The sequence below is a fragment of the Sceloporus occidentalis genome, unplaced genomic scaffold, assembly GCF_023333645.1.
Source record: "Sceloporus occidentalis isolate IW3139 unplaced genomic scaffold, rSceOcc1.0.p SCAF_68, whole genome shotgun sequence".
In the NCBI taxonomy this organism is placed as follows: domain Eukaryota; kingdom Metazoa; phylum Chordata; class Lepidosauria; order Squamata; family Phrynosomatidae; genus Sceloporus; species Sceloporus occidentalis.
In genome coordinates this window covers 4,051,010-4,123,098 of record NW_028317048.1, presented here as the reverse complement: position 1 = coordinate 4,123,098, position 72,089 = coordinate 4,051,010, and the positions used below count along the sequence as shown (strand labels likewise).

The window sequence follows — 72,089 nt, the reverse complement described above, 5'->3', positions numbered from 1 at the left end:
AAAGAGAGAATAGAGAAGATAAAAGAGAGAAAACAGAAGATGAAAGAGAGAAAACAGAAGATGAAATAGAGAAGGTAGAACAGAAAAGAAGCTGCGGAAGTGGAAGTGGCCGGCTGACAAGGTAGGTACACATTTAGAGAGCATGAGAGAGTGAACGAGAATGAGACTGTGAGAGTGCTTTGTTTTTGCAGGGAGTCTGGCTTTGTTTTCATGGCTTCATACGAATCATTGAATTCCAAAATTTGGTATACAAATATACGAATCTCAACGCACAAGTCTAGTATTGTTTTTGTACTGCTTTAGGCCCAATTCCTGAATATAAGAATATTACCTCCCTTAAATTACTACTTAAGCTTCTCAGAACTTCAGGATATCATATTTTAAAGTATTTCAAGTATTCTGACCTTGCCTGATATGTACTGTATAGATGAGTACTACTAGATTTATAAAGGATTAGATCTCTTTTGCTACAATAGTAGAAAACTGAGCATGAAACCAACCATAAATGAATTAAAGGTCAAAACACTTGACAGAGCTCACACATATTCAGTTGCAATGAACACAAAACTGAGATCATCCATCATCAGAGCATTCTACTGAAAAAGGTTGATTTGGCACAATCTGAACAATATGCAAACTAATTATTTTATACCACAACGCAAGTAATCTGTTGAATCATCTATTGTTTGTTAATCCTCATTAATTATGGCTAACACCCAATTAAAGTGTCAATATTACTTTTACCAAGCCCTACATTTTACAGTTCTAAAAATATACAAAAAGGGAAGTCGACAACCTAAAAAGCCTTAAGGACATACACATTCAGATTCCTGGGTTGCTGCTAGAATAATAATGACCAATAATACATAAAACACAGTAACAATTTAGTGCATACCCAACGAATACCATTCAAAAACACCTATCTAAGGCAAAAATAAATATTAGGGATGCTGACACACGATATTGCCATATATTGCTTAGCCCGCCACTATTTCAAAGTACCCCAAACTTGGGCAACCTCATTTGTAGTACTTTACCAGAACTGTTAAGCATGTTTATTAAAAGAACACTCCAGCCATCATATGGCCTTTAATGCATATGGTAATGAGTGGTCCCTTTGAACTTTCAATTGTCCTGTAGAATCCACCATTTTGGATTTGACCCTTCCCATACCTCCCAGCTATTTGCAGTGCAAGTTACATGCGCCGGCTCTGATGCTTGCTCAACGAGCATTCTGGAGGTCTAAGCAGAGGCTTATATGCCCCCTCCAAGGCCACTGTTCTCATCGCATAGTGGTGGGATAGAATGTCAGCCCTTTAAAATAGAGTCTATAGAGGCTGTGATTACTCGAGTCTGTCTTAACTGGTCAATTGAGCAGCGGCATACCGGGGACAATGCCACCCTAGTCTGACCACCCAATATCTAAAACTAGATGGCCTGGGGCAGAATATGTTGCTGATCCTAATGAGACCACCCCCAGAAATTTGAATGGGAACACTTTCCTGTCACTGATTGGCTGAGAGGGAAGTAAATATTTTTTGCAAAATGCTTATCTTTTTAAATTTACATTCTTTCCCTCCTGATCCCCTCCACCTCTGGCTTCTTGCAGTCATAACTCCTTCCATTATAGAATTTTAAAATGTATCTTTGTCTTTTCACCCTTCTTGCCTTTTCTATAAAACTTTAAGTCTTCTGCAGGGTTGTAAAAGTAGGGTGAGGGAAATGGAAAGAAAATCAAGACAAGAAACAAAATATCATAAAGGGATACCCCAGCCATCATATGAACTTTAATAAATATGATAGCTGCGTGGTCCCGTCCCTTTAAATTTTTGTTGTTGTGTCATTTGCAAATGAATGAGGGGATTGTGCAGAATCCCACCAAATGCATTTGCCTCTCCCCCAGCTAAATGCTGTGCAGCATATGTGTTCGGCTGAACATGTCTACAAGGACATGATATACTTAGTAGCAGTCAGCTCCAGTGCTAATTCTTCTATTGAGACCCCCATGCACATGAGCGGAAAATGTCAACAGTAACAAGAATTCTTGGACCATGGAGGAGGTGAGCAACTGCATTCACAGCGCTGAATATTCTGTAACAGTGTTGAAACATCAAACGTATAAATGCAAAATAACCAAAACATTGTGTTTCTAAAAACCAGTTACCACAAGATGGCAGCAAATAATCAGGTAAGGACAGCTGGTTTATGAGCTGAATCTTTTGATCTTTTCATTTCTTTCCATGAGCTTGTTAATAGACTCAACAAGTTAAAGGCTCCCAAATATCAAGCTAGCAGAGGTACAGACCTCTCTGATTCATCTTCAACCTAGCAAGGGCAGAGAGCCTTGGGCAGTAGGGAGCATGCTGTGCACTTGGCCTTTTTAGTTAAGATCTGTGATGATCACCCTGGATATTCACAGGCTGGCCAGTTAAATGTAGGGTTAAATGACAAATTGGAGTTTAATAGTGTTCTGGTATTTTGTCCTCCTTTTTTCAGTGGTAAGCTTTGTTGATTATCATGCATCTTAAAACAATTGTATGCTATCCTAGTAGTTGATTGAGATATGTCAAGTAAGGAATTTACAAAGATGCAGTAATTAAGCAAATTCGGTGATGAGAGAACTACATCATGGTAGAAATGTGTCACTGAGTTTCCAAGATGAGGTGTGTGTTGTTAATGGGGATTAAAAGATGATGAAGATGGTCTAAACATGAATATAATGCATAAACTATACATTTTTGGTTGTTAATAAACCTATATTGGAGCATAGTATGGCGTAACAATGTGTGGTGCAAATACAGAATAAGAACTTATTAGAGCTAAAGCTATGACACAGAGAGCAATCAGTATGCGTAGTACATTTTATATTAGGCACAACATGACACATAAAAATACAATTTGCATCTTTTGTCCAAGTATTTGGACATGTTTGTGTTTATGATAACATTTTCTACCATCAGTATAAAGACAATATGCAGGTTTATTGCTGAAGGATGTATAAGAATGGAAGAAGAAAGAAAATGCATGGGAGAATCATAAAATACAATTATTCTATAAAAATCAGTGTGCTTGAGGACTATGGAAGGTGAATATATATATATATATATATATATATATATACATATATATATATATATATATATATATATACACACAGACTGCTTTTAAAATAAAATACAGCGACCCATTTTCATGTCAGTTTTGGCTGCCTGAGGTTTCTTGTCCAAGATGGCACAGGAGCTGGCTGGTGTTTTGGCAAGCAGGTAATGTTTTTAGCTGGACTTTCTCCTGCAAGTCTAGGAGTTTGGTGGCAGGGAAGGAGGCATGTGCACCAAGGGTATTTCTCCAGAATCTGTGCTTTTGCAAGGGCACACCTTGAAAATTTAAAGGGAAGACTCTGCTATCACATGCATTAAAGAGCAAATTATGGTTGGAGTATTTAGTATTTACATACTAGAGACATTTAGTGCATCGCTACAATATATATGCAATAATAATAGGAAAACAAAGGCAAGTTACTATATGAGAATTGGTAGCTTATCAAGTATAAGTAGGAAACAAAGTTGATTCTACCAAGGTCCTAACTTGGCATTGTGTTCAACTTCTGTAAAAGCATTAGTGTAAGCAGTGCTGTATTAATCTTGTGCGTCACCACCAACACACCGCCATCCTTCTGTGCGATGGCATAGGATGTTATATACAGGTACTCCACCTTTTAAGGAATCAGTGATCTCCCTTTTAAATGCTGACCCCTGGACCATGTGTCCTAGGCCCGGTCAGCCCAAGCTCACACCACTGAGTGTAAGATAACATGCCACTAGGGTTTGTAATGATATAAATTGAACTTCAACATGTATAATTCAGCAGCATGACACTTCAGGAGCTCCTTCTTGATGGACCTTACACAAATAATAATAATGAGAAGAAACAACAGGCAATTTACTAAATGCTTGCTGATAGGGGGACCTTTTCTTCTGTTCCTCAAAATTATGAGATGGTCACTCATTCTCTGGGTTGGACTGGAAATTCTAACACAGGTATCCCCACCTTCAGAAAATTCTAGCAAGCTCTGGAGTAGCTTTGTAATATGCTGTGCTAAGTACAATAGCTTTGTGTTTCTGACTCAGTTCCAAGTAGCAGAGCCTCAGGCATATATACTCCACCCAAAGAGAGCAGTCCAGACAGCACCCTGTGTGTAGACACTGGCAAAGCTATCTATCACACTGTGCTGCCTTGTTTTGTATAACCACAGAGGCGTGAGAAAGGTGTGGCAAAGGAATGCTGAAAGATACTACCTTTGTGCTCAGCAAAAGCAAACATTTTCTGCTACAGTACTGGAGGCACTTGTACTGTAAAATGTGGAGGGGTTCAGAGACCCTCATTAGTAAATGTATGGATATCAATCCAAAAAAGGGTTCAGCTGTTAAGTTGGGTTCTCTGACCTCCTCGGGATCATAAACCAATTGATTTGGAACCATTTTTAACAAAACTTTCTGAATTAAGTAGAAAGAAGAACAAAGCTGAGATGTATAGAGTATCATACGGTTAAAGGGGTGGCAAAGCAGGCCCAGACCAGCCCTCTGGCAGCAGCAGATCAGGTGCTGTAGTGTGCAGCCACCAGGTAGATAGGGAAAACGTGCTGTAAGGACAACCTGTAAGGGGTGAATTTAGTGGCCCCTCCAGTGTTGTACCTGTGTGGAAAGGGAAATATGTTGGTTAAGGTGATTGAGTCATAGGATGACAATAGCTGCAAGTTTAACCATTGTCTTCTTAGGTATGGTTTTTATTACCTGTTGAATTAACAATTTTCAGTTAATTAAATATTTGATCTATATACAATAATTAATATTGTTAGCTTTTTATAAATTAAGCATCACTTTAAACTGAGCTAAATGAGATATCTTAATTAAAATAATTCATTTATGACCAAGATCTTATGGAGTCATAAGGATTCTGTACAAAACAATTCTAATGCTAAGTGGTATAAATTGGGCAATCACCATAACAGCCAATGGAGTTCTTTTCCACCAAAGTTATTTGTTATATATAATCCCTGTGGTTCCATTGGCAAGAAAATGGGGAAAATGTGTCCTGACCCCTGGCATGTAAAGGGTTGCAAGAGAAGTTCAATGACATCAAAGGTATTCAATACTTTTTGACACACCAGCTACTATAGAGTACAAAACTCCCAGCATGCATAGAAAGCCTTTTGAAGAAGTAAAATTGTCTTCAACTATAGATCCAGACCATCTTCAACCATCAGAACATTTTGGACTGCCAGAGGTTACGAACCCTTACGAAAAAATTACTGCAGTTTTTCTGAAGTAATACTGCAGTTTTTTGGACATGAAAAAACTGCAATACTGCACTTTTACTGCAGTATTACGGCACATTTACTGCAGTTTTACTGCATTTGTACTTCACTGTAATGCAGTTTTACTGCAGTTATTTTTGTAAGGAAGTACAAATGCAATAAAGCTGCAGTACATTGAAGTACAACTGTAGGTTTGCAATATAAAAAAAAAGTGCAGTAAATGTGCAGTACAGTGAAGTACAAATACAGTAAAAGTGCAGTAAATGTGCAGTAATACTGCAGTAAAAGTGCAGTATTGCAGTTTTTTCATATCCAAAAAACTGCAGTATTACTTCAGAAAAACTGCAGTAATTTTTTTGTAAGGGAAGACCTAAGCAGCTGCAGCGTCTAGACCTAAACACAGGGCCGGCCCTACAATGGAGCCGAGTGGGGCAATTGCCCCAGGCGGCACTTTTGAAGGGGCGGCACTTTGCCGCCCCGCGCGGTTTTTTTTTTAAGCGGAGGAGAGGGGCGCCGAGTGGTTTTCGCTTACCCGTTCGGCGCCCCTCTCTCTCCTCTGTGTGCCCTCTAGCTCGGTCTCGGTGCCGGCTTGTAATGCTGAGCTCCGGAAGTGACGTCAATTTCCGGCGCTCAGCATTACAAGCCGGCACCGTGGCAGAGCAGGGAGACTCGCCGCTGGACTGTTTAACGGTAAGTACAAAGGGGGAGGGTAGATAATGGCGTTGGCGAAGTTTAAAATGCCGCCCCCCCCGGCGTCGGCTGGGGGGGGCGGCATTTTAAACTTCGCCCCAGGCAGCATTAAGTCTTGGGCCGGCCCTGCCTAAACACGTAACCCGCTTCAAGAAGTCACTGCATTCCTCTCCAGAAATGCATTAGCAAAGGCAGTACATGTTTATAGGACTAGTTAATTGGATACTAATAATGCAGGCCCTACATATAGTGACATTCTGGGGCAAAAGTTCTAAATGATGAACTTTCCAGCTGACCGCTGCACATTTAACCAATGATTTTCCCTTTATAAAGCATCAGCCTTTGCTGCAAATTTAATCTGATATTATATTTTCTAAGCAAAATATCAATTTAGTACCGGGTAATTTTAGATAACCCAGTTAGTATACATGGGGATATGCCTATAAATTTGAAGGTGTCACTTTTTGTGTTCTAAGAGCAATAAGATGTCTGTGTTGTGTGATAATTATCTACTAAAAACAGAACTACAGCAGGTTTTCATTTGGTATTTAAGGCATGTCCATTTTTAACACAGCTACTACTGTGTTGCCCATAAATAGCCTTGTTGCAGACACGATAAAAAACAAAAAAACTAGTAATTCACAGTTGAGAGCCAACTTCAAAGAATGTTTTTCTTTCCATCATTCTTACCTGAGGGGGATTACTGCTATTCAAGGTGTTTGTGTGCATAAATACACATTTCTAGATTAAGATACTATTTACTTTCAGAAATGGAATTCCTGCAACACCTGCCGATATGATCCGATCTAATACAATGTTGACCATGTTGTAGGTTTAATCTGTCAATTTATTTTATACGTCCTGTCCATTTTTGTAAAGTTGTATCAGGGCAATGTGACCTTCCTGAGGTTTCTGAAGGACAAGTCCTATGCTGCCTATGCAATTATATCATAAGAACAGGAGTCTGCATGTTTTCTCATTCGATGGCCTGTAGAGGAGTCAGCAGTTACATCAATTGCTATCAATAGGTTTAATATGACATAAAGTCTTGGTAAAGCCCTACACCCTAGTCACACCTCTAACCACATGTGGAAAATGTCCCCTATTTGGCCATTTTAAATATTAGGAGATTCATTAACTCAAATGTCGTGTGAAGATGCAACCCTTACTGTTTGCTGCAATTAAGCTACATAAGGTCACAAAAAACAATTCTATATCAGGGGCATGATACTTGTCCTGGTTGATTGGCAAATCAAAAAAGTCATTCTTAGTCCGCATTCTCTAGACATGACATATCTGCCTACTAAACTGTGTGCAGAATTTCAACATCCAGATTGCTTTGTGTTTGGATGAATAATCAATTCCATATGGACATTAGAGATGGACAACTTGCTGACCTCTGGCTGGCCAAGCAGGCAGAGAATAATGAGACTGGTAATCCAATACACACTGGAAGGCCTGCGAATAGCTGAACCCTGGTAAATATTGCTTTGTGCAATAAGTTGCATGATCAATATTTTTAAGTTCTTTCAAGCCCTATATATGTTTTCCAGAATTATTGGACGTTACTTGAAAAGATAGTAAATGTACTTTATTATATGCATGTATTTATTTGATTTGAAGGTAATTTAAAATGATCACTACACGCTTGGCATACAGTAAAGTAGTGTAATTTGTATCTTCACTACCTGGTGCAAAGCCAGCAGATTTAATGTGCCTAACATGAATATTGGCACAAGTGACATCATACCAAAGAGCATCCTTGATTGCAAGAGTCTGTCTACTTACTCTTTCCTAATATCTGATAGCTCCTGATGGCAAGACTGCTTCATCTGAGGAATATTAATGTGGGAAAGTGGGGTGTGTTAATGCAACAATCTACTGTGGTGCACCATTTTCTAGTCTTGTTGGGGCTTGGGAAAAGTAATATATGGGGCTACATTGCAATAATTGGTTGCCTGCAGAAGTCTGAAGAATTACCCCATGTATTTGCAAGGGGGACACCGTGTAAATTTAAAGGAACGCTTTAATCACCATATGCATCCATATTAACGTACATAATAGCTGTGAGATCCATTAAATTTTTGTCTTGCCCCTGCTGCAAATGCATGGGAGGATTCTGCATAATCTCAGAATTCGCCATTCAGCTAGTTGCCGTGCAGGAGATAAATTCATACAAACACATCTCTTCACGTGATTTACTCAACCCTGTTTCAGCTCCAGAGCTGGCTCAGCAAACACTGCATATGAATGGAAAACGCTCCCATTGACTTCGATGGAGGTGCTTACCTTTCAATGACTTGATGCTTCAAGCAGCTCCTCGATTCAGTATTGCCCTAGCTCTCATGTTTTCACTACCCAGATAAGAGGGAAAGGTGAAAAAGTTTAGCATGAGTTACTTTAAAAATTATTCTGGTGCAAAAGATTAAAATGTGGACTTGTTGCCATAGCAACCAGTGGATTGGCGTAACCAGAAGGAACAGTTCATTAGCTTTTGAAAAGTATGCATCTGAATCTCTTTTTTTATAGATGATCCAGAAGGTTTTTGGAGCAACATAGAAAATATGAAACATAGAAAATTGAATGTTTACATAGATCATCCAAAATCCTTACTGTAATACACATATGTAAGAGGTTCCTATTAAAACTGTCTCTATAAATATATTGTTTTTAACTGTGAAGAGCTTCTATTGAGTGACCTTGATGGTGGGGGATCAGGGATCAAGAGGTATTCTTAATATGAAGGGGCCAAGTTGACTCACAAGATTCTTGCAGGGTTTTAAGGGTGTGACTGTGTACCAAAGCACTCAGCTAACAGGCAAAGCAAAACTCTGTCCAGATTCCAGGTGCTCAGCTTTTTGAGTCATACACCTGAGGGGAAGGAGGGGTCCTCCTTGGAAGGCTCTAAATCTGAACAATTTGAAGACAGCCTACAGGCAATTCTAATCAAAACTTCTAGTGCTGACTTGTAGAGATCACACTAAGAAGTACAGGGTTCAGGCATGCAGAGATGTGTGCAAGTATTTCCACCCTTAGCCATACTGGATAAGTAAAGTGGGCCCCCATGACAGCTCTGCAGCTCATGTATCGATGGGTATTTGACCTATGATTGCTATAGAGGTGCTTATCGGTTAGCATTACACATTTCATGGATAAATCTTAGTTGACCTGTTGATGAGGGACAACAAAAAATGCACATAAGCATATAAAAAAAAAGAAAAAAGGCTTTATGCATGCTGGTTTCCTAGAGTAGGGTTTTTTCTGTTTCATATAAGTTTCAATTTCTAGAAACATGGCTGTCCACTATTACATTTTAGCGTGCCTTGCTTTTATTTTAACATGGTAGGCAAAACCTAGGACCTTATAGACCCATATATATGTATAGTGTGTGCAGTTAAGTTTGTTTATATATATATATATATATAAATATACACACACACACACACACACACAATATATATATATTCCGTTTTCCAAATTGTTAATCTTTGCATATGATTTAATGTGCTCATATAAATCAGGGTGTTTTAGCAGGACATGGACTACACACTGCATAGTACTCATGGCGTCTGGGTGTGGTGAGAATGCTTGTGTCTCTCATTCTGATCTGCAAGGAGACTCTGGGAGAGTCGACAACCCCACCCAGGGCTCCAGGTAACAGCAACCTTGACAGAATCAGATCAAGGAGGAATCCTCACCACACCCGTCCATGGAAATGCTGCTTTCTCACTCTCACACCGTGACTGCTGTGTAACTTAACATCCCTGATTCTTTAATTATTGGGCTTTCCCCTATCCACCGCAATTGATAGAATATTTTTCTATTACGTATAAATTAAATCGGAATAACAATTAGAGTTATGTAGAAAAAGAGGACATTTCGCTGAAGTTCTCTGTCAGTTTCCATGGTGATAAGACCTTGCTTCAAACCATGCACCAGAATTGATATATATATTTATTTATATATATATTGTACATTTCTGTTGAAGTTTAATTGAAATATGTGTCTGAAATTAAAGTTAAACAAAATACGATTTGCATTTAGATTAAAAGTTTTATAAGTAAAAATAATTTTAAAAATATAATCTTCAGATCCCATTGCAGATACTTTTTACACCCATGTCATAAAACAGCTCCTACAAAAAGGTCCCCCTTCCCTTTATGTCTTTGAACACTGGAGAGGCTCTTCATCCCTGGTGGTCTAGTGATGGGAACTCCTCCATAGTCCAGTGCCTCCTCCATGATGCAGTGCCTTCAGATCGCTGCGCTGTAGGTTATGAAGTCATATTCAAACTGTTAGTATCAATAAGCTGTGCAGAGTGCTGGGACATGTAACATGGAGGTTTTTTGGCGCAGACCTCCTCTTCTTTGCATTGATGGTCAGCGGGAGATGTATGATTTCCCAACTGGCCCACCATGCAAAGTATTAGCACTCTTGTACACCTTGAGGCAGATGCAGGGTACCCTTTGCTCATCAGTGCTTCCCTAAGAAGAGTTAGAAGGACAGTTTATTGCCTCACCAGTGGCACCAGCCTTCCTCTGGATCAACACAGTAAGGACACAATATGTATATAGGTTGAACTTGATGGACTTTGGTCTTTTTTCAACCTTATGAACTATGTTACTATGTTACTATGTTACAGTGAAGCTGCAGCTACAGAACTGTGGCACGTCACTCCTTCCATGTTATGATTTTCTTTCCACTTTGGGTTGAGGTAAAAAGTCGTTGGCAGAAAAGTGGTCCCATTAAAATTAATTATAGCACTTTCTGCCTATGGTCTGGCAGCAAGTACACCAGATGTGTGCAGTACAGGAGATGTGGGTTTGTGGAGAGAAAATGCATGGAGGGATTCTTCAGAATCAACCCATGTATGTTCAAGGAGAAAAACATAATTAATAATAAATATTTAAACCTCTACTGGCCAGCACAGTAGAATAATACGTAGTGATATCAAGGCACTGAAATGTCTCCTGCAAACTCCTAGGCTAGTGAATATATAAGTTAAGTTATACATGCAGCTCAAGGTTTGTTAAAGGGTTTTTGCAGCGGCTAATCAGAGACCCTTATAAATGCTTCTGCTACTACGCAGCAATCATATAGACACACCATCAGGGGCATAACACTTCTTCTTCTAACGCTTCTAATCTAGTTGAGTATGTTTTGTATTTTCTGTCCATTATTCAAGCAAATCACTGACAATGGTTACTTGTGCCTGTGGGTTTTGTATAAAGTCCACTTGAAAGAAAAAATGTTCATTATAACATTATGCTTGCTTATACATACGATGGGTATGTGGACATCTAATCCTGTGCATAGATTAAAAGAGGCCTCAATATAATTTTGTTGCAAATGGAATGATTAGCGTTTGTGACCTGTACAACTAAAGCTGCTTGGCTTGCAAGGTATGAGAAGGTGCAAGGTATGCATTTAAAGCATTTAATTAGGTATAAGGTACGTGATCAGATGTCATTATATGGGTACATTTGAGCTACTCCTTGGGAAACTGACCATAAAAATATTCGGTCAAATTCTAGTCTCTCTGGAGGGTTTGTGACAGCAGCAATCCTGTCGTGTCTCTCTTGGGTGTGGAGCGGCTTGTAGGGAGGGTAGCTGCTTGCAGGGTAGGGCTGGATAAAGCTCGGCGTGAAATACAGGAATTTGCTTGCAAGGTTTTTTTTCTCAGTAATTAAAGTTCATTCATTCGCATTCTGTACCCACCCAAAGCTTTGCTGAGATTTCACATAGACAGACCGATGGAAAGATACGCACTCAGTCCTCCTGTTACAGGGTCACCGTACCCAAGGCTGGGTACCCCTGTTTGAGGGCTGAGGAATCACCAGTCAGTCCCTCATACGGATAGCACTCAGCTATCCCCGGATCAGTCAGACCACCATTCGTAGCAAACCAAGAAGAACTCTCTTTATTACAAACACACAGAACTTTATACAATCTCAATGCAATGTCTACCGAACCCAACCCCCAATCCCATCAGCCACATCCCATCACAAATCCCATCAGTATACAGGGGATGTATCAGGTGAGGGGATTACAGAATACAATGGGTTCCCCCACCTGTGTTATCCCCCCTGTAGTGCGGGGGCCGTCTGGGCAGATAGGGCTGTGCTGGCTGATTAAGAGCCCCAGCCAGATTATAGGATCGTCTCTTTGAAGGCTGGGGCTGAATCCACATCAGTCTCTGGGCCGGTTACACAATAAACACAATATAATATATTACCGGGTCACGGTATACGGAACCGGACACAAAAGTGCTCCGTGACCCGGCTAAACTTCATATGACATATGAGCCAGCTAGCCTGGCCCTGTCACAGATCTCCCCCTTGACCAACGGTCCGGCAGACCAGGCAGATCCACACGGGTCTGCTGCAGGCTGTCCGAGTGGACAAAGTTCAAAGGTGCAGGCCTTAGTTCATGGCCCCCTTTGTCAGAAGCATCCATTGAAGGTGGGCCAGGGCCCTGGTCGCCCAAAAGGATAGTCAATAGTCCTCTGTGAATTGGAGGACGGTCCCAGCTCAGCCGGGGGCACATGGCTATCCCCCTCACCGGGGTAACAGGGGCACGTGGGGACTCTTGCTCCCTAGTCTTGGGAACTGAGTCTGGGGCAGCTGCCAGGCCAGGGTGGTTGCATGGAAGGAAAACCCTGCTGATCGGGCCGGGGGCACTCGGGGAACCAGGGAAACACGTAGAGGTAGTAAGCGAGGCCTCTACCGGGACACTGGAGTGACCTAGGGGACACTCTGGGACAGGAACAGGTGCCCTTACAGGGTTATTGGGTGAGCTAAGCAGCTCTGCGGGGTACTCAGGGGACCCAGGGGAATACTCCGGGGCAGGGACAGGTGCCAATACTGGACCACCGGGAGGGTTAAGCAGACCCTCGATCTTTCTCTCTGGGACAGGTGCCTCTGCCTGGGCACGGGGAGAGTCAGAGGAACACTCTGGGACAGTGACCTGGGCTTCTACCAGGACACTTGGGGAACCAGGGATCACTTCGGAGAACACAGGGATAGGAACCAGGGCCTGCGCCAGGCTACTGAGAGGACCCAGGGAACTCGGCAGCCCCTCTGGCGTCCTCGCTAGGTTAGGGAATGGTACCTCTACTGGGTCACCGGGGACTTCAGTGGGAACCTCTGGGGCAGTGACCCGGGCTTCTCCCAGGACACTCGGGAAATCAGGGGGACCGTCTGGGGCCCTGGCTTCTACAGGCATAGCTAGGGGTTTGGTGAGGGGAATTGTGCCACTTACTCGGGCGGTGGGGACAGTCATCTCTTCTGCCGGGGTAGAGCAGCCAGGGTTGTTGGTGAGGACTTGGGTCGGAGCTTTTGGCTTCCTCCTCCGCTTCTTCTTGCTGGCGAGGACCTCGGTTCTTCTCGCCAGGGCAGGGGCCGCAGAGTAGGTGAAGAGGACCTCGGTCCCACTCCCGCAAGTTGTAGTACCATGCTCCCAGTCTCCTTGTAACTCCTGGAGCTCCACTCTCTGCAGCAATTCTTTATAGTCCCTCTCGAGCTGCCATTCCTCTTGGACCAGGCAATCCATAACAGTCTCCAGCTCGGGGGGAATAGCATAAACCAGGACTTCTGCACGGTTGTCCCAGATTGTATCCCTGCGGTACTGGCAGGGGCTTCCGAAGGACGAGTCAAATTGGAAGGCATCATATATCAGTCCTGGGTCGACGGGGCTATACAGCATCAGAGGGTCGCTGTGGTCTTCACCTGCTAACTGCTGGGAGAATCCCTGGTAGCGGCTCTGGAGGTCGAGCTCTGCATATATGAGATCCCTCAATTCGTCTTCCCACTCCGGCAACGGGTTCTCCCCCAGGAGTGGAACTCGTATATCCCACATTGTCCAGTACTGTCCCCAGTACGTTTCAAAGTGGGGATGGGAGAAATCATCCCTCCAGTCTGCAGGCGCAGACTCTAACTGCCATTGCTGGTGTTCCAGCTCACACACCTCGGCTGTAACCCGGTCTGTCTCACCCTCTGGTTCTCGGAAGGGTTGGATATCCTGGTATGATATTTTGGGGGTCTGTTCCCCTAGTCTGGGAGATACAGACCCACTCTGGCTCAGTTCCCGGTGACACATTTTAATCACCGCCGTCACTTGCTCCGATGTAGCCCCTCCTGGGTACAGGGATAGGTGCCATAGAATGTTCTTTTGTAGAGCACTCAGTCCGAGGCTCTCCTCTGGGGCATCCTGGTGCCGGTCCATCTCTCTGCAGTCCGCAATCAGAGTAGCCTTTCCTTTGCTACAAACCTCCAGGAGCTCTCTCGGTGTCTCTCGTCTGCAATCCCAGTTGGTGGTTTGGATTTCACCCAAGTCGTGGGATTCTTCCCACCGCTGCCAACCAATGTTACAGGGTCACCGTACCCAAGGCTGGGTACCCCTGTTTGAGGGCTGAGGAATCACCAGTCAGTCCCTCATACGGATAGCACTCAGCTATCCCCGGATCAGTCAGACCACCATTCGTAGCAAACCAAGAAGAACTCTCTTTATTACAAACACACAGAACTTTATACAATCTCAATGCAATGTGTACCGAACCCAACCCCCAATCCCATCAGCCACATCCCATCACAAATCCCATCAGTATACAGGGGATGTATCAGGTGAGGGGATTACAGAATACAATGGGTTCCCCCACCTGTGTTATCCCCCCTGTAGTGCGGGGGCCGTCTGGGCAGATAGGGCTGTGCTGGCTGATTAAGAGCCCCAGCCAGATTATAGGATCGTCTCTTTGAAGGCTGGGGCTGAATCCACATCAGTCTCTGGGCCGGTTACACAATAAACACAATATAATATATTACCGGGTCACGGTATACGGAACCGGACACAAAAGTGCTCCGTGACCCGGCTAAACTTCATATGACATATGAGCCAGCTAGCCTGGCCCTGTCACACCTCCCCACACTGTATTCGGTCTTTTCCAAACTTTACTAAATGACTTTTTAAAGTACGATCTTTTTCTTTCATCTACACATAAAATATAATTCAGAAATCTCAAATGAAAACATGGCAGAATATGTAACCGCTACCAAGAAGAATAAGTGGATACTTGAGTTTTGAGGTGCTGGGCCTCTGCTTTGGTCACCAAAGTGTTCTATGGGGACTACAAACTGCATGAGATACATATGTACAAGTACAATAGGTCTGGAGAGACAACTGAAGATGTTTGGACGGTATCATGGCAGGACTCACTCTAACCTGGTGTCACTGTATACTAATTATCTGAAATCAATCAATCAGCTATTCCCATATTTACCATGACAAAGATATTCAAGATAAGGGTGCATTTTTCTACGTAGGATTCTACCTTTTTTATCCTGATCCATAGAATTCTCAGAATTCTAATAAGATTCAGATCCACTTATAAGATGACTTATAGATCAAATAATGCATTTGGAGCCATCTAGATAGTCAGGGTGAGACTGGGAATTAATAACAATCCTCGTACTTGAGGTATATGTGGCTGTCTGCTGGATATATGAGTCTGCGCACTATACTCTTACACTTTTTTAGGGTGCAGAGACCTGTATGCAGCCAGCAGCTGCACGCTAAAGGATGAGATATGTTGTGCAAGGGTATGTGGGAAGCACCATCAGGCACCAGCCCATGGGGTATTTGCATAATGGCTAGTCTGGGCCTGCACATAGATAAGGACTGCTCATAGGATCAGGGTATTCCAGCTGATTAGATAGGGCTGCACTCCAGTCCCTGTCTAGGGCCAGGGAGGTCTACCCAGGGACCTCCCTGGCATGGACATATACTTTTCCCCAGCTCAACAGAAATATTGGTGACTGCAATATAGTAAGGCACTTGGTGTGGTCCTATGCCTTTTGGATGCTCCATATATTAACATGTGTCCTACAGGTTTGAGTGAAAGGGATCTGCACTGAGGCATGTGCTATTTAATCTGCTGCCAGCATTGAAAATTTTGCCAAGTTATACAGCACTCTGACCCTCAGTGAATGTTCAGCTGCACAGTGTATCTCTTATCTGGCTGTTTATCTATTCATTATCAACATGGAGCTAACCTTGTGTGAACTGCACAAATGCCCAACAGAGAGATTATCTCACTTGCTTTTAAAAAGATAAGTAAGTTAGTCAAGGAATATTCAGCAACCTTTCCATATTTCCATATATTAGCCAAAATACTAAATCTCAGATCTACATCATAAAACCCGATATGGTAGCAATTCAAGATAAGGGTGCATTTTTCTACGTAGGATTCTACCTTTTTTATCCTGATCCATAGAGGGAGTCGATAGACTCCCCTTTATAAGAGATGCATTCAGCTGAAAACATTTTCTGGTCATTATTTCACACATGCTGATGATCATCTCCAGCTTTAGCACTGACTGTTGGGAGCACTTTCCTTCCAGTGACTGCATTTTTCAGTAGAAAACAATACAGTAGGAATTGAAGAAGGGGCTCTTTTTAAAAAAGTTGTTTTTCCTGCATTCAGGTACAAAATGCATACATATATATATATATATATATATATATATATATATATATATATATATAACATTAGAAAAAAACCACTTACAACTGCCTTGAAAAGGGTAGGTATGAACCAAGAAGTTCTACACGTCTTGTGTTTTTACACAAGCATGTCAGGGTAAGATAGAGAATTCTCAATTTTGTTCTAAAAAAAACTTCATACTACTGGTTGGTGTCCTTCCTACAACATGAGAGGACATTTTTCAGGTATTTATTGTGACTTGGACTGTAGGGTCCAATTATTCAAAAGCCACATGGAGCATAGATAGATTGGCATAAAGACAAAAAAACTGAATAAATAAAAATAAATGATTTGAATTGTATTACAATGTTGAACGTTTTCAGCTATGGCCATAACTTAAAATTGTGAACTTTAACCCTTACCAAAAAAGTTTGAGAAATTCCCATTTGGCTTCAAACTGTGAGACTTGCTCCAGTATTGCGTTGCTTTATAAAGTTCAAATACATTGTTGCCATTGATAAGTGATGAAAGAAACATTCAAATTATTTGGCAATTTTTAAAAACGCAACTGTGTGTCACAACCATTTATTAAGTGAATTGCAAAATGAAAACTTTATAACAAATGGAAAGGCTCTGTATTTGAAATCTCTGTGAGTTTTTTAGTACTTAAAGGTGCCATGCCACCTACATTGTTGAATTTAACATTTTTTAACAACATTAGAAACATCATTCATACTTCAAACTCTTTAATAAACAAATCTTTAATCATGTGACTTGTCACCTCATTTAAATGTATGCTAAGAACACTTAAATATTTTTGTATTGTGTTTATGTCCTAAAAATCCCTCTCTGGGGCCAAGTTCAATTGGACTCTTTACATTAAGCACTATTACAATAAACTCAGAAAATGAGTTTTAAATACCTGTAAATGATAACACAGTGTAAACATGGCCTTTTTCCACCAGCACCAATGCATTAATGTAGACTGATAAACTCTGAGCTGGTTAACAAGCTGTGTGCCTGCTCTTTGCATGTGGGGAAACTAACCTGAATGCTATAGATAACAATTCATGCAGGCAGTGGTGGACCTATCCTGCCTAGGCCTAACCCAGGACAGCGCCACCAGCTACCTTACAGCTATGAACTGGGATATGTTATGCTGTGCATCACTAAAAGGTGGAGAACTAGGTGGAAGTGAACTAAAAGATGCACAGGCATCCATAGTGTTAATAGGTCTCCTGAGTAGATCATTGACCTTACTTTTAACCAGATTGTGGTCCTACAGGTAGCCTAATTGCACAAGAGGGCAATAGACACCCTGTTTTATGGCAGTGAGGCCAACGCTCACCCCATCATCCAGGGTCTCAAAGGTTAGTATGGTAAATCTACTTGAATAGGCATATAATTATAGTAGTGTGTTAAATTAACAGTTAGCCTTCTGCAAAATGTGTCTAAGGTTCACATTAAATGAAAATTACAGAATCATGTGAAGTAGTGGATGTCCTATACAGATAACTAGAATGGAGGTTAAAACTAAGCAACATTAATAAAATCTCCTTTACATACAAAACTACAACCAGTTTGGGCTGCTTTTTGAAATCAAGCTTCCCCTTATTTTTACTGCAGTTCTAGGTATTAGCACACATCAGCTGCAGCCTGAATTTCTCTACTATCCTTTTCAGAAAGCAAACTTTTCTCATATTACCCCCTCGGTCTTCTCGTGTGTAATGTTAATCCATGCCATGTAGTTTTGATAATCCGCTTTTTATTAAAAACAGTTCCTCCCCCCTTAATTCCTTAAAATATTTGAAGCCTTTTATCAAGTATCTTATCTCCTTTCGCTTACTGACCACTAGTAATACCTTTGTCTTTGTGCTCTGGTTATAACATCGCAGATAATGCAATTTATTATTGATACATAAGTAAATCTACTCTAACTTGTTAAGTCATAACACCTTTTTTGTTAATGTCCATCTTTTAATGACCCAATGTATTTTATTGAGACTCAGAACTATATATTTCAATTTTTTTGAAGTTTGTACGGAATTAGCAAATCGGAAATTAGTGAATGCTTCCTCTCCTGCAACATCAAGTCTTGCAATGATCAATTAGAATGACATTTTATTAAAGTATTCTATTTGGGCTGTTCTTGCAGTGTACACAGACAAATTACTTCTATGGCTGGATTGAGGAGGGTTAGGTGTGTGTAGTACAGGGATACTTAATTATGACTCAGAGTTTACGCCCTATAATTTGTCGCTACACACAAGCTAACGTTTGTTCCTCGTAAAGTGAAGAACTGTAATGAAAACCAAGGCACCTAGATTGAGATGTGACTGCTTAATGTTTTGGATTATTTAGATTATTTTAGCTGGTTAGTTGGCCAAAGAATGCCCACATCTTGTTAGAATAAAAATATGTGATTATTGTCTTGTTCAAATGAATTTCATTAATAAGACAGTGGGCACTAATGAATTTAGTGACAGGTGACTTAAATAAGGTAGAAAAGCAATGCATCTGTCCAGTTATTATTATTATTATTTAGTACTATATTACTGTTATTTATATAGTGTATTTCTTCTCTCCTTGATGGCGTATGAGTGTTTGAATGTAGATACACGTTCTTTTGCATAGGGTGTCAATGAGTAAGTGTGAATAGAGATCAGGTGGGGCAAAGCCGTTACAAGTGCCCACTCCAATATATACACATATACTATAGTGGTTAATGTCTATAATTCTGCCTCTTTTTATATTCACACTGTGCCATGGTCACTTGAGTAGAAATACTACTTCTTTCCTTGGGTGCAACACTGAAAAAAGCATAATGAATATACATGCATCCACACATATACAGTCACTTAAGAGGCACAAGAACATGCATTCATACAGAAACATCACCATATTAACACACATACAAAAGTACGGACTGTTTTCGATACACATGGATTCAAGCTCCAGTCTGCATAAAATATCTCTGCACCTGTGACTGCAGGCTGGTATCAGGACACAGTGACTCTGAGTCTTGCAGAGAATATTGCCGCTTACACTACAAATCACTCACTACAAATGGAGCTTCTTATTGGCTGATCACATGACAGGAAGTCACAGGAAGATCTGCCATCATTGATTATACTTCAGAAATTAAGTTGGTTTGTGTCTCCGCAAATACCTCCACTTTAGGAGAAAGATACCATGGGCCAAAGATGTCCCATCTGGGCACGGACCTTACACAGTTTTGACTTCCAGTTTAATGTATAAATGAAACAACAAGTAATAAAAGTGACAATGCCACCTGGGGTTCTAAGGTGAATAATCAATTTCCCCTGTGCTAACCCACCCCAGCCTGTGAGCAGTGATATATATTTGTATTTTTGTCTATTTTGGTCTTATTTTTTTTTAGTGTGTGTATGTAGATCTAGAACATGGGTTGTCACCAGCGTAGACACAAAATGGTCAATGAAGGTCCTATATTTGTGAAAAGGGGTGAGACTTAGACTAACAAGTAAGTGGAGTGTGTTAGAGCTGATCCTATTATGAGTGTGGTCAGGGGGCAGCTTACCACACTTCCACCCATTCTATTGTAATGATTATTTGGGGTTCTTTGAGAGGGGAGTAAAAACCTTAAGATGAAATCACGTTATTCTAAGAGACAGAGAAATAAATAGAATGTTTCTGTTGTAGTACATGAGATATGTTCCACTTTGACAGAATATTTAGAACTACCTAGTACAATGCATGATGGACTTTATTTGGAAGGATGTGTAGCAAATATTTGGCAAGTACAGAATAAACGGCACAGCAGTGCCATAGCAATAATTCAGTGCCCATCACCTATTGTGTATGTGCTTACATGTTTTTCATTGTGTATTACTTTCTATTAAAAATAAAACGCACAAGTCCTGCCATGCAGAAGTTCATAAATGTCCTTTTGCCAGAACATACAACTGTTCAATAGCCATGTACAGTGTGGTTTAAGCAACTTGGCATATAAAGTATAGTTAACATGGACTTACAGAAAGGCATAGGCACACCCAACTCCACGCTGGCCTAGACAGGCGAAAAGCACAAACGATCAATTAAATTACAAGTACACACAAAGAAATAATGATCTCTGAAAGGAGTGGCACAGACACACGCTGATTTCAGCAGCTACATGAAGGGAGTGTGTAGTTACAAAATGAGGAAGGCAATGGGGACATAAGAAATTATAGAAATTCAGACGTGACAAGGTCTAAAGCAAATATGTGGTATGGCGCCAGGATTTGCTGACAATCCTAAATCTGATGGGACGTTCTTGACCATCAGGTCCATCCCAGCCAGTGTTGCAATTATTGGGACTATTAGCAGCTGCAACAGTGAGACACCATATTCTAAAATGAAATGCTTGGTGTGCTTTTGGTGTGATCCCTAATATGTAAAGAAATAAGTATGCTAAACATGTTGCAGTGTAGGATGTAGGCACAGTGATTATTTGGAAAGATGTGACAGTACCTTATTAATTGTCTAGGACTCTAGGCTGTCCTGCTTGACCATCTGGTCTGATGAGTACATAACATGTCATCATAGCCATAGGGAAATAATGTGCCTTAAAAACATTGTAGTGTTACTTGCAAAACACGATGCCTAAAAAATACCGGTACTTTTACTCAACTCACGGGGACCGCTAGCAATTTATGGCTCGGTATCCTGCTAATGAATCGGTTCACCTCGGCCTTGGAGAAGCATCTTAAATTCATGCAGTGGTTTTAAAGCTTAATAAGAAACACTGTTTATACTTTAAGTGGATTATTATAAATTCAGTGATATAATAAATAAATACCCCTTTGATTATGAGGTTTGGAGAAACTGTGAATCATTGGGTTTTCTAGCAATGATTAAACCGCACAATACTTATGTGGATAACTATGTTTGGCAAGCCTTTTTTTGTTGCTATTGTCTGCATACCCAATGGCTAATATTGTTAATTCATATATATATAGACATCTCTAACCTAGTTTTAGCCTGTTTTCTTGCAGGTGACACTGTCAGGTCTGAAAAACATGCTTAGATTTGCACTCTCCTAATGTGGTCACCACATCAGCCATGTTTTCCAGAACACACATAGCTTCCTCATATTACCTACCAACACATGTAAATGCTGTACTGCATTATGTGGTATGCATAGCAGGATAGCTCAGTCCCTTCTCTGATCTTATTCCAGCAACACATGAAATATATGTTCTTTCCTGGAGAACAATGGCCTAGGTGGTCCTTCTAGCTCTACCCTGAAAGTGCACTAGGCTACATTACAATAAAATTGTGCATTCACATTAACGTGGTTTTTAGCAATAGTCAACAGCATCCTAGTGAAGTGGGACATGGGGGGGGGGGATAATGCTAAAGAGTTGGCCTTATAGCCAAAATCAAGGATTGGTTATTGGGAACCAAGGAAAAGAAAATGCATAGCCACATAAAAATATGTCTAGCAAAAAAAACTTGATGAATAGGTGGCACAACACAATGTATTATTGGGTGTTAAGGCTTTTAATTCATGAATGACAAGTTGTGTTAAAAGGATTTTGGGATGGGAAACGAGAATAGTCACTGGTAAACTGGGATACCTGAAGGTTTATTTGCGTATTGCTGTGGTGACCAGACCTCACCTTAATTGCAGGTTTGCATAAAGTGTAAAAATTTGTGGGACTGGCTCAGGTGCGGTTTGGCAGGATTTCATATTTCAGACACTTAATGAAAATGCCCAGTTAATGCCCAGTGACAACTTCTATGTGAAAAAGCATGAGAAAACAGTACATCCTGGTCTTTAGCTCATACTGTTTATATTTAACCATTTTATTTTTTTCTTCAAGTGTTTAAACTTACAATATTACATTATACAAAAACTGCACATGAGAAATTGTATCACTTGACAACGTGGAACCAGACATTGGATAGTTTTTTCCAGAATGCATAGGATTTTCTTGTTTGACTACTATTGCCTACTAGTCTTGTTGACTACTATTGATAAAGTGAAGCGATTCTGTAACTTCTGTGCATATATCTTGACTGACGTGGCCATTGGAACTGACAGTATCATATACACTCTCACTGAACCCATACTTTGTGTTTAGGGCAGCCCTTTAAGCAGGACTGGTGTTGACCGGGTTTCCCTGCTGGCAATTATATGTGTGCAGGTCTCAAATCAGACACAGAACATGGGAACAAAATGGACGATGGGGAACATTATACAGGGGATAATGACAATATAATATATAATGCCATATTGCCCATATAATGTAATGGCCACATATTGTGTGTGTATCAAATTGCCTTCCTCTTTCCCATCATTCTACATATATATAATGGTGTTCCCAGAACCTTTGATTTTTAGCTTGACAAATACCGGTGTGTAACATATAAATATAAATTATATATATATATATACACACAAACCAAAGGCAGTGGCTGCACACTCAAAAATACTGTTAATATACACAGGCTTTAATTTGCCCGGGTGCTCCAAAAATAGCCATATATATGTAACCAAAGAAAAATGGGCACTTACGGGTCTTTGTAGTAAAGTGCGTTTAACACTAATTTATTTGAATCAGCGCGGCCAACGTTTCAGACCACCTCCAGTCTTGAGAAAGGACCGGAGGTGGTCCGAAACATTGGCCGTGCTGATTCAAATAAATTAGTGTTAAACGCACTTTACTACAAAGACCGGTGAGTGCCCATTTTTCTTTGGTTACACACACATATATAATATATATATATATATATATATATATATATATATATATATATATATATATATATATATATATATATGAGATATGGCGATTGAATGCCTGTTTTTATGTGCTATCTTACCATGCAAGTGCACCTAATGGTACTGATCTACTCTGCGGTCGTCCTGTATATTTACATCACTACTAGACATGAACTGGATTATGTAGCTGAAAATACTCTCTCATTACTACATCCATGCATATGCCATATTGTGTCGTTATTTTGGTTGGGTTATCATTAGCGATGATTGTGGGAGGAATGCTCTGCTAACATGGATGACGGTGGCTGGCTGAGCATATTGGTAGTTATAGTAGGATGAGTGCAGAAGATTGTAGCGTTGCAATGCTCAGCAGATATAAAGCACTGATGAAATAATCTGCAGAATACATGCCAGTATAAGTTTTATTGGAGCAATAGTCAGCTTATATGCAATTGTGCAGGAGTTAATAGGACAACGCCCTACACGTCTCTGAGGTGAACAGGGAACCTTCCTAGACTAACGCTGGAATGTATCATATGTTTATGCTTGTCCTTTAATGGCAGTAATAATAAATTAAACAAAAAAAACTGGATTCTTTCTTTCCTTTTGACGCTGAGGGTAATTTTACACAGATACTAGTCTATACAGGCACGAACGCTACAGGCAAGGTGTGATTAAGCTGTCAGGAGCAAGGGGCTTTGATAAAATGGGGAGGGGAAGAAATATAAGGAAAACTACAAAAAAACACCAAAAACTATGACATTGTGGTATGTAACATCTTCTTTTTAGTTCGCTTAGGGAATTTTTTTTATTTAGTTAAAAAAACACAGAATTGCCATCAAGAAAACATTTCCTACTACATGTTTTTTCTTTTCACCCGGCACTGAAAGGGTTACCCTATTGAGAGCGGAGGTGCATTGGGGAAACCAATTGCCGGTCGTTCTATGTCAGAATACACCACTTAATGCCACCCTACATTTAATCAGGGGCCATCTGGTCACCCATTTTAGTATGTATTTTTCTGGAACACAGTGTGAAAGGATGTTCCCTTTACTGTGAAAGCTTATGGATAATGTACACTGCGAGGTGGTAATAAAGTTACTGGATTCCAGTTAGGGTGAAAGCCATGTTTTCTAGGACACACATAATTCTTACATATTGCTGACCAGCCCAGATAAATTGCTGCCCTGCAGTATGTGGGATGTATAGCCTTATGGAACGGACCCGTTTAGTCAGCTATACATCCCTCGCACTCCAGCGCAGCATTTTATCTGGGCTGGTCAGCAATATGTAAACTCTATGTGCCCTGGAAAACATGGCCGATGTGGCCACCCTAATTCAAGTGTGAGGTATTTTCATAACTAAGCCTAGTTAAAGAGACACCCCTATCCTAGGGAGTCACCTGAACAATAAATCCACATGAAAGTACTTTGTAAGTAAAAAAAAAATACCTTAGGGAGTAGCTGAAGCTCCAACAAATTGCCCCTTTTCTGGTCTAATGTTTTGCTTACCCCACGCGTGCATGGGGGTCTCAAAGTGGTCGGAAGGATATCACTAGTGAGGTACACTTCAAATAGACGGAGAGTGGGAAAATTCTGCAGCATCCCCCTGTACATTTGTAAGGGGGACGCCATGAACTTTTAAAAAGACCTTTCAGCTATGATATTCATGATAGCGCATATGCATCTTACTGTAACAGTTTAATAAACCCACAGAATACCATGTGGGTTATATTTTTTTGTGCAAACCCCTTTGGCACTCATTATGCCATTTTTTATTAAAGATATTCTTTTAAATAGAATACGTGACAAATGTAGGTGTTTTTTGTTGGTTAACCGCCACAGGTCATTTGGAGACTTGGCAACTCTGTTTAGAGATACTGCAAATGTTCAATGCAATACCCGCTGGCGAGTAATTGTTAGCTTGCATTTATAAACTGTAAGTATGAGGGGAAAAGGGGAAAAGACAACACATCTAAAAAAAAATGATCCCGCTCTTTTCTGTCTTAAAGTAGAAAAACAATCTTTTGGTTGGTAGCAGCATTAATTATTTGCTAATGTCCTATTGTAGGGTAACCCAACTAAGTCTAATGAGGATGGATTAAGAAAAAGGCATAATGCAAGGCAACAATGCCTAAGTTTTATCTTTGCAAAATATAATTTCCCATTTGTTCATTCTGTCCTAAAGTAGTGTCACTCTACATGCTTTCTTCAAATGCCATTTGCCCGTCGAGTCTTAAAACTGTGTAATTTCACCCCGTTAGCGGTAATACGTGTGAAACCAGGTATAAACTGGCAGTTTTTCCTGAACCAGTGCATGTTTTATAGTGTATAATACATAAGTATATCTGCAGGAGTTTTCACATTTTACAGATATGGGTAAAGTTCTTTCCCACTCCTACATACTTTTAGCATGCAATAGGATCAACTTCATCCATTCCAATGCACCTCGAAAAGGAAATCTGACCGCCCCTGTAATTACATGTATAGTGTATAGCAGGGGCGTCCAACATGCGGCCCGGGTGACCTCGAGGTGCGGCCCGCGTGAGATCGGCAGCCAGGATCACAAGCCCTGCCGCTTACTTGTGGGAGGGTCTATTCTCTGCTCCAGTCCTGCCTCCTCTGTGGGGAGTACGAGGGAGGCGCGCCCCCTGCTGAAGTCTGTGAGCGGCATCGAGAGCTGTAGTAGGTAAGGGGGTGGGGGAGGTTGTTTGAATGAGTATGCCTGTGAGGGAATGAATGTGTGAATGAATGAGTATATGAATGAATGAGTGTGTGTGTGATAGCATGGATGTGTAAGTGCTGGAACCTAGGCATGATGGGACTGTGATTGCTGTTAGCAATCACACTCCTATCATGCTAAGTCAGCCAGTACATGCTGAAACCTGGCTAGCTGCCCCCCTTGTGTATTGATGCTGCCAGCAGTATGGGGTCTGCACTACCAGCCACCCTTTACCAGCATGTACTGGCTGACTTGGCATGATAGGAGTGTGATTGCTAACAGCAATCTGCTAACAGCAATCACAGTCCCATCATGCCTAGGTTCCAGCATTTACTGGTTGCCTGGGTATGAAAAGAGTGTGTTTGCTGTTGGCATGATAGGAGTGTGATTGCTAAGTCATATTGTTGATTTTTTTTGTCCAATTGTGGTGTGTTACCTTTAATAAAAGTGCGGTTACACACCTCCCCCGGGTTAGCCCCCCCATATTAAATTTTTTTACAAAAGATCATGGCATTTGTTAGATCATTGTTAGATCAGGTTTGATCAACTGTTTTTTTCGTTAGATCTACTCTAAAATAGGCAATATTAACAATCTTTTTCAGGGGGGGCTAACCCGTAGCCAGCCCCCCCTCAACAAAAATTTCAACAAAATGTTACTGATTTTGATAGCTCTACGTTAGATCAGGTTTGATCAGACAAAATTTTTGTTAGATCTAGTCTAATTACTGAGATATTGCATATTTAATGAGGGGGGGCTGGCCCCCCCTCAACTGAAATTTGGATTTTTTTTAATGGATCTTGGTAGATATTCGTTAGATCAGGTTAGATCAACAGTTTTTTTCGTTAGATCTATCACGCAGGAGGCGGTATTCACAATCCTATTTTGTGTGCGGGGGATGGGTACACATACGGTCTGGCCCCCCCCTCAACTGAAATTTGGATTTTTTTTAATGGATCTTGGTAGATATTCGTTAGATCAGGTTAGATCAACTGTTTTTTTCGTTAGATCTACCACGCAGGAGGCGGTATTCACAATCCTATTTTGTGTGCGGGGGATGGGTATACATACGGTCTGGCCCCCCCTCAACTGAAATTTGGATTTTTTTTAATGGATCTTGGTAGATATTCGTTAGATCAGGTTAGATCAACTGTTTTTTTCGTTAGATCTACCACGCAGGAGGCGGTATTCACAATCCTATTTTGTGTGCGGGGGATGGGTACACATACGGTCTGGCCCCCCCTCAACTGAAATTTGGATTTTTTTTAATGGATCTTGGTAGATATTCGTTAGATCAGGTTAGATCAACTGTTTTTTTCGTTAGATCTACCACGCAGGAGGCGGTATTCACAATCCTATTTTGTGTGTGGGGGATGGGTACACATACGGTCTGGCCCCCCCCTCAACTGAAATTTGGATTTTTTTTAATGGATCTTGGTAGATATTCGTTAGATCAGGTTAGATCAACTGTTTTTTTCGTTAGATCTACCACGCAGGAGGCGGTATTCACAATCCTATTTTGTGTGCGGGGGATGGGTACACATACGGTCTGGCCCCCCCTCAACTGAAATTTTGATTTTTTTTAATGGATCTTGGTAGATATTCGTTAGATCAGGTTAGATCAACTGTTTTTTTCGTTAGATCTACCACGCAGGAGGCGATATTCACAATCCTATTTTGTGTGCGGGTAATGGGTATACATAGGGGCTGGCCCCCCCTCAACTGAAATTTGGATTTTTTTAAATGGATCTTGGTAGATATTCGTTAGATCAGGTTAGATCAACAGTTTTTTTCGTTAGATCTACCACGCAGGAGGCGGTATTCACAATCCTATTTTGTGTGCGGGGGATGGGTACACATACGGTCTGGCCCCCCCTCAACTGAAATTTGGATTTTTTTTCATGTATTTTGGTAGATATTCATTAGATCCGGTTAGATCAACTGTTTTTTTTTGTTAGATCTATCACACAAGAGGGGGTATTGACAATCCTATATAGTGTGCGGGGGGATGGGAATACATATAGGTTGTCCCTCCAACCGAAACAAACTGTTGATCTAACCAGATCTAACGAATATCTACCAAAATCCATAATTGTTTTTCCAAATTTCAGTTGAGGGGGGGCCAGCCCGTATGTATACCCATCCCCCCGCACATAAAATAGGATTGTGAATACCGCCTCCTGCGTGGTAGATCTAACGAAAAAAACTGTTGATCTAACCTGATCTAACGAATATCTACCAAGATCCATTAAAAAAAATCCAAATTTCAGTTGAGGGGGGGCCAGCCCCTATGTATACCCATTACCCGCACACAAAATAGGATTGTGAATATCGCCTCCTGTGTGATAGATCTAACGAAAAAAACTGTTGATCTAACCTGATCTAACGAATATCTACCAAGATCCATTAAAAAAAATCCAAATTTCAGTTGAGGGGGGGCCAGACCGTATGTGTACCCATCCCCCGCACACAAAATAGGATTGTGAATACCGCCTCCTGCGTGGTAGATCTAACGAAAAAAACTGTTGATCTAACCTGATCTAACGAATATCTACCAAGATCCATTAAAAAAAATCCAAATTTCAGTTGAGGGGGGGCCAGCCCCTATGTATACCCATTACCCGCACACAAAATAGGATTGTGAATATCGCCTCCTGCGTGGTAGATCTAACGAAAAAAACTGTTGATCTAACCTGATCTAACGAATATCTACCAAGATCCATTAAAAAAAATCCAAATTTCAGTTGAGGGGGGGCCAGACCGTATGTGTACCCATCCCCCGCACACAAAATAGGATTGTGAATACCGCCTCCTGCGTGGTAGATCTAACGAAAAAAACTGTTGATCTAACCTGATCTAACGAATATCTACCAAGATCCATTAAAAAAAATCCAAATTTCAGTTGAGGGGGGACCAGACCCTATGTGTACCCATCCCCCGCACACAAAATAGGATTGTGAATACCGCCTCCTGCGTGGTAGATCTAACGAAAAAAACAGTTGATCTAACCTGATCTAACGAATATCTACCAAGATCCATTAAAAAAAATCCAAATTTCAGTTGAGGGGGGGCCAGCCCCCCCTCATTAAATATGCAATATCTCAGTAATTAGACTAGATCTAACAAAAATTTTGTCTGATCAAACCTGATCTAACGTAGAGCTATCATAATCAGTAACATTTTGTTGAAATTTTTGTTGAGGGGGGGCTGGCTACGGGTTAGCCCCCCCTGAAAAAGATTGTTAATATTGCCTATTTTAGAGTAGATCTAACGAAAAAAACAGTTGATCAAACCTGATCTAACAATGATCTAACAAATGCCATGATCTTTTGTAAAAAAATTTAATATGGGGGGGCTAACCCGGGGGAGGTCGGTTACACACTTGGACAAAAATTTCTGGTACAATGCCCAGCCAACCAGTACATACTGGAATCTGGGTATGCCTGAGATTGCTGTTAACAATCATAATATCTAATTTTTTTTTACTTTTATTAAAAGTATGTGGGGGGGGTCATTTTCAGTTTTGGCTAAGTGAACCCTGAATTTTCGGTTTTGGTCCAAAATTTTCATTTCGGTGTATCCCTAAAATAAATAGAACTATTTCATTTTGACTTATCCAGAATCCTGAATTCGTAGTCACAAAACTTTCTAGGCCCAGAAATCAGTGAGAGGAAAAGTAAAGGTTTTGTGTAAATTACTTTATTTTAATCTGCATATTTTATTAATGGCCATATTTTCACGCAGTGAAAAATGAGTGCGGCCCGCACAGGTATAGAATTCTGATGAAGTGGCCCACTGCAGAAAAAACTTGGACACCCCTGGTGTATAGAGTGGATGTACATGTGCGTTAATCAGATCTTCACTTTAATTTAGAATAATTTAGAATATTTATAAAATAAACACTATGGCGCTGCTCTTTATGAACCTGGAGATGGTTTCTGTCCATACAACATAAATACTTTGTTGCCTTGAGGGGGAGCTGCTAGGCAAAAAAAAAAAATAGGTACAAGCAAACCTTTGTGTGTTTAGTGGTATGCGGCAGGTCAGCTGTTTTAATCTGACAGACGAGAGGATTAAAAGGTGTAGTGTTTATACAAGTCAACTGTCCCCTTTGTTCTCAAATGTTCAGAAATTGACAAACAACTGGTGCATTCCTCTGGCGGACAAGGACATATTGTGTGGTAACGAAATGGTAACTAAATGTATGGGTGTGTTGCCATATAGTGTTTAGTGGTGAGGATCTTGACAGGGGAATGTCCAAGGACCATAAAAAAGTCCTAGTAGCCATCGCTAATGCAAACTGTGTCAGACATTGGTGTGCAGGTAACAAATGTTCTCAGTAAATTTGCGATGTCTGTTCTCAGATCGATTTTACATTCCAGACACGTACGAGGCAAGAGCTATATTTAAAGTATGCTCTCTAGGCTGCACCTTAATTTCACAAGAGAGTGGGGAGTATCCTGGCATCCACTCCCTTCCACTCGCTCTCAGATACTAAACCTTTCTGTGCCTGTGAGCACAAATCCATCGTAGCGTGCAGCGACCCTGGGAATGGGTGTGACGCTACAACTCTACAACCACTATAGCAACCTCGTGTTGCTTTTATTTGGCAGCTTTTAGTATTAATGCCTGACATTTACTCCTCTTACACGTACTTACAGGCTGCATTTCTAAATTATTCCTTTTTTGTTGCGTGATAGAGTTTTATTAATTGCTGATCACTATATTATAGAAATGTCTGTAGTCTTTTGCAAGATCTGGGGATTCGTCTATTAGTCAGGACACATTATTTCCCAGGACACATACTTTCAATGTTACTGTCCTGCAGTATGATGGGTTTATAAACTTGGCATAAAATCAATTGCTCAGTTATACATACTACATACTGCAGGGCTGAGCTTGTATGATCTGGTCAGCAAACGTGAAAAGTATATGTGACCTGGAAAAAATGGTCAGTGTGGTCACTTTACTTTTTCCATTCACACAGGAACACAATATGAGGCCTAGGGATCTTCCCCCATGAGATTTACTACACACCATGGCATGGAGCTGGATGGAGCTGGATGGTGCTGCTCAAGTGGCAGATCTGTTTTTTTTTAAAATTTGTGTTATATGTACGTAATTTAGTGGCTGCTGGCCTTAAAGTTCCAGGGCCACTTTTCATCCCCAGTTCAGCTCTTGAGTTATAAAGGAATTAACCTGCATGCTGCTTCAGATTGGGAGTAAAATTGGTCCCAGGGGTTTAGCACACCAGCCCAGGAATTTTGTGACTGATCTTGCTGTGCCATTTTGCCCAAGTGTCCAAGTGCTTAACAGGCATTTATTTATGTTATGAACGGACATTCCCTGGACATTTGCATGGGTGTTCGATGACAGTGTAGTGTCTTTTTTGGGTGGTTTTCTACAGATACATTTTGTATGACTTATGTATCACTGCAACTGCCTTTAATGCATATAATAGCTGAATGATGCCTTCATCACATATTCATTTTCACAGGTTGAAAATGTATTTACATTGGACTTTAATATGTATTATTTGTTGGTGAGGCATCCCTTTAAGAATATTTTTTTTTATACTTATGAAATTGATATTGTGAAAAAACAAAAAGGCTAATGCCCATTCTCTACAATTTTCTGTGCTCGCTTTAGCTTCAAGGCTTGATAGCATTTTAGTTGTAAAATCAATCTTTTAACTTGGGTGTACCGTATTATGTAATCGGCCCCCGTTTGGACAGATATGTGAGCGTGCAGTGTTGCAATCTATGAAAACCTATAGCTTGTATTCACTTTTAAAGTGACCGTTGTACCTTATTGTAGCAGAGAAATGCATAAAAATGGATAAAAAGGTCCATATGGTCATCCTAGTCTTTTAATTCACACAAGGACTTACACTTACTTCCCAATGACACTGGGGGTTTCCGTTCCCTAAGGTGCCCATTATCAGTGTAACTCGGGGACGCTGAGACCTGTGGCAAAACGCATATGTAATTCCCTGTCTCCAATTTTTCTATCTTCTCTTCACACCGCTCTTACTAATGCTCAAAGCTGCTGCTGTTATAGTTAGACAATAAAAACAATGTTGATGGACTGCTGGGCCTAAACTTCAAAGTGGGCCAAAGTGTCGCAGTAGAAGCTGCAGGCCCCTGGCACACCCCCTTGGGCACACAAAGAAACATCCAGATAACTCTGAAATTGAAAAATCTACACCTAAGCCTTATGCAAGCCAGTGGTTTCTGTGGCCTACCACCCGGACACCCTGGTCTCTGTTCCTAATAGGGTGACCACATGCCCCAGATTGCCCGGGACAGTTCCACAATGGGACCTTAAGTCCCGCGTCCCAGGCAGCCTCAATCTGGGACAATGTATTTTCCTGGAATGAGAATGAAGGAGGTCTCTCAACTTCAGAAGCCTCTTCTGATGGGTCCTCCTTCACACTGAGCCTAGTGTGAGCAGCAGCACCAGGTTTGTGTTTATGTGACTGTGTTTGTCTGTGTAGTGTCTTGTAATAGAGGGGTTTATTCTCTGAATCGGCTCATATCTAGTAATTGAGGGTTTAATTATTTGAAACTAATCTTGTCTGATAATGATTGTATGTATATTATCATATAAATATATTATTAAATCTGAAATCAACATAGTTCCCAAGGTTTCCTAATAATTAATATTGGCACTCATCAGTTGCCATGTCTTGATTACCTAGCTGTTCAATCATTGGCAGCCCTAGGTTGCTGCTACTTATTTTAAAATCTGTCAATCTGTGGCCATTTATGGGACATAGGCTACATTGTTAGTGGGCTTAGTCTTAGGGCATATAGATAGGCTGCTAACATTAATGCTAATAGGGCCTAACATGCACTGTTATTACTCCTTCTTGCCCGAACCATTTAAAAGCTTCTACTCCCCTTTCTTTGTCTGGCTCCTCACTTTGCTCTTTTCCCGCTTAGTGCTATTTCCCATCTCCACCCTTCACTGCACCCTTTCCTTTTCTCTCCTTCTTACACTCATCAAAAATGGTTATTTCAAATTGAAAAAAATGAAAACTGTATCATATTTTGAATAACAAAATAAAAAACGAAAAGTTTTAATTTAAAAATATGAAAGGGACAAAAAAAACTGGTATATATATTTGTGCCTTATTACTGCTTATTACTTATATTTGACCCACCTGAATCTTCATGATAAGAAGACTTACATATCATTTGCAGATAGTACTAATGTGCTTAATTTCCGGCTCACGACTAAGCCTGGATATGGAGGATGCTCTGGAAGTAGCAAGGATAGTTTCCAGTTTGATGGATCATGGAAAACATGCTAGTTTTCATAGCCATAAGTATACCAAAGAAACACAATCTAAGCATAAATTACATATTCTACTAATACAACAACATTTTTGTACTTGAGCTGAGGTCATGGGAATTGTAGTCCGCAAGAACTCAGTTGCCTATTTTTTTATTATTAAAAAAAACCCAAATAGTATAAAAAATAAGTATTTGTGTGTTTTATTATCGGAGAGGGGTCCTCGTGCTTTTTTCACAAGGACCGATTCCTGCATGTAAGCTGACAACCACAACTCTACAATACTCTTGCAGCCCTTTAAACTGCATGTTTCTATCGTGCAATCATCAACGTTTTTTCGGTCAAATATACTTTATTTAATATTATCTTTTCTTGAGTTTCAGATATATTTTAGCAGTTAATTAGCCTGACAAGCAAATGGGAAGAGCAATAAAACAAACACAATGACTAACAAAAAATAATAGGGTTTCAAAGAAGCTTTGGATAATAGGGGAGGAACATTAATGGTATGGCTTTCTTGGTGACACATAGGGACCTTTATAATTAATCCCTATGTCATAGTTGTATGTAATATCCAGGGCTTGGCTTTTGAAAAATACATTTGCAATTGCAGTTGTAATTTTGTCTTAATTATTGTGCTCTGAGTATAAGTAAGTATAACTTGCTGGGCTCAGAATGTAAAACTCATATGCAGACGCAAAATGCACGTAAAACTAATTAAACTCTTTGATTGGGCTGAGATGTTACTTTTATAGCAAGTGAGCTATTATTTTTTTAATAAGAGGAGGTTATTTCATTGGAATGTAAAATATTACACCGCAATCAATAACAATACTATTAACGGAACAGTCAGTTTAATGTAGACACTTTTTTAGAGAAAAAAATTACCCCTTCCCTACCTTTACTGTAGCAAAGCATTTTTTTTACATTTTGTATACAGTGACCATATATTTTCAGGGAACTGTCACCCAATAGAGACTTCTGTCCCCAGTAAATGAAATTTCAAGTAGAACTTGGTATTTTTCTTTAAATTCTCAAATTTACCCACCATAGTCAATGCAAATTTTATATACATTTTTCTATCAATACAATATATTAGTATTAGCATTACCATTCTATGGTTAGTAACTGTTGCAATTTGGTTCCGTAATGTGCAGAGTGGGACTCAAAGTTGTTACATATTTACATATCCACATTCTGTCCTGACATTATAAAAGCATAAAAAATTACCGGTTTTACGTAAAAAGGCTTCAGTATGCACTGTTACAACTCCAGTATAGTCAAAGTGTTCTTGATTGTCATCTCACAGATTTAATCATGCATTATGTAGGGCCTGGTCTGCCATTCTTGTAAGAGAAATTCCCTGGGGTTGGCGTTTCCTAATGTATTATGGAATTGTGAATCCGAAAAAAATCTCCATGTCTCCCTGCAAACACCAAATGAGTGACTGGATCCCTCAAGTATTTAAATTCTCATGTCATTTTGTCATTATGTCATTATAATGTAACAGTTATATTTTGTAAGAACAAAGCAAAGGGTTATGTGACATCAAAAGCTCATAGGTTATATTTCAATAAAAAGGGAAGGGAACCACAGTGAATTGGGATGGAATTGTTTAAGGAACAAAATAACTAAGTTTATTATTTCTCAGGGAGACCAATCCATGAAAAGGCTTATTTTCTTACCAGCAAAAAAGCAGGAAGACATTTTAATATGAGCAATAAATGCTAACTCATTAAGGCTTGCTTTTTATAGCCTTTTTAATAGAGTTCCTGTAGCATTTCTCATACATCCATCAGGTTTTTTTTTATCAGCAAAAATGTTACAAATAAGGCAAAACTCCCATACAGGCCACTAGGTGCAGTGCTTATACTGCACCTAAATCAAGGATGGATAATATAATTATATATATATATATATATATATATATATATATATATATATATATATATATATATATATAAACAGGCCATCAAGTTGAAGCCCAAGTACCCATATCCAATTGTACTTTGTATTCAAATTGTCCTATACAGGTAAAAAAATTCCTAAGCTAAAATGACCCCCTGTTTTTGCTGTGTCTATATACTGTATTTAATCATACACCACATATTCATCTTCACTCCAAAGCCAAGCACAGTTTGAAAAGTATGTTTATTTCAGTTTGCAGAACTATCTCCAGTTTTATGATATCTCCTTTATGAATTGATTCCGAATACTGTATATTGAAGGCAGGTCCAGAACGGCCATCTGGCACACTGGGAAAGTGGCTGGATATGCAATTCCGCACACTATGTGCCAGGGATGTAAAGTGCCAGGGCTGCCAAGCCATTAACAGTCAGGTCCAGATTCTATAAAGAGGCAATATTTAATTCTCAATTTATACACCAATTCCCCCTTTAATACAAGATTAAAGTTTGGGATTGTACATTGCTGTCTAGTCAACAGATTACCTCCCTGGTGCAACCCTGTTGAATGTACTAGTGAAAAATCCATCCCTATGTGGTCCTTGGTGGTACATAGTAGAAGAAGATTGTACTCAAGTGTGCGGTAAGATTTATGCCACGGGTGCTCAGGTAACCATGGAACCTGCTGGGCACCACGAACACGTGTTACTTGACCCTGCAGGAGCAGGGTGTAAGCAGCGCGGTAGCTGACACAGAAAGTATGAGCTGAAGAAGTATACAGTGCTAGAATGAGTGATTGTGTACATTAGTTAATGGAGCTGGGGAACCTGTGTATAGTGTTAGAACAAGTGTGTGTGTTACTCTATGGCAAAAGATACTGTTTGTGTTAGTGTACAGTGTAATTATGTGTGTGTGTGATAGGATAAGTGAGTGTTGCTATATGGTGTTACTGTATATTTGCATGTTTAAGTATATGCTATTTAAATATATTTGAGTGTTACTGTAGGATGTTCAGTGTGAGTGTGTGTTTTATTATATAGTATTAAACAAGAGTGTGTGTTAGTGTTTGCTGTGGGCATGGGTACGTTGGTTTTTGTGTATGGTGTTAGCGTGAGTGCCTGTCAGCCTATAGTGTAAGAGGTGAGCCTAGGGTTGCAAGGGAGAAAGGTGAGGGACATAGTGTGTGTATGCATGTATAAGTGTATGAGCTTAGAGCAAACTTGTGTTAATATGTGCATGTGTTTAAGTTACAGGGGGGGCACTGAAGAAATACTCCACCCAGGCACCATTAACCATAGGCTCATGAATACCATGAATGGTATTTACTTGCCATGCGCTGAATTCTTGCTTTGTTCAGCCTTCATAGTATTCCTATTTTGTGGTTTAAATAATTTACATGCAGACTTGTCATGGGAAAGGACTTAACGGGGCTCAGACAATGATTTCTGTAAATTCATATCCACTTTTGTAAAAAGAATACATTTATAAAACAAATAAAAAAAATAGTTAACGATGTTTTCAGAATTTGAATTATTCCAAGACTTTGAGGTAATTCTGTAAGGTCATATGAAGGTATGTTTGGGAATCTATAAATAGAAATATCCTTGATATCCTTCATCAGATCAAACAATTGCACGTTTCATAAGATATATTCATACATACTGGTAGAAGATATTTTTTACATGTATATCTGGATCCCATATGTTTCATATGTCTGGATTTAACTTCGAAACTCAGGGGCAACTCGCAGTCATGTGAGTTCACCATTCATCACCATCACCGCTGGAAAAAATGGGGACTTAAATAAAAAAAAAACAGCTTATGGACATTAGAAGGCTGGCACGAGTTCCTTGTAGTTGACTAATTTCTGAACATTGTTAAACTGGTTCATACTAATACTAAACATATCAAATTTAGTGTATATGCATATTTTCCCAAAATATACAAAATTGCAATATAACGTGTTTTCCAGGTACCTATATTTCCCATATCAACAGGAATACCTATTTGTTAGTGGCTGGGAATTTGAGTTGGGACATATTGTAAGGAGTATCTGTAATAAATAAATGGATATCCCGGTGTATTTTTTAAATATAGTTGTACAATGATATTCTATTTAGTGAGGACAGAGAGAAAGCCAACATCTTAAATACTTTTTTTTCCTTCTGTTTATACCAAGGAAGAACCAATGATGGAGCCCCTGCCGGCTAATTTTAAGGAACCATTACAGCAAATATGGGATTTGCTGACACAAGAAAAAGTGCTCAAGCAATTAAATACGGTTATGGTAGACAAGACCCCTGGACCGGATGGTATACACCCAAGGGTACTGAAGGAGTTAAGCCTAATTCTAGCCCAACCATTATTACTGATTCTTTCTGTTCAGGCATAGTTCCATCAGATTGGAGCAAGGCAGATGTTGTGCCCATATTTAAAAAGGGATCAAAATCTCAACCGGGCAATTACAGGCCAGTAAGCTTAACATTGGTAGTGAGAAAATTATTTGAAGGGTTGCTAAAGGTATACATTCAAGAACATATCTTGTTTCAGAATCCAATTAGTAGAAGTCAACACGGTAGAGACTCCTCAATCAAAAACAACATAAATCCTTATATATGACTACAAATATATTTTGTGATACAAGACAGCCAGAGGATCGAATCTGTTCTTATAAATTACATTAAGATTGATATCTAAAGTAGAATTTTCTAACATCAACTTTTTTCTTCACAACCACATTCTTTACAATTACACACTGTAATAATAAACCAAAGCCCATTGATTCCAAAATACTTACAATATCATTTTTGAATTTCTAAATACCTTTTATTTATATGACGCTAATCATACTGTTTTGTTCTCATGCTAAATTGTAGACTGATGTGTATCTTAAGTGATGAAAAGCTAAGAGTCTGTAGACTATCTCAACATGCATCTACCTGCTGTGCTCAGCACTAATCTTTTAGATGCTGAATTTCCAAAGCTTTATATTTTCATGAAGCTTAAAGGCTAAAAATCAGATTTAAGATGAAGAGGTCTTCTTAAGGAGCATTTCCTTAAGGAACAGTCTTTTTATTGAAAATTGACACACCAGAATAACAATTTTCACATTCAGAGAATCTGGCAAAGAGAGTGTTGCTTTTAAAGTGTTCTTCAACATGAGGCTACATGGATTAAGCAAACTATAGAGTAGAGGTGCATCATTTAGCCATAATAGCATGACCATGTAATCTTATTTTTCTTTCTATTCTTTGAAAAGCTTAAAATGTACCAAAATTTTTTTGTCTCCTTGTGTCCCATTAAGTTCATTGTACTACAGACTTCTTGCGGGAGGGGTCATGTCATTGGATTGGTGGTAAATAGGACCTATGATAGAATATGGATATATTGTGAACCAGGGAAATCTAGGACAAGGTTGGAGAAAATAGAAGAAAAAGAGATAGCGAAGGAAGGCTAGAAGGGGAAGAACATACATATAGGGAAAAAGTCAGGACAGGAGAACATTTACAGCAAGGAAGTCATCAGTGAGCTTAATCATGCCTGTGCTAGAACCATCCATCATGATTTCTATTTTAAAAGAGACATCTAGCATCTGTATAAATGCTTCCAGGGCCAGCTCTACCAATAGGCATGGTAGGCAGAGGCTTAGAGATCAGATCTACTGGGGGCACACAGCAAAGCTTAATGAGGTTTTTCCCAAGGTGGCAATAAATCCTTGCACCTGCCCTGAATGCTACCTAAAAATCTGAAATTATATTTTGTTTGGCACTGCCTATAAAATGTTTGCAAAGAGCTCTATGTACTTATTTCAAAGAGCCAGTATGGTTTGCCTTTAGCAGTTAAGAAAACAATTAAGGACATTTACTATATATAAAAAGGTATATAAAATGGTTTGCTTAACGGATATCTTGTGCTTTGAGTTAAAAAAAAGTTGTTTTAATTATTAACCTGATGATCACTTCCTACCCCTTGTATTCTCTCTCAGTAAATGTGCAAACAGTGTCCATAACTCACTGTCATTTTCTTATGTGCTAAAAAAAAATTCACTGGATATTAGGTGCGTTTGATGATGTTGGGTCACAACTTATTTAACAGACAATTTTAGGATACGATATCACTGGGACTACATATCAAAAGCTAAAGTGTGTGCTTTCGTAAAATCACCATTATTTTAGCATTACTTACATTTAAATTAGAACATTACAGAGGAAAAAGTTAAGTAAATACTACGACATGCATGTGCTCGGTTATAAGAATTCCATGAGAATAATCTTTTTTTAATTCCCCATGATCTGCATGATAAGTTAACCTCTGTTACTTATTGTTGTTGGTTCAGATGTCCCGATTGTAAAGATTAAAAGAAGGTACATCTCACAAAAATTATGACATTGTTGGCCATAGATCTTGCTTTTCACAAAGTAAAATATCCCCTTATTTTATATAATAAATATCTAAAAGATAATAAATATAGGCATAACAAACAGTCTATGAGCAATTTTGATTAAAGAATTTAGTTATGATCAAGGCTAGGAAGGCAACAGTTCCCCTTTGTTTACATATTAAGTGGCTAGAGCCATATATTCCTTACTGACCTTTTAAGAGGAAACAAATGTGAATGAACAAATTAAGCTGAAAGATTAACTCATCAGGCCAATAATATTGGGCAGACTGATAATATTTACAAGCAAGAAGGATAACACAGTTAAGGATTACTATATAATTACATGAAATGAAAATTATACATCTCAGGACAGTAAATGAAGTTTTTATTATTCCATTTAAATAATGTATTTCAAAACACAAATTAGGCAAGAATAAAAAAAAAGAAACTAGCAAAATTGTACACCTGTTGTCTGGCGTTCATGGTGCATAGGACTTTGCAAAGAAGCCTATCACCATTCAAGCTAGACACATATAATTCAGCCATTTATTATACATTGATGGGAGGCTATTTTCCAAGTGAATTAAAATGTAACAATAATCTTGTAGTAAAAATCATTAAAAAAATAGAAGATTTGTAACACTGGGGAAAAAAACCAAAAAATAAATCAGCATCAACCTGATTTCAATCAGAAATCATTCTTTATTTTGTTTCAAACAAAGAAGAAAAAGGGACAGCAGCTGGTTTATGAAGTAGAGAGGGCCATAATCCAGAGCCTGCTCAAACCACCTCGTTGGTCACGATTATTGACCTTGAGAGCTTCCTTGTGGACTTCCTTCCTTGCCAAGACTTCTCTCTGCTGTCAAGCTTAACTTGCCCCCAACTTGGCTTGTGTTGCTCACCGACTGGTTTTTCCCATCTCCCAACAAAAGATAGTACATTTTATTTTTGAAGGTCATGTTGGACAGGAAAGTAATTCAGATATCACTGCTAATCTTTGAGATATGAACGTTTTCAGCCTCTGTACAACTTTTTTTACTGTACTGTTTTACTATTAGGTTGAGAGCTGACATTCTGTTCTTTGCTTATGTGCAATTTAAAATATCACATTAGATGTAATTATAATCATGTCCCAAGAATAGTTCTTCCCAAATGTCCTATGCTCACACACCCTGAAGTTTAAGGAATGACCAGAAACATCCCTAAGACATTGACAAAAGTGAGCAATAAACCAGGGCCGGACTGGAGGTGACTAAGCAGCCAGATCGCCAGTCTGGACTAGAAAAAATTCTGTTCATTATTTTATGGCTTTGTTTTTTAAGATGACAGGTCCACCATTCAACTTTGCTACAGTAAGGAAAGCCTAAAAACCTGATCTGCTCGTTTTATTCACTCGACTGGACTGAAAAGCACTACACTACAACTACTAGGTCCTTAAAGGAATGGTTTAGTGTCCCATGCAGCCTCACAGACAAAGAATGCATATTAAATTGCTTTGTCAGTACTTTAATATGCATTATTCAACCTGTTAAAACATATATTCACATTTAGGAGAAGCCCCCTCAGCAGTCCCTTTGATGTGCCAATGATTGGCTGATTAAAGCATCCAATAAGTTACAGCAAAGCATTCCAACTAAAATAATTGGAGCACATTGAGCATAACTTTGCTGGAGCTGGTTTGGCAGATGATCCGAGGGACGTCTAAAGAGACCCACCCAGCCAATGTGTTTGGTCAAACGCATCCCTCACAGGGGTTGTAGTTGGCCAAACACATCTTCTGCAAGCTAGGTAGTATTAAAGTACATTTGATGGCTGGTGTGTCCCTTTAACATAAAGGAAAAGAGAGATATGCTTACTTTAAAACCTGGTTTCAGATACATACCGAATTTGCTTGATTATAAGATGACCCCCCAAAATTTGAATATTAATTAAAAAAAAAAAGAAAAAGCCTGAATATAAGACTACCCTATAAGAAAAAGGTTTTTCTAGTAAACATTAATTCACATGTAAACTATTGTTTCATATTTAATAAAAATTGAGAAAATTGAGCAGTTTATTTCCTTTTATTTGGCAACCTGCCCCCCAGTTATGCACATCTGCCCCCCAATATGCCTTCCACTCCCTATTTGCCACTCTGCCATCCTGCCCCTCATATGCCTTATACCCCCTAAATGCCACTCTGTCTCCGCTGCTACCTGGGACTTCTGCCAGTGGAAGTGTTGGGTAGCAGCATGTCAGGAACTGGGTCCATACAGACGACTGTAAAGACCCAGAGCGCCCAAAGATTGTGTTCAGGAGTTGTTGCGCAGTAGCGGAGATGGACAGGGCCTGGTGCAGGGCGACTGCACTCTCCCAGGTGGGCATCTAGGGTTGAGCAGCCACATACCAGCGCCCTGACATAGCAGCGGATGATGTCCAGAACAAAGCAGGACTAAACCTGACTGGATGTGGAAATCATAACAAAACTTGGATCTGACAAAACGAACAAAGCTTGGAGATATCCTGCAGTCACCCTGGAGCAGGCATGAGACATAGCACTAGAATCATGACAGGGTGCTGCAGGCTGGGAGTATGGAAGCTAAGCAGAGTATATAATGGAAACGTAGCAAGCAAGGAGGACAGAGCATGGAACAAGGAGACCGAGCAAGGAACATAACCAGACAAGACATACATGATACAGGGCACAACAAAGGACAGGGAACAAGGCAAGGAACACAGGGGAAGGAGTGAGGAGCCGGAATCCTCGGACACTTGTCCTTTAAGCAAGGATAGGACATCTAGAATCCAGGAATCAGAGGTACAGAACAGAGCATACGGAAATCCAGGAATGGATCACAGCAAAACATGGGAACTGAGGCAAGGCTGGGAAAAACAGAGATATGCAGCTCCGCAGCCTGGATGGACCCTGACACAGCGGAGGTTGTCTGCACACATCGAGCAGACATTCACCGGCTGCCGGAGGGGAGGATTCAGGTCTCCTGCCGCACTGAGGGAGATCCTCCTCTCCGGCAGCCAGTGAACGTCTGCTCAATGCGCAGACAACCTCAGCTGCTGCTGGCCGGTACTTCCGCCAGGGCTTCTATGGTGGAGCACTGGACAGTCATGTGACGCTGTTGCTCTGTCATAGAAGCCCCGGCAGAAATGACAGGAGCAGCAGAGGTTGTCTGCGCACATCACAGAGGAGGATCCAGGTCCCCTGCAACGCTGCGTGGGATCTTAGTCTTATTCTTGAAGTCTGATTATAAGATGACCTTGAATATAAGACGAGGGGTATTTTTCAGAGCGTTTGCTCTGAAAAAGACCTTGTCTTATAATCGGGCAAATACGGTAATTCCAAACTACCATTAGTAACATGATAACATCTGGAGGCTTTGCATGGACATGCACAGCGTCTAGATAACCTAGAACATTACATGTCTTTTATTTGGGCAGGGTCATTTGAAGAAGGATTTTAATTGGGTGAGGTGCCAATCAGTATTTAATAGGCGAATTGAGGTATACAGTCCATGTTTATATGTTAGGTGTTACCACTCATGTGATGCATGGTTATTAAATAAATCGGCTTACTAAAGTCAACAACCATATAATATATCAAAAGATCCACATCCAGGACAAGATTTTTTTTTTATATTCTAACTTGAGTACCTGCAGCTCAATGGAAAATGAGAAAATGAGAGAATTCCTTGTCTCTGTGCATCCTTTGATGCCTGGAATTCACCATTTGTGATATTTTAAATATAACTCCCAGTCCTTTAACATGTTTTATTATACTGTGTATAGGCTTCTCCAGTCTTGTGTTCTTTGATGTATTTTCTGGTTTTGCTATGTTCTCAATGTCATTTTTTATTTTAGCTGAGAACAACTATGAACTGGTAGACAGTCTACTTGTTCATGTGCCACTTTTTCCCTCAATGTTATGTGATTAAAAAGTATATGTTTCCATTTAAAGAAGGGATTTCTGAGGTCCCTAAAGTGTATTGAGCAATAACGGGTATGGCCTTATTGAGCTTATATGACTATTTTCCGTTTTCTTGTACAAAGAACCAGAAATTGTTTTTTAATTATGAAGTGTCCAATAAATATCTCAAAGCAGGAACACTTGCAACACCTGAGTTATGTTTTAAACAAAACTTCAGTGCTTTACTATGTATCCTAGCAAAAATAAACCCAATAACAACTCACTGCTGGCACAACAGGGACTTCAATCTCAGATTAAAGTAGTTTTAGTTAGTATTTACACCATGGTGCTGTGTGTATTTTCAAGTGAATTTAATTATATTTGCCTTTGCGGATATGCTCCTCCAATGCCTCAAAGAACATCCAAGTAAATTATTTTAATTCAGCACTTGTGACCTTGACCCAACCACAAGAGCATCCTTGATGACCAACTTTATACAATTTTTTTTGCTTAAGGCAGTAAAAACTACTGTTGTACCAAGGGAGTTTTCTGATGTTTTTTTTCATAATTGATGGAAAACATTTTATTTATTTATTACGATTTTACTTTCAGTTTCATTATATCACATTATATCAGGGGCGTCCAACATGCGGCCCGCGTGCCAAATGCGGCCGGCGAGACCTCGAGGTGCGGCCTGCGTAAGATCGGCAGCACCTCGAGCCCTGCTACTTACCTGTGGGAGGGTCTTTTGTACTGCATAGAGGAAGCGGAACCCAGCAGCGTTCACGTGAAATCACATGACTCTGCTCCAGTCCTGCTTCCTTCCTGGTGCAGTACCAGAGAACGCAGAGGGAGGCCGCACCCCCTGCTGAAGTCTGTGAGCGGCATCGAGGAGCTGCAGTGCAGGTAAGGGGGTGGGGAGGGTGTTTGAAAGAGTAGGTTAGATGAATCTGTGAATGAATGAGTATATGAATGAGTGTGTGTGATAGCATGGATGTGTAAGTGCTGGAACCTAGGCATGATGGGACTGTGATTGTTGTTAGCAATCACACTCCTATCATGCCAAGTCAGCCAGTACATGCTGAAACCTAGCTAGCTGCCCCTCTTGTGTATTGATGCTGCCAGCAGTATGGGGTCTGCACATCACTTACAGCCACCCTGTACCAGCATGTACTGGCTGACTTGGCATGATAGGAGTGTGATTGCTAACAGCAATCACAGTCCCATCATGCCTAGGTTCCAGCACTTACACATCCATGCTATCACACACACTCATTCATATACTCATTCATTCACAGATTCATCTAACCTACTCTTTCCAGAATTTCCATTTTGGTGCATCCCTAGAATAAATAGAACTATTTCATTTTTAATTATCCTGAATTTGTTGTCACACAACTTTCTAGGCCCAGAAATCAGTGAGGGGAAAAGTAAAGGTTTTGTGTCATTTACTTTATTTTAATCTGCATATTTTATTAAAGGCCATATTTTCTCACAGTGAAAAATGAGTGCGGCCCTCGCACGCATACAATTCTGGTGAAGTGGCCCACTGCAGAAAAAACCTGGACACCCCTGCATTATATAATTTTAATGTTTAGGTACAACTACATGTAATAGTTGCAGATTGAACATAAAAGATTCAGATTGATTTTGTAACCTCTCCATTTATCTAGTTAATATGTGTACTTTGGCCATGTATAAACTATAACTGTCAAGAGTCCTTCTTGTTAGATATTATGTATGAAACCACAATGTAAACCCCTTGATTTAACCTCTAGGGACAGCCTTTGCTCCTCTACGCCCCACTCATCGGTGCCTGATTGGGGTATAGTTGCAAATACCCTGTGTAGGCTCTCCTATCCCCAAAATCTGGGAGACGGTTTATTTCTGTGTACACTAGCATACTAAGCATATGTTAAAAAAATATTATATATTATAGACACATGCACAGGCAAATGCCACCCAACAGGAGGGAGCAAAACAGGAAAATTGTCACTTGGTCGAACAGGAGTTAATGGGTCAGCAAGACTTCGGCTCTATGTTCTGGGCCACTTCAGTGAGACCAATACAGCGGAATAAACCAGAAGCTGAAGGGACAAGCTTAATATTAAATGAATTGATATGAATGAATTGGCCGCTAGCCAAAAATGGGGTGGTTGGTTGCAAAAACTGACAGAAATGGGGTAAACAGAAGGTTTAAGAGAGTAATATATCCCCATACCTCTATATATAGGGGAACCGACAGTGAAAGAAAAGTTTGTATTGTTAATATGTTTAAGAGGCAGACCAAGAGATGAGCGGGTATTTATACTATTTATTTACCGTATTGGCTCGGATATAGGCCGCCCCCGTATATAGGCCGCACCCTAAAAGTTTGGTGCTTTTTTTTTCTTTAACCCCTTAAGGACCGGGCTCATTTTTCGTTTTGTACCCTGTGGGACCGAGGCTGTTTTAATACTTTTGTGGTGCTTGTGTTCAGCTGTAATTTTCTCCTCACCCATTTAGTGTACCCACATAAGTTACATATTGTTTTTTTCAGGACAAGATGGGCTTTCTTCAGATACCATTATTTTGATCATCTTATTTACTATAAAAAAAATAAAAAAAACATGGTGAAAAATTGAAAAAAAACACATTTTATGACTTTTATTTGAAAAATCTTTTACTCACCTAAAAAAGCAAGTAAAAAAACTAGCTAAATAGATTCTACTACTTGTCCTGAGTTTAGAAATACCCAATGTTTTTATGTTTTTTTGCTGTTTTTTGTAAGTTATAGGGCAATAAGTACAAGCAGCGTTTTATGATTTCCAAATCTTTTTTAACAAATCTGGTCAGTCTGCCTCCATCTCCTCTTTGGAACATCTTTGAAGCCGGTTAACTCAATTTAACCAATTCAAACCATATATTTTTGAAAACTAGACACCCCAGGGTATTCCAAATGCTGTTATTTTAACCCTTTCCATGCACCAATGATACAACTACACTTTGTCAAACTTTGTAATAGTAATTTTTTTTTATTTTTTTTCACACAAATTGTACTTTAGTTATAGATATAAAGGTCCTGGTATATGCCACTGTCAAACAACACCCCAATGTGTGTTCAGGAACATCTCCTGAGTGCAGTGATACCCCATGCATGGATTTGTCGTGTTGTTTGAGATTTAAAATGCCACATTTGGGAAGTGCGCTTTTTTTGTCCATTTTGGTCAGTCTGTACCTATGCCCTATCTTTGAGCTCAGCCACTCCAATTTACCCCATCAGCCATTTTTTTTTATATTAGACACCCCTTGGGTATTTGAAGTGCTTTTATTTTAACTCTTTGTTGAGATTTTTGAGAAATTTTAGCACTTGCTCAAAATAATAAACTTAATTTTTTTATTTTATTTTTTTAATACTTTTTTTTTATATATTTTTTTTACACATTTTGCTGGTACTGGATGGTTCATCTAGTGACATCACTGCATAATTTTTTTTAAATGTTAGCACTTTTAATTTTTTCCATATTTTTTTTTTCTATATTTTTTTTTTTTTAATATTTTACTAATCATTGTGATTAGAAAGCTGGGCTCCATTGACTTGCATGGTTGAATGCAGTACCTGTATTCAACCTGCAAGTGGAGCCAGAGTTCTCTAGACCATCCAGAGAACTTTAAAAACTTGTTTGTTTCTTTTACAGGGCGGCCGCCATCTTGCTGATGGCGAAGAACACCGGCAGCTGCGGCTGTGACCGCTCTCCGGAGCGGTCACAGCCCACCCAGAGGTAAGTGTTTGGTGTCGCTGGATGCCTCCTGATCGAGGCATTCCAGCGTTGATCGCCTCCTAAACGCTTTTAAAACGGGCCTCAATGTATGGCGGCTGTTGACGCCTCGGGGAGGGGCCAGACATGGCCCCCGATGCCGATCTCTGCCTTGCTGAATGCCTCGACATCGAGGCATTACAGTAACGCCGTTTAAGCGAAGAAAGTGATCGTTGATCACTTTCTAAGCTTATTTTACTTTTTGACGGTTCAGGACCGTCAAAGGTCATTTAGTGACCTTCATGTCATGACGGTCCTGAACCGGCAAAGGTCGCGAAGGGGTTAAAAAAGCACCAAAAAAACATGCTGCCACTCTGTCTCCCCCCCCGAGATATGCTGCCACTCTGTCTCCCCCAACCCGAAATATGCTGCCACTGTCCTCCTCCCCCCTCGAGATATGCTACCACTGTCCCCCCCCCCGAGATATGCTGCCACTCTGCCCCCCCCGACTTACCAGAGGAGACTCCCGGGTGTCTTGCGGGGCTGGTGGGGGACATCTACGCAATACGTGTACACAACTTCCGGTGCCGGCACTCAGCTGATGTGCCGGCACCGGAAGTTGTGTACGCGTATTGCGTAGATGTCCCCCGCCGGCCCCGCAAGACACCCGGGAGTCTCCTTTGGTAAGTCTTGGGGGCAGAGGTAAAACGCATCGTGCGGACCATCCGCACGATGCGCTTAGACAACCTCCCGTGCCGGCACCCCCCCCCCGTGGAAAGTGCTGGCAGGGGAGGCTGTCTGAGAGTATCGGGGAGTAGGATGCAGGTCCCCTGCACCGCTGCGGGGGATCTGTATCCTAACCCTGCCCGGCGCCCGGGACTGCATGTCCTGGGCGTCGGGCGCTAGACCCCGAATATAGGCCGCACCCCCACTTTAAAGACTTAAAGTGGGGGAAAAAAGTGCGGCCTATATTCGAGCCAATACGGTATTTATTATGGAGCTCTTGAAGAACTTGGTTGCTTGATAATATCATTGTAGGAATGTTCAAATGAGTGTTGTCTTGTTCCTATATATGTTCTATGAGATATAATAAAAGAAATAAAACAAAACAAGCATGTACACAAAAGCAGACAATATTTTGCATTCCTTTCAGCATTTCATTTTAAGCGTGTGCCTAAAAGCGTGGCTAGATAGTAGGGTGTTACCAACGCTTTTTATGTGACAAATAGAAAAGAAGCCACATCAACTTTTATTTAACTTTATACTGTGGGCAATGTATTTTTTTTCAAATAAATCTGGTAGTAAAAGAAAAAAATTATAGACTTCAACTCATTAAACATAACTTTACTGCATTATTTTATTTTATGGCTGCTAAAGTAGTGGCAGGGCATTAAAGTCAAATTTTATTCTAGATTTTTAATACTTAATTTATTTATTTAAGAGGAAATATTTTACTTTTACAAATATATCTAATGAGCAATGTGGCATATTTATATTAATGCATATGATAGCTGAGTGATCCCTTTACATTTTTCTATGTGGTCGTCTGTGCAAATGCATTGAGGGATTCTGTAGAATCCTTCCTATTCATTTGCCTCTAATTTGTGTAATAAGAACCCACTTGTGCATCATCATTATTATTTGTATTATCTTTTATTTATATAGCGCCAACAATTTATGCAGCTCTTCTTACAATACATACAGTACATTTAAGGGGTATGACAAATCTAGAATTGACAGACAAGACAAACCGTTGCATTAGGGTTGGTGAGGGCGGAGCCACAAAAGGGTGGAGCCACAAAGAGGGTGGGGCCATCCAATGCTGCTCCTCGTTACAGGTAACAGTGCCTGGAGCTCAGGTAAAGCACTGTGGATAAACATTTGCATATTCACTATACCATGGTAGGCCAAACTTGCTTAAGGTAACATACAACAAACTTCAGATCTTCGAGAGCCGTAAGACATCCACATTTTTTTTTTACAGCCATTATATATAAATATTAAGTATAAATAATACATGTATGTAATATTATTTATTTATATGTAGGTTTATAACGTACATATATAAATAATATAATATAAACTGATTATATTTATTAGTTTCCATAATCACAGTACACATACATACATATCAAATCTTTCACACTTTCACTCATTCTCTTATACTATTTCACACTCTCACTCTTAATAATGCTCCCTCTCTCACACTCTCACTCATTCTCTTAAGCTCTCTCATATTCTCACTCACTCTTACACTCTCACTCACCCCCCCTTCATGCTCTCTCTATGTCTACCCACTATCTCACTGTCAAACAACTTCTGTGTCACTTTCCTGCAGCTCTGCTTCTTTTTTTGCCTCTTCTTTTCTGTGTCCTTTCCTTGTCCTCTTCTCCCGGTATCCAAAGCGCTTCCTCAAATGGCCAGAGCCTCTGCGCACACCGTTCCCCATACTGTGGATAACACACAGCAAAGAAGAGTTACAGACTTCAAAATACCTACACTTCTGATGAGAAGAGAAATATTGAGAAAAGTTATACCCCCAGCTCTCTCTGTTATTGAGCCATAGTCTTATTGCCTTTCTATTTTTCCAACCTAATGTCCCTCTCCTAGAAGCTCAGAATAAGAAGAACAATACCGATTTTAGGCAAATAAAGTCATATGGGTTTGCTCTAAAACACCAACTCCGTAAATATCAACCAATAAAAATAAAAAGGTCTCTTCGCCTGGAAACCAATGCCCATGACAATGCTTGAAGTGATGAAGACATAAAATGCCTGGCCCAATATCTATTGCTAACATAAATTAAAGTAATCTAACAATCATCAGTCATGGTCCAACCCACTCCCTCTTTGTCCACTTTAAATGCCTGTTTCTAGAGAGAATTATTATTCCTGGTCTGAAAGCGCATCTCCCTGTTATCATGCAAAATGATATCATCATGGTAAAAGGCTTAGCTTACTTTAGAACTTTCCATTGGAGCACTTGTGAAATCACTCATAGCAATACCATTAATATCAATTATTTTACACCCCACCACCAAATGTCATCCCGAAACATTTATTAAAATTGTATTAAATATGTGATGCCTGTGTGAAAATCTCATAATATTTTGGCACCGGTCCAACTGAAACTAGTCTATGATGCTTTTTTTTGCATTCATCTCAGCAGAAACATGAAAAAAAAATGTGTAATATTCTCCTCTAAGCACTTTTACTGAAAGTTCTCAGAGGATTTATTTGTAAGCTTTTGCAATACCACCTGTATTTTAATTAATGCAAATTATATCCAGCAAAAGAAAGTAATTATTCTTTATTAAGCTGGTTTATCTGCTAACAGCCGACTTTGATACTTTTCCAGCATTGTTTAGAATTCAAACTGGATGTGGGCCAAAACAAATATATCTATGAACCTTTGGCATGACTCTACTAAAGAAATCAGTGTTTCCCAATAAACCTACTGTAAATCTCCAAAACTCCGAAAACCTCATTTTTTTCATTTGGATGGGGATGTCCTGGCAAATTCTGGTCTGTTGCCAGTTATTCCATAAGCTTCGCACAGCTCAACTAGGAAAGTGCCCAGTGACAAGCCAGGCCATCATCTGGCATTTGCATATTTCTTGTAGTGAAATGACTCATACTTATTTTTGTACTTCAAAGGCAGTTCTTAGTCCTGATTCAGCTCTGCTTGACCCACATGTGCAAAATGATGGACCTCTATAATGCAACCATGGATATGCATTATTCAAACAAAATGTCCAGGTAGAAATTAATCATCATCATAATATGCCAATTATAGTTAATAAAATGTTACAATTAAACCTAAAATAATAATAATGCATCAGACTAATAAATATCAAATAATTTCTGGCTAGAGGTTTCCAAATAGATTAACAAATGCACAATGATTGCAGCTGTGTTTGGTGTTTTTACGACTACCTAGATTGCTGTATGTTTATAAGCAGCATAGCAATTGCAATTCACATTTTGATGTTTAGTCCAATAATAACCATCCATCTGGCTGTAGTTTCCATGAGGCTCTGCATACAGTTTGGCTACGACAAGATGGCGTTCTTGAAACTGCCTATGCCCACTTCTATATTATCTTTTGTATTTAATCACCATTGATATGCTTTTTTTTGTAGCAAACTGTTTTCTAGAAATTCTAGAAACAGCTCAAACTGTTTTTATTAATATTGTATGTGTCATAAAATGAATATTAATTTACAACCATAAACAAAGAGCTGAAGCTAACATTTTGGTAAATTTTGTGATTATTTTTGATATTCCAGGATAATCATAAAATCATCTTTTGATGTATCATTAAAATTACATTTACATTTATTTCCCCTTACATATTATATATTAAGTAAGTAAGGATTTCAATTTATTAAGTTTTCTGATGTAGAAAAAACTATACCTGAAATCCATACTCCAACAGTCTTCAATGGACAGTGAAGATCATGGGCTTCTTAGGCAGATCAAAGGATAAGAGGAACAGCCTAGAGAGGTTTCTGGGTAGCATAGCATCCACAATTAATATTGTTCCCATTAAATATATATATATTATGGTTAACATTTATGTTTAGAAAAAATTGGATTTTCAACGACCTGTATAGGATGTGTTACGAATTTGTGGTACAAGTCAATTCATGCAAATCAGAAATATATTTATTACTTAATTTCCAAATATTACATAGATTGCTTGCCAATTCCCTGCTTATCAGCAATTCTATGAAGCATATGCTTAGGTTATTTATTAACATAATCATTATGTATACCTGTAAGTAAAAGAATGAACATTAAATAATAGTTTACCCTAATGACCGTGAGAAAGTTTAGTAAAAGAAATGCCTCTGGGACTTTATGAAATAATGTAGCGCATTGGAAACAAACAATAGGATATTTAATTTATAGACAATATTCTGTTAATGTCTTCACATCTAGATTCAATGAGTAGTGCAAACAAAGCAATATTTCCCATAGGTGTGATCATTATCATATATTGATGGGTGGCTGCCAGTTTTGCCAAACCCACTATTGCAGCAAACTGGTCTTCTAACACCCATGCAACCAAGCCCATCTCTTAAATCAGATAAAAAGGGTGTCTTGTCTTCCTCCCTGTTCACAGGGCCACAGACTCCTTCGACTTTTCTGTTCCTGTGGAAATTTTCCCTATTTCCTTTCATACTCTGTTTTAACATACCATCATGTCTTACAGAAGAGGTGGTGGTGGAGGTAAAGGTGGAGGCAAAGGCTTCAGTACCTGCTCAGTTGGTGGATTTGGTGCAGGAAGAATGAGTGGCTTCTCTAGATCTGGAGGCAGCTTTGGATCACGAAGTCTAACCCACCTTGGTGGAAGTAAAAGAATTTCCATTAGCGCATCAAGCGTCCGTGTTGGGGGAGGCTATAGTGGTGGTGGTGGTGGTGGAGGAGGAGGAGGAGGAGGAGGGGGAGGAGGAGGAGGAGGATTTGGTGGTGGTATAGGAGGAGGAGGATTTGGTGGTGGTATAGGAGGAGGATATGGTGGTGGCGGAGGATATGGTGGCATAGGAGTTGGTGGTGGTGGCGGAGGGGGAATTGGTGTTGGGGGAGGTGGATTTGGTGGAGGAGGATTTGGTGGGCCAGGAGGTGACCCTGGCTTCCCTGTTTGCCCACCTGGTGGAATCCAAGAGGTCACCATCAACCAAAGCCTTTTGCAGCCGTTGAATGTTGACATAGACCCAAATATCTCAAAAATAAAAATTGAAGAAAGAGAACAGATCAAATCGCTTAACAACAAATTTGCTTCCTTCATTGACAAGGTAAGAGTGTAATGTATGAATTATAATGTATTTGGCTACTTTAGATATGATGAAACATTTTTCATTTAGAGAATGTATATTTTGTATAGGAACATTAGAAATCCTTTAACATTCTATAGGATTGTTATTGTACAATATAAGCATGGTAATGTTCACTGGGTCTGTAACACTTCTGGCTTTTACAAGTATTCTTTTTGTAAGCGTTTGAGCCATTTGTTAATTTGTTCTTTTAGGTTAGATTTCTAGAGCAGCAGAACCAAGTCCTAGAAACAAAATGGCGCCTTTTGCAAGAACAGGGTCAAAAGGGTGGCACAAAGAAACCAGGCCTAGACCATCTTTTTGAAGCCTTCATAAGTAGTCTGAGGAGACAACTGGATAATTTAACAAGTGAGAGGGGCCGTCTGGATGGCGAACTGAACACTATGCAAGAGCTTGTTGAAGACTTCAAGAAAAAGTATGTCTTTGGTTTTCTCTGAATAAATGACCTTATGATAAAAGGATGAATGTGGAAACATAGAAAATGCATAGGGTTATAACGATAGTACTCCATCAGTTTGTGACTGGAATGTAACTGTCTAACTGTACTTTTCTGCATAGATATGAAGATGAAATTAACAAGCGGACTGAAGCAGAAAATGAATTTGTGGTTCTTAAGAAGGTGAGATGATTTTCTTTAATTGATTAATGCTAAAAGAAATGTTGCAGTGCAAATGTTGTGAGCATACTTATTGTTCCCATCAAGTGGTATAGTAACCTTGCTGATGAATGAATATTCCATTGGTGCTATAGGATGTGGATGCTGCCTACATGACCAAGGTGGAGCTGGAAGCTAAGGTGGATGCTTTGACAGATGAAATCAACTTCCTAAGACTTCTCTATGAACAGGTTAGAATTATTCCTCCCTATTGCAAACACTATGGTGAAAGAGAATATTTGTGAAATTGTAAGCATGAATAGTTTTTTAAAGAACAAGGATCAACACTCACGTGAGCAGGTTCTGATAAATGTACCTTAACTTTTTGGAAAAAATATCTATTAATTTTGTGATATTGTGGACTGTTTGCAGGAACTCTCTCAGACGCAACAACAAGTTTCTGACACTTCAGTGATTCTGTCCATGGACAATAACCGTGATTTCAACATTAAGGATATCATTGATGAAATTAAAAATCAGTATGAGCAAATTGCAGCCAGAAGTAAGGCAGAAGCAGAGGCAGTGTATGATGACAAGGTAAGACTAGGTATTACCCCTGTTATCGTAACAAAAGTCCAAACAGGCCACACCTTTCAGCTTAATTATAGTTTTATGTATACATTGCTAATCATGTTGAAACAAAAGCCCTTATGCAATATTCAATAAAAGTTATAGATAAGGTCATTACGAGGACCTTGCTTTTTACATGAGGTTCATTTTTTGTGATAAGACCGAATTAAGTTTCCTTTCTTGACATTAAATTTTTTTAAGGAGTCATAATGGGAAACACTATAGAGGGTCGTTAAGTCTCCCTTCTTTAATGTCAATGCTAAACTGTTTATGAATCCTGAATGCAGCCACATGGGACCACATCCTGTGCAAAACTATATTTATTGTTCACTTTCATTTTTCTTTACTAGTACAAACAACTGCAGACGGTGGCTGGGCAGCATGGTGAAAATCTAAAGAGCACCAAAAGTGTGATTGCTGATTTGAATCGCAGGATCCAGAGGCTTAAGGCTGAAATTGAGAATGTCAAGAAACAGGTAAGCAAATATGCAAGCACAGTCCACAGATTCTTCTGTGTCAAGTTAATTTGAAAAAAATTCAAAAAATGACTGTCTTGAGCAATGTTGATTATAAATTAATTTTCTAAGACTCGTAAAAAGAGATAAGTAATCATATTGCTCTCAATGCAAGAATGCAAGTCTTCAAGCAGCCATTGCTGAGGCAGAAGAACGCGGAGAGCTTGCGTTGAAAGATGCCCGGGAGAAATTGGCTGAGCTAGAAGAAGCTCTAAAGAAGGCCAAGGAAGACCTGGCCCGCCAGTTAAAGGAATACCAGGACCTACTGAATCTTAAATTGGCTTTGGATATTGAAATTGCCACCTACAGAACTCTACTGGAAGGAGAAGAAGACAGGTTAGTGCTGCAAAAATACAATCCTTTTTAAAGCATTATTTTGAGATAATTCTGTTACTGGCATTACATTTTATAAAAATGGTGATTAAAAAAAAGAGACAGACCACCTAACCCCCTATGCATTAGCAATGTTCCAAGATACACCAAATTATATATTTTTTAATTATATGAAACTGCTGTACCACCATAGATCTGTGTGCTAAGTGAGTTAATTCAGGGAAGGAAACAAAAACAGTCCTCTCACTGCATTAACTATGCTATTTTAGTAGCCATAGTTTGGTTTAGGTCTTGAATATCTAAAACCCGCTGCAGAATGAGGTCTGGACAAGATGCAATGTAGTGAGTCACATGTGGCATAATCACTTCCCTTTAAGTTTTACTAATGCCTCTTTCTTTTATCCTGCTTGCATTGACACTATTCACATTATGTGATTTAGCGTAATAGTTATGTATAATGTTTATTACTCTGCTTTATTACAGAATATCTGGACAAATTGTCAACAATGTCAGCATCTGTAAGTTCACAAATATACAATTACTGCAAACTGTTACTGTAGATTATGTTGCAAACGCTAACAATCTTTTGTTTTTCATTTTAGCTGTGGTCAGTGGTGGTTCTTCAAGTGTAGGATATGCCTCTGGTGGTGGTGGTGGAGGAGGAGGAGGAGGAGGAGGAGGAGGAGGCTATGGATCTGTTGGTGGAGGTGGAGGATACAGCTCCGGAGGAGGAGGCTATAGCTCTGGAGGAGGATATTCAACCGGAGGAGGATATAGTTCCGGAGGAGGTGGAGGAGGAGGATATAGCTCTGGAGGAGGTGGAGGATATAGCTCTGGAGGAGGAGGATATAGCTCTGGAGGAGGAGGATATAGCTCTGGCGGAGGTGGAGGAGGATATAGTTCTGGAGGAGGTGGAGGAGGATATAGCTCTGGAGGTTCACAGGTTGGCTATGGAGGTCGAAGCTCAGTGGCAGTTGCACAAACAGTATCCAAAACAAAAAAATCCTACTAAAACCAGCATTAGCCTTCAGAGGCAAACTTCACTATGCCCCTGCCATTCAGCCCATTACTGAAGCTTGTCTAGTACATTTAATATCATACTGGTTCATTCTCTATCCTTAGGTCACGGGGATACCCTTGATTAGAATTATGTACTGCCATGCTTCACAGTAAGATCTTGTCACTGAATTTCCCTAGCTACATCTGGGAAACATGATACATATTCGGCAATAACACAGTGAAATATAAAAAGAAAAGTCAAATTATAGATCAAATGTATTGATAGAACATCTATTTTAAACTCCTCATTGTACCTATGAATGAAACTAGATATCCAAGCACTATGTATGAATGAAACTAGCTACAAATGTGGGGAATATGGACCACGTGGTCATACATCAGGGACTTGAAGTTATGTCTTGTAGACAAAAAACAACAAATGCTAGCTGGAGTTTCCCTAATTATGACTGCTTAGTGTGTGTCTCTCTGTGTCTGTGTAGCACTCAAGACTTCTAAGATGGGTTAATGTCATCATTCCTATTATTTTTGCTTGTCTTTTTTTCTGAATGTATTGGAGGGGATGGATCCTGGGTGTTTTGTATATAAAATTCTCTTAATTCATTGCTGGGTCTTCCAACTCCAGGCTAAAACTTCTTGACTTTTCTGTAAATCTTCAATAAACAGCATGTGGATCTCAAGTGGTGTTAAGAAATTAATTTTAGAATAACATTTTGATATTTGTGTTTAATGTCACGTTAGTACAAATTTTATTTTCTCAAAATTGGTATTAAAACCATGGTATCTTTATTTTTTTGTTTTACATCTAACCTTTAAATGGGTACTCTGCTAGTAGGAGTTATTCTTGTATATAACTGGCCACATTTTATGTGTGATGAATATATACCGCAAAATAATAGTTCAAAACAGTAAAACTCATATTAGAAAAAGAAAAACATACAAACAAAAGTATTTTAGATTTGGGGGTTAATAAATTCATTCTGTGGGACGATGAAGTGTAATATGGACCCATGAAAGACAAATGGCTGCTGGGATTATAGGATTTGCTATATCGGACTATATACCCAAAAGTACACCCCTCCTAATAATTAAATTCACATGTTTAAACCACATGGATTGCTAACAGGTATAAAAAATCAAGCACACAGGCAGCTATCTCCATAGACAAACACTGTCATTAGAATGGGTCATACTGAAGATCTTAGTGACTTGAAATGTGACACTGTCATAGGATGCCACCTTTGACACAAGTCAGTTCATGAAATTTCTGCCCTGCTACATTTGCCCATGTCCACTGTTACTGCTGTTATTGTGAAGTGGAAGCTTCCAGGAGTAACAACAGCTCAGCCATTAGGTGATAGACCATGCACACTCACAGAGTGGGGCTGTTGAGTGGTGAAATGCGTGGCACAACACAATGGAAACATGCTTTGTGGAGTGACCGAATATCAGTTTGGTGGATGCCAGGAGAACGCTACCTAGCAGAATGCGTAGTGCCTACGGTAATGTTTGATGGAGAAGGGATAATGGTCTGGTGCTGGTTTTCAGGTTTTTGACCCCTTAGTTCCAGTTAAGGGTAATCTATCTATCTATCTATCTATCTATCTATCTATCTATCCTTATGATAAAACAATATTTACACAATATAACTAATTTCAGATTTTGAAATGTATACTAATCCCATCTGTATCCACATATGTGAGGAATATAGAAGCTGTTGGCCTCCTCTGTCATATATAAATTAAATACATGTGACACATGAAAAAAAAAAGCCCCATTTACTTCAGTCAGTTTTTTTATTTAAAATAAAATTACCAACAAAATACAAAATTGGCCTATGAATAAACCAATGTAAACAATGGCCTTGAACATTTGTATAAGTTAAACCTGCAGTTATACACATAAAGCTGCAATTTTTAAACAAACAGCAACCGCACACGCACGGATCCGCCCAGGGAATGGGTGCTGAAGACCCACAGCATCTTCACAAAACACCTTTAACTCAAACAAATAAAATAAATATTGAGCATTGTTGTGATTTCAAATCATTGGGGTTAATATACTGTACGTCACCATGAGTGGATTAAGATCATCATTGGCCTAGTGCTGAGGATTTTCGTGGACCTTTTTATAGAAATAAGTACAATAGAATAAAAAGAATCTTAACTCCTCGGCATCCACGTGTACTGGATAAAGATGACATCAGTTCCAGGCAGTAGTACATCAGTACACTAAAATAAAAGTCAGCATACATGGGACCCTGAAGCAACTATTTAGCAACTTTTTAATAAAGTATGCAGACTGTGGCCCATGGAACAGCATAGCTAAGTGAAAGGGGCCTTGACTGGGTGAGGAGGTGGGCTTAGGATAATGGGCATACCTGGGAACTTCTCGGCTTCGGCTACTCGGAGCCTTCCCTTACAGGACTCAGCCAGGACTGCACACTGATGTCTGGGAAAAAGGAAAAAATGGGCGGGGAGCAGGACATGTCAAGACCCCGCTCCCGTGACCTGGAGGATTCGGGTATTGACCTGGAGAACCAGAGGAGCAGCGCCCACCCGGCAATCTCCGGGTCAAACCCGGAGAGTTCACAGGTATGATAATGGGGTTAAGGGACATTAGGTAGGGGACTTTGGGAGGTGCTGTATAAACAGTAAGGCAGTTGTTCTTACCTGAATCTTCCCTCCCTGTCAGGGGGATGATTGGAAAACAATGGGGAATGCATGAACTGTATTACTTTTGGTGGCAATTCTGGAAATTACTTTGTTGTGTTAATAATTTGTGGTGGTTTTTGTCACGACCACGAACACCAAGGCACTCACCGCACACCAAGGGAGACCCTTAGTGACAGGGAGTGGAGACTGGGATGATTCCAACAGTGAGGAGGCCAGATGCAGGTGGATAAATTAAGGGCCGAGTTGGAGTGCAAGGTGCAGGAGCCCCGACAGCAGGAACCAGAAGGCAAATGAAGCAGAGCCTGGGTTAACTCAAGCAACGTACTCAGGATAGCCGGGTCGCTAACAGAGTGGGTAATCAGACGAGCCAAGTCGGTAACAGAGCGGGTAATCAGACGAGCCAAGTTGGTAACAGAGTGGGTAATCAGACGAGCCAATTCGGAAACAGAGGGGGTAATCAGACGAGGCAAGTTGGTAACAGAGCGGGTAGTCAGACAAGCCAAAAAACTGGAAACCAGGATAAGCAGGAGAAGGTACAGAATCGCTAGGCAAAGAATCGTCAGGCAGGCAGAGGTCAAAAACTATAGTAACGAGCAGACGCAATAACTCTGGATACATAGACCACAACAGGGTACAGATTAAAGCATTTCCTGGGTTTTTAAATCTGGCGCCCTTACAAGCTCCGCCCCCTGGACTGCATCATCGCAGTTCTGGGCAGTCTCCCAGAACTCCGCCTCCGGACCCGTCCAGCCACGCCCCCATCAATACAGACAGGAGGAATGCCGCTGGACCGGGAGCACGTAAGTACAGAATACTGGGGATCAATGCTCCGTCGGGCATCATGATGCCGGACGGCAGCAATGTCTCCAGACACCGCCTTGAAACCACAATGCCGGCGATCGGGGACCCGACCGCCCGCATCGAGGGAGACACCCGTAACCCCCCGGTAACGGCTGCTCGCGAGCGGTCCTCTGCCCGCAAGCACCCGACACCGAGGGAGAGACCGTGACAGTTTTATTTCCCATACATATTAAACTCTGTGGCCAAATGTTTATCCAAACAGATTGTGTCCGTGTGTTTATTTGGTTAGGGGTTATAGTGTTGGGAATCAGGGCCCACAAAGTTGACAATTCCTCTGTCATGAAATAGAGTAAATAACACAATGTATTTACTTTGCCACTCACTGATTTCTGAGCTTTGTCCTCTGAAGTGAAAAGTAAATTATATAGTTCAATGTATTCCTACAGTAAGTAAAGTGCCAGAAACAGGCTCTGCCCCACCGACACCCAAACACGCACACCAGGACAGGCTCTGCCACACCGACACCCAAACACATATCCCAGGACAGGCTCTGCCACACTGACACCCACATCCGGACAGGCTACAACACAATACTGTATTTTTCACACTGCTTTGTCGTTGCCCCCCCTTTTATGTATTTGCCCCTTGTGTAACGGCCCTAGCCAGCCCTATGTGTGTTTATGCCTGCCCCTCCCTTTAGTATTGATTTATGTGATGGGATCAGCTGCCCCTCTTGTGTATTGATGCCACCAACCCTCATGTGTATTTGTGCCCTCTAGCCAGACTTTGAGGTAAAACTTGTGTTGAGCTGAGTTGAGTTGAGTTTTTAAAAATAATGACCTTGCTAAATGATCTTTAATATTATGTTTATATCATACTTCTGGGAACAAAAGCAGCCTCAGAATGCATTTATATATTTGTATGCTGTTTTTTTCCCCAGAAGTACATTATACATACATTATTTTGTAATAAAGGTAACATTATCAGCAGAACGTTACAGCAGGAGCAGTGGTGTAGTGCCAGAGGGGAAATCAGGGAATCAGGAATGTAGCAGTGGTCACATAACATGAGGTCACATGACCATTTGGGTAAATGCGAGGCTGCTGACAGCTGGAAGGAAAGCTGCAGTTGAGGTAAGAGGGTGTACGTATGGATGGATGTGTAGGTGGTTGAGAGCATGGATGTGTATGTGTGTGTGGGCATGGATGTGTGAGTATGAATGTATACAGTATATGTAAGAGTGCATGAGCATGTATGTGTAATTGTTGTCTGTGAGAGCATGAATGTGTATGTGTAAGTATGTGAGAGGGGGTAGATGTTAACATGAGCATGTAGCATGTAAGTGTGTACGTGCATGTGTGTGAGTGAATGTGTAAGTCTGCGTAATGTGAGAGTGTGAGTAAAAATGTGTGCCAGTGTGTATGTGATTTACTAGGGAGGCACAGGGCATGCCGAAATATAGGATCTGGGAGGCCAGGTTCATTAGGAAGACACTGGAAATAGTGGACAATGAGTCCACAGAGAAGGTAGGGAGATTGAGAGGATCTGGTGGGCATGGTTGTGGTGGTAGGGGGCAACATTTCACCTATAGACCCAGATAGGACACTCTTATGGGCCAGCCCTGTATATATATATATATATATATATATATATATATATATACCGTATTTGCTCGATTATAAGACGAGGTTTTTTTCAGACCAAATGCTCTGAAAAATACCCCTCGTCTTCTAATCGGGGTTGTCTTATAATCAGACCTCAAATAGAGGTCTGACTATGAGACTAAGATCCAGATCCCCCGCACCGCTGCAGGGGACCTGGATCCTTCTGTCTCCCTCCCAGTTAACACTCCCCCACCCCACACACACTTACCGGTGCTTCTAATTTCCTGCTGTATACCGGGGCAGCGGGTTGACGTCCACGCGATCCGCGTAGACAACTTACGCTGCAGCCGGAAGGAGGTGTGGCTAGCAGCGGGGGTTGTCTGCGTCCATCGCGCAGACCTTCCCCGGCTGTCAGAGATCAGAGTTCCCTGCACGGGTCCGCCACCTTTTAACCCCCTTAACATCAAATGTCCTGATGAAAGTCAGTAATGACTGAAACGTCGACTTGACTTTGAATAAAATGAAATTGTCTATTTAAAGACCTGGAGTGCTGACCATCTTTTTGAAAGTGTTATATATATATATATATATATATATATATATATATATATATTTTAAAGGTCATTTAGCATTATTTTGTAATAAAGGTCATGTTACAAGCAGAATTTTTACATTGTCTTAATAATTCTGTTTTGTAAGATTTCTTTATTACAAAAGAAAGCTTTAAGATGACTATGACTGTGAAACCACTTACAATTCAAATAGGGCCCTGACTGTCATGGTGATCTGGATCCATTAACAGTCTGGTTTAAAGAGCACTGATGACTGACGCCACCATACTCCTGGGCACCTCAAGCCCATGTGAGAGCTATCTTCCAATCATGGCACACAATCCCCGGAGGCGGATAATCTCTATGTTCAGGCAAGCCATGAGGGGTGAGGGAATGATGCCGGCAAAGGCAGGCAGTCCACTGATGCTAATGACTGGTATGATGCCCGACATCTGCAGCTTCAAAGACTCAGGGCTAAAGCATACTTTAGCCCCAGAGTCTCCATTCGGGTCTATGGTGTTTAAATTCTGGGCTTTAGTCCCAATAGCCCCCCCAGTGATGCCACTGCCAAGACAGACACCGCATATGCTTCATTTGTGGGACATAAGCAAAATAGAAGAAGAATGTCAAGCCATGAGTGTTGGAGTAGAGATGGAGTAAGACTGAGACTTAAGGTGTAGGTATGTGTCTTGTCTGGTGTAAATTGCCATTTTGACCCTTAACCTCGATTATCACCTGGAGTAGTTATGAAAACAGCTCCTGGTTAACATGTATCTAAAGTGTTCTTTCAATTTCATTGGAATAATTGGAAAAAAAAAAAACACCCCACATGGGTAAAAATGGGGCCACTCCTAAATACTGGTAAAGGCAACTCTCACAACACTTTCATAGTACAGCAGAGAGTGGGCTAACCATTTTATTTCACGATAGACTGGCCATGGAGGAAGACCATACAAAAGAAGTTTCCCTAATGATATTCTTATTGATCAAAGGGAGGATACAAGGGATGGAGGTTGTCTTGTGTGATATTTATGCCCCGATGACAACCAAGCATTTCTTTCCTTGTCAGTAGCATGTAAGCTATTTAGATGGAAGCAGGTCAAGCTAATTCTCATAGGTAGAACTTTCTTTAGGAAGTCAGTCATTCGGTCCAAAAAATCCTCTTTCTATGTGAGTGCAGATGCACATAGGAACTACCCTTAATGGGAAATGGAACAAGAAATTACAGGCTTAACGCAGCATAAACAAACGATGAACAAGTTACATACTCTATTAAACTAATAAAGCCCCTGTTCCTGTTGGATTTTCAGGAACATATTATAAAAGCTTTAAAGATGTTCATGTTCCTCATCTACAGTTTTTAAGTTAATCATAGAGGGTAATTCCCAAGCCAGGAAGGACCTTTTGGAAAAAAACAAACCATTCCATATCTTCAATAAATGATAACATTTCAGTAAAATCTTGTCTGAGCCCTATTCTAACAACAATTATACACCCAGATAGGTTTTACTCAAGAATTCACCCTCATTCACTCCCTAATGCTTTTTCAATCTCTATCACTCTCTCTCTAAATGTCTCCCCACCACTTCTGTGTCCTTGTCTCCTTGTCGCACAGCTTCTTCTCTTGCATTTTCTTGTTCTTTTGTCTTCTTCCTTTGTCCACTGCTCCAAAAAGTATTATTTTTAGTCCACTTCTCTGTGGGCAACTAGGCATGGCCTTCTGATGAACTTCAGCAAAAGGTTGGAGTTTTTGCACAAAAATTGAAGAACTGGGGAGATGCTGTCCCTGTTGCTCTGCCCTTTTGCAGAAGTGAATAGAGAGGCCAAAATAATGCAGATTGATTCTCTGAGAAAGAGAGATGCAGAAACAATTATCTTTCTCATTGAAGCTGTCCTCATGATTCTAGCTTCCCAGTGAACTTCTGTAAAAGGAGCGGAGCCTCTGGACACACCCTCTCCCCTGTTCCTTGAATGGGGGGAGAGGGGTGTTCCCAGAAGCTTTGCCATTTTGTTTCTTCTGTGCACTCTATTCCCTCCTGCCCGCCACTTCACGTGGATTAAGAGGCACCAGCACCTTGGGCTTCAATTAAATTTTGTTATAGAAAATTTCATGATGCAAGTTAATTGTAGAGTGTGCAATATGGATTAGAATATAATGCATTAAATCACTTTGTTTCAAGCCTAAAATAAATACAAATGATTGTATACATGACTCTAATGTAGCTTGCATTTAAGCTGTTGTATTTTATTATTCCAAAATGACAACTATAACTGTTGAAGACAAAAAAATGTCCGTAATAGCTTGTTCACTATGCTACACAGACTGGATCAACTCTAGTTAATAGGCGTTCCTATGACATGTTTGTCAATGGTAGCTAACTCAAGGTGGGGCACTTGCAGCCATCAGTTCTACTTGGACTGCAACCATCAAAATGCTCATGACCAGCAAGCCAAAAGCTGCTTAAAGAGGAATAGTCACAGTCACTGACTATAGACCATAGAATTTGGGAACAGTGACAAAAGCACTTTAAGTATGATTGGACTTGTAAATCTGACAAAAGTGTGTGCATAAATATAGCCACACAAAAATTCAAGGCTTACAGCATGTAAGAAATGGTCAGACACAGCATGCGGGGAGATGTGTGAGAGAGCATCCGATCAAATGATCTCTACACTCTCCATGCTGCTCTTGCACTTCCTGGGCCTAGCGGCTTTAAAAGGGCAGATAAGTGCGAGCATGATTGTTACTTCCCTGGCCAGCCACAAAATCATACTGAATGTTAACACTGGGAAGCTAACAGTACCTTGGCATCATTTCCGGTATAAGCCCCATTGAACTCTCTTCTGCTCCTGCAGGAAGGAAGATTAGCCACAAATAGACTTGAAAAGGTGAGAAACCTTGGCAGAGAGTTAGTGTAACAAACTGACCCAGCTTTGGTTTCCTGAGCCTCCTTGTAAAATTCAGGTGTGCCAAGGACATAATTTTATGTTTTTCAAGTAGCAATACTGAAAGCAGGACCTGCCTTAGCCATCCCAATATTCTAAAGTGCCTTACATAAACAATCATTGTCTTTACAAGATTTCCAAAGAACCACATGAAAAAAGTGTTGTTTGGCATTTTGTCTTTCAGTGGGAAGAAAATATAATGTAACACATCATTAGCTGTTAAATTACTACAGGAAATGTCAATATGGGCAGTCCAGAAGATACTACATTTCAGTGGTTTTCTTTTACAAAGATTGTCAATTATAACATTATATGCATTCCAGGAACCCTTTGATAAATAAACATGAAATGATAAAGAAAATCAGATGTCCATTCTGGGACACAAACACATTTTTAAGATATATTTCTTAAAATATATTAATTGCTTGCATGTTTATAATAGTTCTGTTTGCTCCAGGTTTAATTGTTCCCATCAAAATAACATTTCTAGTCTTATATAGACCAATGCAGTCTGAACATTAAAAGGGACGTATGAATGGCATTCATTAGTGTTGTGTATAAGGATACACAATAAGACTGAATAGAAGGCTAGACTTAAATTGGTACAAGCACAAAGTATAACCGTTCCTCCAACAGTGGGTCTTTGTTGCTTACTTTATTGACTGGAGTCTGGTTCAACTGGTCCTGTACTGGCAAACTAACCCACCTCTGGAGGATCTCTTACAGTATCCGGGTCCTGATATAGCAACATTTGGCCTGGGGGGCAGCAAGAGCTATATGGCCCAGTATTTATGTTGCCCCCAACACATTATGTAAGCAACAAACTTGGCGTGCATTACCCAGCATAGTGCAATACAGAAAGGTATTGAATAGAAAACATACAAAGGATGCACAAAAAAAGATCTTTTGTGGACATTGTTGCTTAAATTTCTTGTTATACAAGGCATCCTGGTGGCTGGATGTAGAATTGCAATTAAAACAGATAAAAACACTTCATGTAATAGCCTAAAATGTTGCTCATGATTTTGTGAGCTTTTAAATTGAGGGGACACATGATTAAATACAGTTCTAGGTAGAGTATATTTCGAATGATAATTGTAGATCTGAACTATTGCGAAGTCAAAACTAGGAGAAGTGCGAGTCAATTGTTGCTCTATATTAATGAATCTAGAATACCCATTCCACCCTATCAATTTCTAGAAGGTGTGGAAATCAGTAGAACAATCCACAATATCCATCCCATTGATTTTCAAGAAGATTCATGCATAATAGTGGTCTAATTTAATGTACTGTGCTAAAGGTAATACCTTTATTGGAAAACTGAAATATAATAGATTGAAAGCAGATAAAACAGGACTGAAGAAGAGACCTAGATAGTCTCAAAAGCTTGCATTTTATTATACCACAGTTAACCAATAAAACTATAATCTTTACCAAGTTAGCTTTTTCTCATTTCATGGCTAATGTGGTATAATTCCATATATATTAAATGTACTGATTTGTAGCTTTTTAATTTTGTATTTATTCACAAAAAAATCTAAAACATGTCCTCAGGTGTTTCCCTAGAAAATATATGTCCTAAATCACTACATTAATATGCTGGCACAACATCAGGTAGAGTTGTGAATGACATAAAGATGATTTTTTTTAGAAGATTAAAAATATGGCTGGTTTGCACATTGATTATTAACAAGATTAAATGAAATTTAGCCTGGGGATCTTTTTGTAATATCTACACCAACTTAACAGATAGAAAGGTTTCATAACATTTCAAGTAAAGTCATATTTCATATCATATGTGAGGTGTGTCCCAATTTATCAATCCACTAAACAGATAAAAAAACATGTGCTGCCAGGCATGCCAAAGTTGCCAAGCCCAATGATTACAGTAAATTGATCTTTTGATTCCTAAGGCAGCCAAACCCACTTACAAAAATTATATATAAGGTGCAGCAGCTGTTTCTTCTAACAGAGGGGCTTAAACTCATCCCCTCTGATTATTGCTTCTTTATGTTAGTTTATAAACTAGATTTGTTTCTCTTAACTTTGCAAAGATGAGTAGGAGTCAGCAGACATTTGCCACCAAGTCGGTGTCAGGAGGCAGGAGCTTCACCTCTTCCTCAGTTGCAGGTGGAGGTGCTGGTGGCGGAGGAGGAAGAGTTATCTTTAGTTCAGCAAGTGTATCAAGGGGTGGTGGAGGCTATGGACGTTCTGTAGGTGGTGGCTTTGGCTCTAGAAGCCTCATTAACCTTGGAGGGACAAAAAGAATTTCAATTAGTACAGGCAGTGTTCGTGGAGGAGGTGGAGGTTTTGGTAGTGGCTATGGTGGAGGATTTGGTGGTGGAGTAGGAGGAGGTGGATTTGGTGGTGGAGGATTTGGTGGAGGTGGTGGATATGGTGGAGGAGCTGGAGGTGGTGGATTTGGTGGAGGAGCAGGAGGAGGTGGAGGAGGAGGAGGATTTGGTGGCATTGGATTTCCTGATATGCCTGGGTTTCCTGGACCAGGTGGCCCTGCGTTCCCTGTATGCCCACCAGGTGGAATTCAACAAGTAACTATTAATCAAAGCCTTCTAGCACCACTAAACTTGGAAATTGATCCAACTATTCAAAAAGTGAGAACAGAAGAAAGAGAACAGATCAAGACACTCAACAATAAATTTGCTTCTTTTATTGACAAGGTGAATATACTAGCTTAACATTTTCTGTATATGTTTATAATATTACAAATAGATTTTTCTGTAGGTTCAATAGCATTATTGACTTTACTGTTATGTTATATGGCTTCTAGGTTAGATTTTTGGAGCAGCAAAATCAGGTTTTAAAGACAAAATGGAGCTTCTTGCAGGAGCAAGATCAAAAAGGTATCTCAAAGAAAAGCAACTTAGAACCTCTTTTTGAGGCTTATATTAGCAATCTAAGGAGGACCTTGGATCGACTTTACAATGACAAAGGCAGCTTGGAAGGAGAGCTAAGGAACATGCAAGATCTAGTCGAGGATTTCAAAAACAAGTATGTTCAAATGACCATTATTCCCATTAGGAGACATATGCCCACATAATGAGCATCTTAGCTACTGTTTATAATTAACCTCGTTAAACCTTAAAAAAATCTATGGAAAAAGATGAAACATATATTATGTAGGTTGTGTGGACTCCTAGATAATGCTTATATGAATGAATGTATGAGAGATTAATAAACAGACTATGAATGTGGAGTAAGGGTAAAGCAATACACTGTGCAGTATTGTAGCATGTTGGTTCTAGTAGCACTACAGGAACTAGAAATGCTGGAAATGCTGAATGCATTTGTCCAATGCATTCCTCTTTCAGTTTTTGTCTTGGCAGCCATAGTTGACTCTTCTCTTCACAGTGCACCCGTGCAATCATTTATGGTGTTATTAAAGGAATTTACTAGTTTGATGTAACTGTTACATTTCATTTCCCACTAATAGGTACGAGGATGAGATTAACAAACGCACAACTGCAGAAAATGAATTTGTGGTACTTAAAAAGGTTAGTAGATTTAAAGTAACAGTGGATGTTAATATTGGTTGAGATCAGATGTCTGCACTTACAAATGAATATGTTGATTCTTGCTTCATAAGAGATCACCGTTAGCTTGCAATGCAAATATTCAGGAGCATTGTAGAATGCAGTTATATCTCCAGAGTTTCTGTCCTATGGAAGGATATGGTAGAATTATGTGGTATAATCATTTTAACTAATTTCTGATGTAGTCTGTATTGTTTATAATTGCAACAAAAGTTAGGTAAGATGTTGATGCTGATTTTTGCAACATATTTTTAATAAAATATTATTGCTTGATACTTGTATAACCCGTTATTAAATAGGGATGTTGGTCCTCCTGGATGTGTGGTTTCAACATCCAAACTTTACTAGGATAAAATAATCTAAGCTAAAAAAAAAGCATATTAATATTGTACATATTTGGAAATTAATTTATGTTTTATATATGAAGCGTTTTCATGATCATGAAATATTTTGCCACTTTTTTTAATACATTATAAAAAATACTTTGTTTCATTTAGTCTTTTAGTTAGGCCTTCTAGAATTATAAGCTAATTACCTTGAATCTAACCTTCCAAACATGGTCACATTCTATTAATACTGTTTGACTCTAGGATGTGGATGCTGCCTATATGAACAAAGTAGAGCTGGAGGCTAAAGTTGATAGTCTGACTGATGAAATCAACTTTTTGAGGACACTCTATGAAGCGGTAAGATTGCCCTGTATAAGTAATAGGTGGTGCTGGTTTTATGTTTAACAAGGCAAAGAAAACACTGAAAACAGACATTTATATATTCCAAAACTATATGATTATAGTTTTTGAAAGATTTTTTTTAACCTTCAGCTCTTGCGGTTAAGGACCCACTCAGGCCTTGCTTCTAGATGCAAAAGTGGGTACATTGAAAGTGGCTCTCATCTGTTGTTAATGGCATCTCTAATATTATATTAGTGTTCAACAGCAGGTGTTTGTTGGCATTCCAGAGGCTCATATTTTGAGAAAAATTTAGCTTACACTCTAAGATAAGTCCATATCAATGAGCAGTATTTGCATATGTTCAATGGAAGATGCATCAATTTAAATAAAAAATGAGATACATACAGGAGTGGGGCTCAACACAGCTTGCAGGGCCACAGGATTTTATGTTATGTCAGTGACAAAACAAAGAGAATATAATGGAAGTCTAATATTTGATTAATAGCAATATATTGAGTTATAATATAATATAAATACTTTATATCCTACCTGTTTAGGTAGTATCAAATGTCCTTAACCCTTTTAAGATTTTCATAAATTAATGTCTTCACCTTAACTCCACAAATAAAAATTATATGATTGTCAACTGTGATAACGTAATTGTGATTATTTTTATAGGAATTGAATAATGTTCATGGACAGCTTTCCGATACTTCTGTTATTCTATCAATGGACAACAACAGGGCATTGGACCTTGATGGCCTCATAGCTGAGGTGAAAGCTCAATATGAAGAAATTGCAAACAGAAGCAGAGCAGAGGCAGAAGCTGCTTATGCAATAAAGGTAAATGTTCTAATGGAAGCTCTCTGACAAAATATCCTAATGAAGTTGTCAACAGAATTTATGGTAACCTTCAGTATGTAATTCAATTAACTCATTCAAAACCCTCACAAAATGTGATTAAAAAAGAGGTCGAATGGCCAAAAGTCTCATCAAACTTTAGCAGTATGTCATACACTATGTGCGGTATGTCAATATCATTAGGTTACTGTGGCATTCCAGGTTTCTGTTTGACCGAATGCCATCATGGCAACGGCAGACATAATATCATTAGCAGACTAAAGCATGAACTTTCTTCAGCACCAACTCTCTTTGAATGAGATATTAAGTAACCCAATCCCAGTTCTTCCCACCTGAAGTCATTGACTAATTAAGAATGACCCAGCAACTATTATGATAATGAGCTAAACTCTAAGCAGAGTTATTCACTATATAAAGAGTTTGTGGGTGAGGTTTAAGAGAGTTGTGATTTCAACAGAATTTACTATGCAATATGATGGGCTAACCCTGGCAATTTTCCACTGCAAGAAAAGATGAGTTGGCCTTGCGATAATGCATAAAAAATCTGTGAGATTACTTTAAGAAGTCTCACTGATTTAACTATTCATTAAGCAAGATCAGCCAAATATTCTTACAGAAAACCTGAAGATTTAATCCAATAGTCCAATGCCCCACCAAAATAGACAATAGATTAAGTGGGACAAAAATGTCCTTATGCAGCATCAATCTGTTTTTTTTCCTCCAAATTAAACACCATCAGTATAAATAATTATATTTAGAATTTATCATTTAGTACCAACAGTTACAAGCAACTGCAGGTCAACATGGTGACAGCCTAAAAACCAGCAAGAGTGAGATTGCTGAGCTAAACCGGAGGATCCAGCGGCTGAAGGCTGAAATTGAGAGTTTGAAGAAGCAGGTAATTACATATTAAGCATATTAATAGTAAATATCAACGCAATTTCTAAATACCTAATAATGAAAAAACTAGGCCTATATATATCTATAATAAATAGGAAAGGCATAGATACAATCTGGTTGGGACAAAGGGATAAAATGGATGTGAAGTGGATGTGTGTCAGCAAAATGGAGTAAGCATGGCTACTCATAGCATTTGGTAGTTGGCCTTGTGGGATAACCAGTCCTGCATCATTCATATCTATTCATAATTATAACTAGATAATGACTAGCTCCTGAGAGGATCCATGGCATTGCATGTATAGAAATATATGTCTCTTACCACCTAACATAATTGTAAAAACTCCATGCACACTTATCTAATTAAATGAAAAGCGATTTATCAAAATATCAAACAAAGGAGCAGGCCATATTAGTCTTTGAGGGGGACCTTCTTACCCTATGTTTCTGCCCACATTGTTATCTTACACACTGCTTTTTACTGTTCTTTTTTTAATACAACTTATGATTACCAGATATTCTGACTTAAATGCAAACGTATCAAAACAAGGTATAAAAAAGTGTAAAATCAATATAAATTATGACTTTTAATAACATATATATATATATATATGAAGCATAATATCTGGACCCTAGATGTCTGCAATATGGCTCATCTCTTTACTACTCTTTGGGGGAAAATAAAGAGTTGTCTCACACACTATAAAGCACAAGCTAGTAGACAATTCTTTAATACTGTGGGGATTATGCATAAAATGTGATTCTGGTAAAATAAACTTCAATGTTTGATGTTTAGAATACTATTTCAATATGGAGGAAAAAAGAACCTATTGTGGTTAACCTCTGGAAGTTCTGTTGTGGCATGAGAGCAACAATGGTTGTTGCTTCATAGAAGAAGGCCCTTGAATCAAGAGTTCCACCAAAGAACAACATTATATGACATATAGTAGAAAACCAGCTACATGCTAATGGTAGTATGATTTGCAGCCTATTTGCAATGGTATAACCAAAAAAAAAGATTTTTAAAAACACCAGTGTCACCAGTCCTACTATATAAGGTATACGTCACAGTAACATACTGTTGATGGCTGCTGTCCTAACAACAGAAATAATTCAATTATGACCAGTGACAGAGGCTAATTAAAAACTCAGACAAGTATCCCCCTGACATGTTTCGCTCCTCAGAGCTTCATCAGAGGTCTGGGCTAATGGCCTGAGTTTTTAATTAGCCTCTGTCACTGATCATAATTGAATTATTTCTGTTGTTAGGACAGCAGCCATCAACAGTATGTTACTGTGACGTATACCTTATATAGTAGGACTGGTGACACTGGTGTTTTTAAAAATCTTTTTTTTTGGTTATACCTTTTAATAAACATACTAATAAAAGTCATGTTTTAGGGTGGGGTTATAATAAGGGTATTTTTTGATCCCGGGAA

At 39.6% G+C, this 72,089-nt stretch overlaps 2 protein-coding genes across 2 annotated transcripts in view; both read left to right on the top strand.

Annotated features, from left to right (window-relative positions):
* The first annotated feature begins 52,370 nt into the window (after positions 1–52,370).
* Positions 52,371–56,088, top strand: LOC149286555 (keratin, type II cytoskeletal 6A-like). The gene is made up of 9 exons (XM_089493961.1): positions 52,371–52,964; positions 53,198–53,418; positions 53,562–53,622; positions 53,754–53,849; positions 54,031–54,195; positions 54,579–54,704; positions 54,859–55,079; positions 55,560–55,594; positions 55,679–56,088. Exons 1-9 carry the CDS (start codon positions 52,371–52,373, stop codon positions 56,086–56,088), a joined length of 1,929 nt encoding a protein of 642 aa, XP_089350087.1.
* A 10,636-nt stretch (positions 56,089–66,724) lies between these two features.
* LOC149286554 (keratin, type II cytoskeletal cochleal-like) overlaps positions 66,725–72,089 on the top strand; it is a 6,885-nt gene continuing 1,520 nt past the window's right edge. The window contains exons 1-6 of the mRNA XM_089493959.1: positions 66,725–67,348; positions 67,459–67,679; positions 68,122–68,182; positions 68,812–68,907; positions 69,571–69,735; positions 70,526–70,651. Of these exons, the coding sequence (XP_089350085.1) occupies positions 66,725–67,348; positions 67,459–67,679; positions 68,122–68,182; positions 68,812–68,907; positions 69,571–69,735; positions 70,526–70,651 (1,293 nt within the window). The remainder of the gene's footprint in view (positions 67,349–67,458; positions 67,680–68,121; positions 68,183–68,811; positions 68,908–69,570; positions 69,736–70,525; positions 70,652–72,089) is intronic.

Bases quoted from the DNA above. Each gene is read 5' to 3' on its own strand.
- LOC149286555 (XM_089493961.1), top strand. From the start codon at position 52,371: ATGTCTTACAGAAGAGGTGGTGGTGGAGGTAAAGGTGGAGGCAAAGGC. The intron at 53,419-53,561 runs GTATGTCTTTGG...TTTTCTGCATAG, and splicing joins GTTGAAGACTTCAAGAAAAA to ATATGAAGATGAAATTAACA. The intron at 55,595-55,678 runs GTAAGTTCACAA...TTTTCATTTTAG, and splicing joins TGTCAACAATGTCAGCATCT to CTGTGGTCAGTGGTGGTTCT.